General features: G+C 34.9%; 3 protein-coding genes and 1 long non-coding RNA gene across 6 annotated transcripts; 1 reads left to right on the top strand and 3 right to left on the bottom strand.

Moving 5' to 3' along the window:
• Window positions 1-22,542: 22,542 nt before the first annotated feature.
• LOC139904144 (uncharacterized) lies at window positions 22,543-24,224 on the top strand. 2 transcript variants are annotated; one of them, XR_011778678.1, is made up of 6 exons: window positions 22,543-22,754; window positions 23,252-23,302; window positions 23,395-23,461; window positions 23,560-23,679; window positions 23,800-23,918; window positions 24,045-24,224. It is a non-coding gene; the product is annotated as an uncharacterized lncRNA (long non-coding RNA). The 2 variants fall into 2 exon arrangements; XR_011778677.1 differs by having other exon boundaries at window positions 22,543-22,763.
• Window positions 24,225-25,187: 963 nt separating this feature from the next.
• Window positions 25,188-28,600, bottom strand: LOC139904143 (uncharacterized). Its single transcript, XM_071886082.1, has 3 exons — window positions 28,265-28,600; window positions 27,295-27,734; window positions 25,188-25,820 (listed from the first exon to the last, which is right to left on the bottom strand). Exons 1-3 carry the CDS (start codon window positions 28,377-28,379, stop codon window positions 25,401-25,403), a joined length of 975 nt encoding a protein of 324 aa, XP_071742183.1. The 5' UTR covers window positions 28,380-28,600; the 3' UTR covers window positions 25,188-25,400.
• A 1,590-nt stretch (window positions 28,601-30,190) lies between these two features.
• On the bottom strand, window positions 30,191-33,387 carry LOC139904142 (uncharacterized). 2 transcript variants are annotated; one of them, XM_071886081.1, is made up of 4 exons: window positions 33,200-33,387; window positions 32,591-32,727; window positions 31,311-32,310; window positions 31,082-31,233 (listed from the first exon to the last, which is right to left on the bottom strand). In XM_071886081.1, exons 1-4 carry the CDS (start codon window positions 33,312-33,314, stop codon window positions 31,220-31,222), a joined length of 1,266 nt encoding a protein of 421 aa, XP_071742182.1. In that variant the 5' UTR covers window positions 33,315-33,387; the 3' UTR covers window positions 31,082-31,219. The 2 variants fall into 2 exon arrangements, with proteins under 2 accessions (XP_071742181.1, XP_071742182.1); XM_071886080.1 differs by having other exon boundaries at window positions 30,191-32,310.
• A 1,796-nt stretch (window positions 33,388-35,183) lies between these two features.
• Window positions 35,184-39,096, bottom strand: LOC139904141 (shikimate O-hydroxycinnamoyltransferase-like). Its single transcript, XM_071886079.1, has 2 exons — window positions 38,583-39,096; window positions 35,184-36,226 (listed from the first exon to the last, which is right to left on the bottom strand). Exons 1-2 carry the CDS (start codon window positions 39,024-39,026, stop codon window positions 35,339-35,341), a joined length of 1,332 nt encoding a protein of 443 aa, XP_071742180.1. The 5' UTR covers window positions 39,027-39,096; the 3' UTR covers window positions 35,184-35,338.
• Window positions 39,097-72,089: the final 32,993 nt, after the last annotated feature.

Raw genomic sequence — 72,089 nt, 5'->3', positions numbered from 1 at the left:
ACATCATAATATCATGATAATATAATAATTTAACATCTCATTTGATATAATAAACATTGGGTCAACAACATTAATTGAGATCGTTAACTTAAAGGTTTCAAAACAACACTTACATGTAACGACTAACGAAGACTTAACGACTCCATTAGAATGTATATACATGTTGTGTTTTGATATGTATTCTTACACTTTTGAAAGACTTCAAGACACATATCAAAGTACTTCTACTTAACAAAAATTCTTACAATTACATCCTCGTTCAGTTTCATCAACAATTCTACTCGTATGCACCCGTATTCGTACTCGTACAATACACAACTTTTAGATGTATGTACTATTGGTATATACACTCCAATGATCAGCTCTTAGCAGCCCATGTGAGTCACCTAACACATGTGGGACCATAATTTGGCAACTAGCATGAAATATCTCATAAAATTACAAAAATATTAGTAATCATTCATGACTTATTTACATGAAAATAAAATTACATATCCTTTATATCTAATCCATATACCAACGACCAAAAACACCTACAAACACTTTCATTCTTCAATTTTCTTCATATAATTGATCTCTCTCAAGTTCCATCTTCAAGTTCTAAGTGTTCTTCATAAATTCCATAAGTATAGTTTCATAAAAATCAAGAATACTTCCAAGTTTGCAAGTCTACTTCCAAGCTTTCTAATGCATTCCAAGTAATCATCTAAGATCAAGGAACCTTTGTTATTTACAGTAGGTTATCTTTCTAATTCAAGGTAATATTCATATTCAAACTTTGATTCAATTTCTACAAATATAACAATCTTATTTCGAGTGAAAATCTTACTTGAACTGTTTTCGTGTCATGATTCTGTTTCAAGAACTTTCAAGCCATCCAAGGATCCTTTGAAGCTAGATCCATTTTTCTCATTTCCAGTGGTTTTATCCAGAAAACTTGAGGTAGTAATGATGTTCATAACATCATTCGATTCATACATATAAAGCTATCTTATTCGAAGGTTTAAACTTGTAATTACTAGAACATAGTTTAGTTAATTCTAAACTTGTTCGCAAATAAAAGTTAATCCTTCTAACTTGACTTTTAAAATCAACTAAACACATGTTCTATATCTATATGGTATGCTAACTTAATGATTTAAAACCTGGAAACACGATGAACATCATAAAATCGGATATACGCCGTCGTAGTGAAACCTGGGGCTGTTTTGGTTTGGATAATTAAAAACTATGATAAACTTTGATTTAAAAGTTTTTATTCTGGGAAAATGATTTTTTATATGAACATGAAACTATATCCAAAAATCTTGGTTAAACTCAAAGTGAAAGTATGTTTTTCAAAATGATCATCAAGATGTCGTTCTTTCGACGGAAATGACTACCTCTTTAGTAATTGACATGTAACTTAAATTTCCAACTATAAACCTATACTTTTTCTGTTTGGATTCTTAAATTATAGTTCAATATAAAACCATAGCAATTTGATTCATTCAAAACAGATTTAAAATGAAGAAGTTATGGGTAAAACAAGATTGGATATTTTTGATTTTTTTAGCTACGAGAAATGTTTAACAAATCTATACAAATCATATCCTAGCTAACTTATATTGTATTATACATGTATTCTAATATATTATGTAATCTTGGGATACCATAGACAAGTATGCAAATGTTTTGACATATCATATCGACCCATGTATATATATTATTTGGAACAACCATAGACACTCTATATGCAGTAATGTTGGAGTTAGCTATACAGGGTTGAGGTTGATTCCAAAAATATATATACTTTGATTTGTGATCTAGCCTGAGACGTGTATACACTGGGTCATGGATTGATTCAAGATAATATATATCGATTTATTTCTGTACATCTAACTGTGGACAACTAGTTGTAGGTTACTAACGAGGACAGCTGACTTAATACACTCAAATCTTTAAAACATAATAAAAATGGTTGTAATTATATTTTGATCATACTTTGATATATATGTACATATTTGTATAGGTTCGTGAAATGATCCGTGGCCAAGTCTTATTTCCGAGGAAGGAAATATCTGTGAAAGTGTGTTATAGTCTCACTTTTAAAATCTAATATTTTTGGGATGAGAATACATGCAGGTTTTATAAATGATTTACAAAATAGACACAAGTACGTGAAACTACATTCTATGGTTGAATTATCGAAATCGAATATGCCCCTTTTTATTAAGTCTGGAAATCTAAGAATTAGGGAACAGACACCCTAATTGACGCGAATCCTAAAGATAGATCTATAGGGCCTAACAAACTCCATCAAAGTACCGGATGCTTTAGTACTTCAAAATTTATATCATATCCGAAGGGTGTCCCGGAATGATGGGGATATTCTTATATATGCATCTTGTTAATGTCGGTTACAAGGTGTTCACCATATGAATGATTTTTATCTCTATGTATGGGATGTGTATTGAAATATGAAATCTTGTAGTCTATTGTTACGATTTAATATATATAGGTTAAACCTATAACTGATGTCGTAGCGTGGGGTTACGAAATATACTATATTTTTAATACGGAATGCTACAAAATTTAACAAGTTTTAATTAAATATTTACAAAATGGATATACCAAAACCTTGCTACAACACAATAGGCAGTGTACCTAGTCGCAGAGTAGTATAGTTTTTAGTAAGTCCGGTTCGTTCCACAGGGAGACGGGCTTATGAAACACTTATTTTTATATAATTATATTTGTACAAAAATATATAAATATATATATAATAATATATAAAAGGAGAGTTTACCGTTTAATGACCGGTTTGTCGATTTTATATTTTAAGCGAAGCGTATAGTAAATGACGATATTTAAATAACAATATAAAATAAATAACAATAATTAAAATGATAATAAATAAAAGTACGAGGAAATATGAAATAAAATATATTATGCTTATTTAAACTTCCGTAACCATGATGGTTGACGTGTTGATTTTAGTTTTATGCCCATGGGTTAATTGTCCTTTGTCCTGGATTATTTAATATGTCCGTCTGGTTTTTGTCCATAACAGTCCATCGGTCATAAATTTAAAGTGCGAGTGTCCTCGTCAATTTATTCTTATACCCGAAGTTAAATATTCCAACTAATTGGGGATTTAAACTGTAACAAGATTTTAATACTTTGTTTAATGAATACACCAGGTTATCAACTGCGTGTAAACCAAGGTTTTACTACTTTGTTAGCAATTACACCAATTACCCTTGAATGTAATTTCACCCCTGTTTTAATTATTCTAGTGGCTATTAATCCATTCCCGTGTCCGGTTAAATGAACGATTATTCGTACATATAAATACTCCGCCCATCGTGTCCGATCGAGTGTATATGGTAATTTATAGGGACGCCCAATTGTAAATCTTTATATTAAAATTAACAAACTATCATTTAGTTAAACAAATATAAAGCCCATTAATAGCCCATAGTCTAATTTCCACAAGTGTCGTTCTTTTGTCCAAACCCCAATTATGGTACAAAGTCCAATTACCCAATTTTAGTAATTAACCCAACATCATGATTACTTCGGCTCAAATAAGCATAATAATAACTTAGTTACGAGACATTAATTTAAAAAGGAGAACATAACTTACATTGAGTATTTATCGCGTAGTGTTACACGGACAGAATTTCGACTTCAAAAACCCGTAAAATAACCTTTACATAACCCGAACTAATCTAATATAACACTAATCTATACTATATATACATATATATATTTATTATACTAGGGAGTATTATTATTATTATGTTGATGTGTGTAAAAACGAACGAAAACTGGCAAATTTATAGACCAGGCCTGATTCTGATCCTCATGCGACTCGCATGGGAAATAGCCTTCTGGCCATGCGACTCGCATGGCCACCAGAATCCAGCTCAATCATTTTTGTTTTCTTTTTCGTGGACATAATTTAAAATAAATATAAATATATAAATAATTAATATAATTATTTATATATTATATTTTATTCTTGTGCATAGTAGACTAGATATTTTTGGTCCGTTGCGTCGGGCGTTTCTTCTTGGCTCGGGTCCCGGTTCCGAATTTTCGGACGTCTTCGCGTATTATTTTATATCGTGTACTTTGCGTTCCGCAACTTGTACTCTTGTCATTTTTAGACGTTCTTCATCAATAATTTGAACCACTTTAATTGTATCTTTGTACATTTGAGCATTTTGGACCTTTCCGTCTTCAATTCTTCGTTTTCTCCTTTTGTCTGCGCACTTATTAAATATAAACGAATATTACTTGAATATGGAACAATTACAACTAAATAATTTACATATTGGGAGGATATTGCTACTAAATATATGTTCATTTGGAGCACTATCAAATATCCCCACACTTGAACGTTGCTTGTCCTCAAGCAATACATAACTTGAAATTATAATACATCACACGAATCACTTCTTTATTCTTCACACTTTGTACATCAGTGATTTTGATATGGCGGTATAAATAATGATAGTAACGATAGAACCATGGTTAAAGGTGGGTGTGTCATCTACAGTTGCCTTGGGTTTAGGTCAACGACACTTGCAATCAAATAGCCGATTTACTTTCGGTTTCCAAAGCAAAGTGCACATTTGAAAGGCGGTTTACAGTCCCACATGACTATAAAAATGTAGATCCTTAAGGAAATTGGATCTTTATGAAAACATTTGATCTTTTGAAAATTCAAGCTAGATTTTACCCTAGACAAGTTTTCTGATTTAATCCATTCTTTGGTGTTGCAAAATATATTTGTGGATCAATATTTTGGCTTAAAACTTTTAGGTTCGTGTAATCCACTGCTATCCTGGTATCGAAAAGCACACATCCAGTTTACTTGTTCCGTATATTACCTTTCGGTAAACTACCGTCCGGTTGTAAAGGAAAGCGATGAACAAGAAACTGTTAAGGCAATGTCTAATGACATGCATTTGTTCATGGTCTAAAAACGTGTCGGATGCTAGAACTATCCTTGGTAGGAGCAATAGTAAAGATCATCCTATGATTTTTCGGTCTGGCACAAGGTCCTGTCTCTGACCATGCTATGCAACCACCGTTCTTACGGTTGACACCCGATTTGGTTCAGGTGACCTAATGAATTCTAGGTGAATTCCTAGGATTTTACGTTCAATGGTAATGAACGCATTGAAAATGGGTTTTCAGAAAACAAATCGGTTTGTATTTTTGATCAAAATATTTTCTCGTTCAAGCTCGAGTTTAGATATCATCGAATTCCATGAGTTTGTAATTCTCAATCTTTAAGGTCAATCTCAAGGATTGAGTAATATCAGGCTTAAAAGCTTATTTTTAATCTTTTAAGGAGATTATCCTTTCTGGGGATCTGATTCATTAGTCTTATCAAGCTAATTTGCACGGTGCCCCCCATTGTACGAGATAAATCCTTCTCATGGTTAGGATAAATCTGACCACTTGGCGACCCTGTTTGATGCTGAGGTCCGTGGATTTCCAGCCGATTTTAGTGATGACTTTTCTAGATTTTTCGTCAACCTACAGCTGGTCTGGACGACAACTTCATGACCTAAATCAAGAAGCGCGTGTCTTTTTCGAAAGACTTTACTTCCTTCTAATGATGGAATTGATTCATCGTGTAGATCCATCTTTTCTTTTAAATATATTACAGTAAATCGGGTAAAACAGTTAATTTAGTCCAAAACAAAAGCACCTGCAATAACTTTACAGAAACATGTGATATATAGTTTTTAATTGAATAACTTGGTACATTCTCCCCACACTTAGTTTCTTTCTTTGCCTTTTTATTCTCCTTTATTCCATTTTAAATGAATTCAATCGTTTTAGGGTGTTTCTCAATTTATGTCCTTTCCGAGGTAACGATAATTTCGGTATTAACACCTAGTTTTCACCGTTCATAAATATGTATAAACATGATTTTGACTTCATTTAATTGAAAATTTTTCAAATTTTCACAAAATTTGGCAAATAAACTAAGTGTAAACCCGAGAGAATTTATAACCCTTCCCCACACTTGAGATCATGCAATGCCCTCATTTGCATGAAATCAGACTATAATTATAAATTTATGAGGGTGATTAGTGTAGAAAAGTGATTAAGAATACCTAGTTTGTACTTACAAAGCTCGTCGAATGATAGATGGCGCGCCTCATCGTTCATTCCTTCTTATTTTATCACACATGTTTTTCTTCAAAAATGGTTGCTTTTTTGAACAGTTTGCTAATCTTTGAAAATGCGTCTTTTACCCTAACTTATCATGCATGTTTATTAACGAGTTATGCACTAACCCGAACCCCTAATTTAACGTTAAGTGGGGTTAGACTTCCTTACATTTTAGCTGACGATATGTGAAGTCGGTGGAATAAGTTCCTCGAATTAAAATAGTGAGCCAGTTATTTATATCTCGGGTGGTGTATAATATATCAATGGGTTTAAAGTTTAGACTCACCCGTTGATCGTCACTACTTAATTCTTTTTTAAGTGTAGCTTTTAGTAAATGGATATGTCTCTTTTCTGGTTCTTGGTCAAATGGATCGTTATACACTGACATACATATTCCTATAGGATGGTCAATTCCTAACATTTCTTTCCGTTCATTCTCGGGATCAAAGTTTTCACCTCTATTACCCATTTGGGTAAAATTTGAGGTGTCATTATCTATTACAGTTCTTAGTTCATCTTCGGTAGATGATTTGTCTATTGAGAATATTGGGTTGGAAGGTTGTGGAATGGTGAATTTCGGGATCGAAGTAGATTCTTCTTCATTAATGGTACTTATCGGTCCCACCACTTTGGTCTCGGGGGTAAAATTTTCAACGTTATCGTTTTCCCAAGAGTACCAATTTGTCACCCTTACTTCTTCTTCATCCATTGGTGGATCGATGATTTCGTCGGTAGAGGCTAATGTGTCGATATGTTGTGAAATTGGTAAAACTGAATAAAAAGTATCATCGGGATAGTTGATGATTTCGGAGCTCTCGAATTCATCAAAATTCGATGATTTGAGATTTTCTTGAACAATACTCCTCAGATCAACAGGTGTGTAGTCTGATAGAGTTTCAGCTTGCCGGTTTACAAACTCGCTCATTTGTTCATTTTGAGCATCGAGTTCTTCGAGTTTGATTTTCATATGATCTAAAGAATTTTCGGACACGTAATTTTCCTCGTCTTCTGGTTGTTGAGTTTCGATAAATTCTTGGGAATAATCCCAGTTTGAATTGCGTTCTTCGTAATCGCTCCATTCAGGTTCTGTGGGTACGTAATTTTCCATAGGAACATAATAGTAACATTCCCATGTTGAGTGATAATCTCCACAGATTTCACAACCAGTTATTGTTTCGTCGTTCGCGATCCAAGATTGACTGACCGAATTGTCATCAACACTCATTTGAGAGTATTGATTTAATTGATTTCGGAGTTCAAAAAGAGTTTCCAAGGCTTTGTTTTCAAATTTTTCCATTTTATTGCGATGGCCAAATTTTAGCTACAATGTGGTGCATTCACGAATTATCCTATTAGTTATAAAATTTAGAAAAACTTATATAAGTTATCCAATTAATAGACTTTTCTGATTTTGCCCACGTTTCGAATAGCCAAAAGATGCAGCAGGTAGCCAGGACCCTTTAAATAGGAAGCCCACAACTAGCCACTAACAAATCCAACTATTACTACGAACCAGAAAAATGTCAACGTCCATTAACTTAACCGCTTAAATAATTTTTCTTTCCGTTTTGAGAATTAGATAAGAAATAGAGAAAATTCTAGGTCCTAAAAACTAGAGCGTCGAGAAATAAGAAAGAAATAGATTGCGCGTCGAAAAACGTCGAAAAATAAAAATAAGAAAGAAAAACGTCGAAACTTAAAAGTCTAAAAACTAAATCTAAAAAGTTGTGCCTAAAAGTCTAAAGGTAAATGCAATTCTAAAGGAAAAACGGCAATTTATTAGGCACTAAAATCTATAAACGGCGTCGCAAAATTCTAAAGCGCCTAAGTCTTAATCTAAAGAAAAATCACTTAAGAGATTTTACGGCAAAGCCTAAGAATCTAGAAATATAAAATAATTATGGCAAAAAAAAACTAGACTAAAAACTAACTACGAACGATAAAAATACAAATATTACGCTAAACGATTAAAAAAAATACAAAATAGAAAAAGAAATAAAAAGTTATAAAATTATATATTTTTATAAAAATATTATTTTATATTTTAAATTATAAAAGTATTAATTTTATATATTTAATAAACTAATAATAAGTAATAATAATTTAATTAATCTAAAAACTAAATATAATAATTAATAATAGATTAGGGTTTTAGATAATAATAATAATAATAAAATACGTGTAATTAATGCGATTTTAGGTTAACATGTGGCCTGTCAGACTCCTCCATGCGACTCGCATGGGTCTAAGAGAAAAGGTCATGCGACTCGCATGACCTGCTGGTTCAGTTCAAGAAGGGTAAAAAAAATGACAGGTCAGTTCGTATTATTTATTATTTATTATTTATTTTTATTTTGTTTTATATTTAAAGTAAAATATATATAAAATAAATAAAAACTTATATTTTTATAAAACTAAAAATAGAAATATTTTATATTTTCATAAATAAAAATCTTAAAAATATATAAAAGCAATTATTATTTTTTTCGGTTTTTAAATTTTTAATTTTTTTTTTTTTTTTTTTATAGATTTTATATTGTTTTTCTAAAAATGTAAATAAATATTTCGCCGACTCCCCGGCAGCGGCGCCAAAAACTTGATGTCGTAGCGTGGGGTTACGAAATATACTATATTTTTAATACGGAATGCTACAAAATTTAACAAGTTTTAATTAAATATTTACAAAATGGATATACCAAAACCTTGCTACAACACAATAGGCAGTGTACCTAGTCGCGGAGTAGTATAGTTTTTAGTAAGTCCGGTTCGTTCCACAGGGAGACGGTCTTATGAAACACTTATTTTTATATAATTATATTTGTACAAAAATATATAAATATATATATAATAATATATAAAAGGAGAGTTTACCGTTTAATGACCGGTTTGTCGATTTTATATTTTAAGCGAAGCGTATAGTAAATGACGATATTTAAATAACAATATAAAATAAATAACAATAATTAAAATGATAATAAATAAAAGTACGAGGAAATATGAAATAAAATATATTATGCTTATTTAAACTTCCGTAACCATGATGGTTGACGTGTTGATTTTAGTTTTATGCCCATGGGTTAATTGTCCTTTGTCCTGGATTATTTAATATGTCCGTCTGGTTTTTGTCCATAACAGTCCATCGGTCATAAATTTAAAGTGCGAGTGTCCTCGTCAATTTATTCTTATACCCGAAGTTAAATATTCCAACTAATTGGGGATTTAAACTGTAACAAGATTTTAATACTTTGTTTAATGAATACACCAGGTTATCAACTGCGTGTAAACCAAGGTTTTACTACTTTGTTAGCAATTACACCAATTACCCTTGAATGTAATTTCACCCCTGTTTTAATTATTCTAGTGGCTATTAATCCATTCCCGTGTCCGGTTAAATGAACGATTATTCGTACATATAAATACTCCGCCCATCGTGTCCGATCGAGTGTATATGGTAATTTATAGGGACGCCCAATTGTAAATCTTTATATTAAAATTAACAAACTATCATTTAGTTAAACAAATATAAAGCCCATTAATAGCCCATAGTCTAATTTCCACAAGTGTCGTTCTTTTGTCCAAACCCCAATTATGGTACAAAGTCCAATTACCCAATTTTAGTAATTAACCCAACATCATGATTACTTCGGCTCAAATAAGCATAATAATAACTTAGTTACGAGACATTAATTTAAAAAGGAGAACATAACTTACATTGAGTATTTATCGCGTAGTGTTACACGGACAGAATTTCGACTTCAAAAACCCGTAAAATAACCTTTACATAACCCGAACTAATCTAATATAACACTAATCTATACTATATATACATATATATATTTATTATACTAGGGAGTATTATTATTATTATGTTGGTGTGTGTAAAAACGAACGAAAACTGGCAAATTTATAGACCAGGCCTGATTCTGATCCTCATGCGACTCGCATGGGAAATAGCCTTCTGGCCATGCGACTCGCATGGCCACCAGAATCCAGCTCAATCATTTTTGTTTTCTTGTTCGTCGACATAATTTAAAATAAATATAAATATATAAATAATTAATATAATTATTTATATATTATATTTTATTCTTGTGCATAGTAGACTAGATATTTTTGGTCCGTTGCGTCGGGCGTTTCTTCTTGGCTCGGGTCCCGGTTCCGGATTTTCGGACGTCTTCGCGTATTATTTTATATCGTGTACTTTGCGTTCCGCAACTTGTACTCTTGTCATTTTTAGACGTTCTTCATCAATAATTTGAACCACTTTAATTGTATCTTTGTACATTTGAGCATTTTGGACCTTTTCGTCTTCAATTCTTCGTTTTCTCCTTTTGTCTTCGCACTTATTAAATATAAACGAATATTACTTGAATATGGAACAATTACAACTAAATAATTTACATATTGGGAGGATATTGCTACTAAATATATGTTCATTTGGAGCACTATCAATAACTCACCAACATTTTTGTTGACGTTTAAAGAATGTTTATTCTCAGGTGAATACTAAGAGCTTCCGCTATTGCATACTAAAATAAGGACAAGATTTGGAGTCCATGTTTGTATGATATTGTGTAAAAACTGCATTCAAGAAACATATGTCGATGTAATATATTTCTATTGTAAACCATTATGTAATGGTCGTGTGTAAACAGTATATTTTAGATTATCATTATTTGATAATCTACGTAATGTTTTTAAAACCTTTATTGATAAAATAAAGGTTATGGTTGTTTTAAAAATGAATGCAGTCTTTGAAAAACGTCTCATATAGAGGTCAAAACCTCGCAACAAAATCAATTAATATGGAATGTTTATAATCAATATGAACGGGACATTTCAGTTGGCATCAGAGCTGGTATAACGCCGTCCATGTGTGGCGGGTTAGTCATAAAGGAGGTTCTCACAGTGTTACCTGTGACGAAGCATTGACTCTTACTCCTTGCGATCCCTTACGAGGGTTGGCAGTAGCCGAGAGGCAGGCCCTAAAATCAGTATATGAGGTACACTCAGTGGTCACCAGGCGGTTAGCTGGGAAGGCACTGGGTGGGACGGTGGTTGTCCCCAACTGTATTTCAGTTGGTATCCGAGCGTTGGTCTTAGAGAACCAGAAAATTTGCATTAGTGTGTCTTATCGAGTTTGTTAGGATGCATTAGTGAGTCTGGACTTCGACCGTGTTTTCTTTAAAAATGATTGCTTAACATTTTTGTTGGAAACTATATATTATTAACATGTAAATATTATGTGATATATTAATCTCTTAACATGTTTGATATTGTGTGATAGATGTCTACCTCTAGCACAAATCCCACTGACTCACCTAATAATAACGAAGAGTCGAATATATATTGGCAAGATTCACAAGTTCCCGAAGAATCGGAAGAAGAGGAAACGGAACCGGAAGAAGAGAAACCGGAAGAAGAGGAACCAGAAGAAGAGCAACCGGAAGAAGAAGAGGTTCCGGAGGGGGGAATAGTAGGAACCACAAAAAACCGGTCAAATAAAAGAAAATCCTCAACCAATGGACCAAAGTTAATAATGGTCAATGATGTTTCTGCTAAGGAAGCAAAATATTGGGAAAATTACCAATTTTCCGATGAATCGGATCCTGATGAGGATTCCGATGATTTTATAGAAATTACCCCGACCCAATTTAATGAGGCAAAAAAAAATAATAAGGTAAAAGGCATCAAAATAGAGAAATCTGATTTCAACCCCGATGAACTTTATATGTACCGTCAACACCCGTATTTTCAATATCGTGACAATAACCCGGGAACCTCTAAACCACCAGGTTTTTCTAAACCAATTTGGAAAACGACGACTCGTATTAGAGGAACATCATATGATTCAGTACAGCCACCCGTGCAGCCACCTCCACATGATTCAGATGACCCGTCATCCGACGACTCATCCTCAGACGACTCTAGTGGCGAGGATTCCACTGATGACTCTGACGAGGAGGACCCTGATGATGCACCTGTACAGCCACCCTCCACCCCACCGAAGAAGCGGTACCATTTCGATGATACCGTCATTCCAGGGATTAATGGAGGTCGAGCATTCACTGACGCATATGGTCGGCGTCGTAGGGTTACCGCCCGTAAGCAGCTTGTGCCGTATCCTGCTGATCCCTTCATCCGTAAGCCTTACCGCTTTGCAGCCTCTACTTTTGGAGCCGGACCGTCAGCACCACCAGCTCCAGCAGCACCACCCGTACCGACTGCACCGCCTGCCCCACCCTCCCCCTCTGTCGAGGAACTGATGAGGGAGGTGGAGATCCTCCGTGCTCGGGTAACTGAGCTCGAGGACCAGATGTCTCATGTATTGGACATCCTACACCCACCATCACCATAGGACTTTTGTAGTAGATTTCATTATGTAATCTAGTTGTAGTTTTATGTTTCACTTATGTATTGTACGAACTTATACAGATGTATGCAACTTATTATTAATGAATGGAACTTTGCGTTATTTAATTCTTGCACGATGTTCTATTTACGTTACTTTATGATTTTGTGGTATTTGTACCTGGATTGCATTACTTAATAAACATGTGATGTGTTGATTCCATGTTGGTTACCATATACTGTATTATTACTATTTGAATACTGGATTTTGACTGGAGTCAAAATTTTTGTTTAGAACACCATGACCAACGGACGATCAACATCAACACCTACCGCAGCCCAAATCGAGGAGATGATTGCCGAAAGGGTAGCCGCGACCATTGCGGAAATGCAACCCCTAGCTCCACCGCCACCGCCACCGGTTATTCAACCCATTCGTAATGGATTCACTTACAAAGAGTTCCAAAGCTGCAAACCCCACAACTTCAGTGGAACAGAGGGACTGGTTGGTCTCACTAGATGGTTCGAGAAATTAGAATCCGTGTTTCGAGTTAGTAACTGCTCAGAAGCGAATAAAACCAAGTTTGCTTCATGCACTCTGTCTGACGGCGCACTAACGTGGTGGAACACGTTGGCTCAAGCAAAAGGTATTGATGAGGCATTTGCTACCCCATGGGAGGAATTCAAAGGGGCCCTGATTGAGGAATATTGCCCTAGGACCGAGATTCAGAAGATGGAGATTGAATTTATGCAGTTAAAGGCTGTTGGGAACAACCTTGATAGTTACAACCGGAGGTTTTTGAAACTAGCCCTGATGTATCCTACCATGGTCACCCCAGAATTCAAGCGTATGGAAAGATATTTTTTGGGACTTCCTAAGAGCATTAAGGGAAACGTCACCTCGTCCAAGCCACCCAATGTCCCGGAGGCAATGCGCATGGCGCATACTTTAAGGAATCAAATTATCATCGATGAACCGGAGAAGTCTAAGTCTGAAGCGGGTAGTAGTGAGAAGCGCAAATGGGATAACAACAGGGGAAGGACCTATGATCAAAACTCGGTGAAACGACATGAGGGTTTCAAAGGAAACAACAACGGTAGGAACTCCAACCCTAACTACAAGGGAACCTTACCACAATGCAAGCGGTGCTACAAGCACCATACTGGGTATTGTAACATTGTTTGTGAAAAGTGCCAACGGACTGGGCATATCGGGAAGGACTGCAAGGTCACCACTTTGAATGGGAAGCCGAACACCAATGGACCTAAAAAGTGCTACGAATGCGGACAAACAGGCCATTTCAGAAATGCGTGCCCCAACAAAAGAAAAGACGGCAGACCACCCCGTGGTAGAGCTTTCAACGTTAATGCAAGGGATGCAAGCGAGAATCCCGACTTGGTGACAGGTATATTCACTATCAACAATTTATTAGCTTCTGTCCTATTTGATACTGGTGCCGATAGAAGTTATGTATGTAGACATTTTTGCGATAAGATTAATTGGTCGTTAGTCCCGTTAAAAGAAAGTATGCTTGTCGAGGTCGCCAATGGAAAACTTGAGAAAGTTGACCATATTAGTCGAGGAGCCATTATCAACATAGCTTGTGTGGATTTCAAGATTGACTTGATACCTATTAAGTTGGGAAGCTTTGATGTTATCATCGGTATGGACTGGTTGACCAAGATAAGGGCCGACATTATCTGTGGAGATAAAGCTCTTCGTATACCGCAAGGAGATGGTGAGCCACTGATCATTTACGGAGAGAGATGTACCTCGAAGCTGAACCTCATTAGTTGCGTGAAAGCGCAAAAGATCATGAAGAAGGGACGTCTTGCCGTCCTAGCACATGTGAAAATGGTAGAAACCGAGGTGAAAAGTGTGAACGATGTTCGAATTGTGAACGAATTTTTCGATGTCTTCCCTGAAGAATTGCCTGGATTACCACCGCCGAGAGCAGTAGAGTTTCAGATCGACTTAGTGCCAGGAGCTGCACCTGTAGCTCGCGCACCTTATAGACTCGCACCTTCCGAGATGCACGAATTACAGAGTCAACTACAAGAGCTGTTAGATCAAGGATTTATCCAACCAAGTTTCTCGCCTTGGGGCGCACCTATTTTATTTGTGAAGAAGAAGGATGGATCCTTCCATATGTGTATCGACTACCGTGAACTCAACAAATTGACGATCAAGAATCGGTATCCTTTTCCCCGCATTGACGATCTTTTTGATTAACTACAAGGATCGAGTGTTTACTCTAAGATCAATTTGCGATCCGGTTATCACCAGTTGAGGGTGAAGGAAAGTGATGTGATGAAAACTACGTTCAGAACTCGTTATGGTCATTATGAGTTTCTCGTTATGCCGTTCGGATTGACCAACGCACCTGCCGTGTTCATGGATCTCATGAATCGTGTCTGCAAGCCTTACCTGGATAAGTTCGTTATCGTCTTCATAGATGATATCCTCATCTACTCTAAGAGCGAAGGAGAGCATGAGCAACACCTCCGATTAGTGCTTGAACTCTTGAGGCAAGAGCAACTTTATGCGAAATTCTCCAAGTGTAAATTTTGGTTGAAGGAAGTCCAATTTTTGGGTCATGTTATGAGCGACCAGGGTATCAAAGTTGATCCCACCAAGATTGAAGCTATTAGCAAGTGGGATACCCCCACTACTCCGACGCATATTAGCCAATTCCTAGGTCTCGCCGGTTACTACCGAAGATTTATTGAAGGTTTCTCTCTGATTGCGCGTCCTTTGACCGCACTGACTCACAAAGGGAAGAAGTTCATTTGGGAACCCGCACACGAATCAACATTTCAAACTTTGAAGAAGAAGTTGACCACCGCACCTATCCTATCTCTTCCTGAGGGCAGTGATAACTTTGTTGTTTATTGCGATGCATCGAAAAGTGGTTTTAGTTGTGTACTAATGAAAAGATCAAAGGTTATTGCCTACGCTTCTCGTCAACTGAAGATTCACGAGCGGAACTACACTACACACGATCTTGAACTTGGAGCCGTTGTCTTTGCGCTCAAATTGTGGAGACACTATCTTTATGGAACAAAAAGCACTATCTTCACCGACCACAAAAGTCTCCAGCACATCTTTGATCAGAAGCAACTGAATATGAGACAACGTCGATGGATCGAGACGCTAAACGACTACGATTGTGAACTCCGTTATCATCCTGGCAAGGCTAATGTTGTAGCTGACGCTTTAAGCCGAAAGGAGAGGATGGCACCTCTTCGTGTTAGGGCTCTGAACATCACCATCCATTCAAATCTCAACAGCCAGATCAGAGTAGCCCAAGATGAGGCTCTCAAGGAGGAGAATATATCTCATGAACATTTGAACATTCTTGTCTCTCGATTCGAGGTTAGGTGTTATGCCGGAAGAATTTGGGTACCTCTTTATGGAGATCTACGGAACCTTATACTTGATGAAGCCCACAAGTCGAGATATTCGATTCATCCCGGAGTGGGCAAAATGTACCACGACCTTAAAGAACAGTACTGGCGGCCGAATCTTAAGAAGGACGTTGCAACTTATGTTGGTAAGTGTTTGACTTGTTCGAAAGTTAAGGCCGAACATCAGAGACCTTCTGGGTTACTTCAACAACCGGAAATCCCTCAATGGAAGTGGGAAAGGATAATGATAGATTTCATCACCAAGCTACCAAAGACCACCGTCTGGGTTATCTTTGACCGTCTTACCAAATCTGCACACTTCTTGGCAAGGAAACGGATACGATGGAGAGACTTGCTCAACTATACATCAAAGAGGTTGTATCTCGTCATGGTGTACCTTTATCGATCATCTCAGATCGCGATCCCCGTTTTGCTTCTAGATTTTGGCGTTCTTTGCAAGAAGCCATGGGAACCCGTCTCGACATGAGTACTGCTTATCACCCATAGACCGATGGGCAAAGTGAACGAACGATTCAGACCTTGGAGGACATGTTGCGGGCATGTGTCATTGATTTCGGAAAGGCCTGGGAAAGGCATTTGCCGCTAGCCGAATTCTCGTACAACAACAGTTATCACTCGAGTATTAATGCCGCACCTTTTGAAACGTTGTATGGCCGCAAGTGCCGATCTCCTATTTGTTGCGCTGAAGTAGGCGAAAAGCAAATCACCGGACCCGAGGTAGTCCATGAAACCACGGAGAAGATTGCTCAGATTCAAGCTAGACTTAAGACTGCCCGCGATCGTCAAAAGAGTTATGCCGATCTTAAACGTAAAGACTTTGAATTCAATGTGGGCGACTGTGTAATGTTGAAGGTTGCACCTTGGAAAGGTGTGATCCGTTTTGGAAAGCGCGGAAAGTTAAACCCGCGATACATTGGTCTTTTTGAAATCTTGGAACGTGTTGGACCCGTTGCATACCGTTTGGATCTTCTAACTTAATTGAGCTCAGTTCATCCTACCTTCCACGTGTCAAACTTGAAGAAGTGTCTTGCTGCACCCGAACTTATCATACCACTTGAAGAACTTACTATTGATGACAAACTCCACTTCGTGGAAGAGCCTGTTGAAATTATGGACCGCGAGGTCAAGACTTTGAAACGCAACAAGATTCCGATCGTCCGAGTACGATGGAATTCCAAACGAGGACCTGAGTTTACTTGGGAGCGAGAGGATCAAATGATGCAGAAGTATCCTCACCTTTTCCCGACTCCTCCATCTACCTCAGCTTAAAATTTTGGGACGAAATTTTCTTTAACAGGTGGGTAATGTAACGACCCTGGATTTTTCCAACGTTTATTTATTAATAATTATTATTAATACTTGTGATTTATTGAATGTATTGTTTATATACATTTACTTGTTACCGCGATTAACTTTGAATGCCCGAAACGTCTTTGTGACACACGTACATTACACGAATAATATTTTCAAGTATTATTTACATTCATGATTAAGTTTTATTAATCATTTTAATTAACTAAGGTTATTAGTTAATTACTTGGGCTTTTATTAGTGTTAATGGACTTAAAGAGCCCACCCTACTTCTTTAATGGACTAGTTAGCCCACTAATTTATGTAAGTATTACTTAAGATGAAACTAGTTGGTGTAATGCTTATAGAATCTTGTTACTTACTTAGTTACACACCATTCCCATAAAAACACCTTTATTAACCAACTTTTAAAGACTACTACATGCATAAACTAGTGGATTTTTGCCCTCCCCCTCTTGATACACAAACCGTCGGCTCCAAGGTTAGGAAGGGAGTGTTTTTTTTTTTAATTCCCATATTACTCTTTCACTAGTCACTCTCATTTCCTCACACACACTTTACTTGCAAATTCCTCTCAACTTTTCTCTCATTTTTCTCTACATTCTTGTAAGTAACATGAGACTTTCTTCTCTTCCTTTTCTTCATTAAAACCGAAACATAGAACACCTTCATCATCATCATCATTCTTTTGTTTGTTGTTACTTGTCCTTGATTATTGTTACTTACTTGTTCTTGTTACTTACTAGTTACTAAGAATCAAAACTCTTTAGTTTGATTCTTCATATCATCTTGTTCTTACAAGATATACAAGAACAAAACTCTCTAGTTTATGTTCTACATATAATTTTTAGAAAGATTGAAGGTTCATGAGTTGTTAAAAGCATACTTGTAATTCATGTTTGTAAACTTAAAGTTTACATTCTTAAAGATCAAGCTTTGGATTGAATCTTTAAAGTATGAACAACAATGAACTAGTTACTTGTTTATTTAGTTTATTACTTCATTTCTTGCATCTTTAAATTTGTGATTTATGTTGTTCTTGGTCAAATGTTACTAGTTAATTATGATCTCATTTTTCTTGAACAAAAGTTAACTTTAAAGGTTCAAGAACATGGAAGTGTAACTCTTTAGTTATAACTTCATACACTTGTGTTAAATTTAACTTAATAACTTTAGATCTAGACCTTTAGGTCTTGGATCTTCAAGATCTAACTAAGAACTATGTTCTACATCTTAAGATCTTGATTAGTTAGTTTACTTTCAAGTTTGTAGTTCAATATTACTTTTATAGTTCATGTATGTGTTAAATCTAAGACTTTGATGTAACTTTGGTTCATCAAAACACTTGCAACACTTAGGTGAGTTGTGCTACATGTCTTAGATTTACACAAGTGTTATGATGGTCAAACCTTGATTAAGATGATGCAAACACATCAACGAGTTGTACACTTGAAGCTATATGCATCAAGGATGAGAACCGTGATAAGCATCGAGTACCAAGAAACCCACTGGAACCTACTGTTTTACTGTTTCTGGGTCTGATCAGTATGATCTGGGCTACTGTAAAGATGATTTTCGTTTAGCTCTGTTCGAGTAGATAACTTTTCATTTAGGATTCGTCTTAATCCGAGTTACGGTTTAGGATTTATGGCCCTCCGATCGTCACTATGTCCTTTTAACGTTGTGCTGAAAATTCTGACCTACTCGCACTTAGACCGTCGCCATGGTCAAACGAAGACGAGTTTGCTTCTGGGATTTTTACCACAACTAAAGGACTCATATACGGAGCCATGTCCACTAGTCTCACCTTATTTCAGTAGGTATAGAGGCCGTGGTGACTGATCCAAATCAGCCTTTGTTTTAAACTCTTTTCTAGAATGAAACTTACTTTACACCTTTTGTTTGATGATGAATGATGATGACCATTAAGACCTATTTTACATACTTTTAAACCTATTGGGACGATTTACTGACTTAGTACTATTTGACTTAGGTTGAGGACTTTTCGGACCTACGTACTTGCTTATTTCCCGACTCGACTTTACCACTACTTTACCACTGTGAGTTATAGCAATCCCTTTTTACTTTAACTATTTTGGGAACTGAGAATACATGCGCATTTTACGTTTTACATACTAGGCACGAGTACTTAAACTTTATATATGTGTGGGTTATACAACGGCATAAACATTCCCTTTAGCTCGGTAACGTTTAGTCATTGGTTTTTGAACTGGTGAACGCGAATCTTAGATATGGATCCATAGGGTTTGACATCCCCACTCGGGCTAGTCGTGCTAGCATTTAACGAGTGTTTAATACTTCGTATACATACGCACTTTCCAAGTGTACTTTCAGGGGGTATAAACATTAAGTTAGTTACCAAGTGCCCACGGTTAAACATATACTTTATCATACTGTTTTGAAACGCTCTTTGTAGCACTGAAATCTCGTGGCCTACCTTACATTACTTGTAACACCCCAGCTTAACATGACCACAATATTGTCCGCTTTGCCCGCAGGCGCACGGCTTTTTCTTGGCGACCACACACGATAAGCACTTTCCCAGGAGGTCACCCATCCTGGTAGTGCTCTCGCCCGAGCACGCTTAACTGCAGCGTACTCACACATCTGTTCTGCCTGTGGTCCCAAAACGCGTTGTGTCATTTAAGCGTGGGTATTATCTTATAATCCCATGATCACTCATGTATGTGGGCGATGTGGGATTTGCCTAGGCTGTTACATTCACCCCCCCTCAGGGACTCATCGTCCTCGATGAGGTTTGCCCCACCACCCCCAACGACACATGAGTGGCTCTGATACCATTCTGTAACACCCCAGCTTAACATGACCACAATATTGTCCGCTTTGCCCGCAGGCGCACGGCTTTTTCTTGGCGACCACACACGATAAGCACTTTCCCAGGAGGTCACCCATCCTGGTAGTGCTCTCGCCCGAGCACGCTTAACTGCAGCGTACTCACACATCTGTTCTGCCTGTGGTCCCAAAACGCGTTGTGTCATTTAAGCGTGGGTATTATCTTATAATCCCATGATCACTCATGTATGTGGGCGATGTGGGATTTGCCTAGGCTGTTACATTACTGTTATACTTAAACTATAGCTCACCAACCTTTGTGTTGACGTTTTTAAGTATGTTTTTCTCAGGTGCTTAAGGTTGCTTCCGCTGTGTACTAGTCTTGCTGTAGACACCCGCTGCTTTAGAGATGTCACCTCATGAACTACTTTGTCTTGCATTCAAACTTAATTACTTTTGAAACTATGATTTGTAACGACCTAAGGGTCACGCACTATTATATTTGCTTCTGTTCATTGAAGCATAATTTGGTTGTAAAACATTTGACGTTAGTTATGACATCACCTTTTATCTTGAATGCAAACTTGTTTTGAAAACGCATATAGTGTTTGACCTTGTAATGATCCTGTTGTTGATGGTCCGTACATGTTGATTTAGTACGGGGCGTCACATGGCAGGCATAGAATAGCTGATTTTTTTTCTCTGGTATATCTTCACATTCTTCTGTAAAGTTAGCTCGATGATTTTGTTTTATACGGCAATCTTTTTCTAGATGCCCAAATCTTTTGCAGTTATTGCATCGTGGTTTCCCTTTTTGAAAACAATCTTTCTCCAAGTGGTTTGTCCTTTTGTAAATACCACATGGAGGGTAGCTTTTTCTTTTTTGATCAAACCCGGTTCTGGGTTTTGCTCCTCCTCTCGAATTTTCTTCAAGATTTCTTTTCCCCCCATTATTAGATTTTTGAGACCTTAATTTGAGTTTAGACTGAAAGGCACTTTCGAGTGAGTTTTCACTGCGCCGACTCAGTCTAGCCTCGTATGCTTCAAGAGAGCCAATTAATTCTAGTACCGACAGAGTCTCGATGTCTTTCGACTCTTCGATAGCAGTAATGACATGATCATATTTTTCTGTCATACTGATAAGTATTTTTTCTACGATCCTCTTATCAGTTATATTATCTCCATAGGCTCTCATTTGATTTACTATTTCTTTAATTTTAGAATAGTAATCTTTTACGGTCTCAGTCTCTTTCATATTTAAATTTTCAAAATCTCTTCTGAGAGTTAGAAGTTTGACGGATCTCACCTTGACATTTCCTTGAAATTCTTCCTGAAGGATCTTCCACGCCTCCTTAGCTGTCGTAGCTCCCATGATTTGTGGAAAGATAGACGGTGTCAAGGCTTGTTGAATGTAGCCTAGAGCAGCAGCATTTCTGACTACATTTTTGTTGTATTTTTCTTGATCTTCCGCGGACAGAGTTTCGTCGTCTTTTGGAGTTGTAAACCCGACTTCGACAATATCCCACAAGCTTTGTGCTTGAAAATATGTCTTCATTCGGATACTCCAATAATCATAGTTTTCGCCATCGAAGATGGGGACAGGAATATTGTATGCACCAACGGTAGTCATGGTGTACACGAACGAACGCCCAAACAGCTCTGATACCACTTGTTAGATTTAGTTTAATTAAAATGTGATGTTTAGTTTTAGTTAGGAAGCATTAGAATAATGATATGTGATAAATGAAGGGATTTTTTATAAATATAGAATCGATAGATAGATAGAGATAGAACTTATAAGAAATAATGTTTTATATTATTGAAATGTTGAGTGTTTTTGTGTACATCACATTGCATCACCACTTAGCCTATTTATAGGCCTTAAAATGTCGATGGTGGACTTTTCTAGCAACATTTATATTTTGACTAGCTATTAGGATATTTTAATTATCCTAGTAAGTTCTACAACATGCCTCATAAATATCTATTAAGTCTAGATTAGTCTAGAGAAACACATTACTAATTTAACACCGATTAATCCCCGAATTATCGATTTATCCTTCTAAAGTTCCGACCGATTAATCCCCGAATAGCGAATTTTGCAACCTTGGTAGCTACTTTGTTATGGTACATTTTATTCGTTTCGTTTTCTATATTTTAGATATTCACTTTTTTACTTTGATTTTCCTTGTCACACTACTACAAATATGAGAATGGAAACCCCTCTAGGAAACCGGTTTTTAGAACAATAAGAAAAAACAGGTTTGTAAAGTTGAAAGAGACCGGTTTTAATTTGGACGGAAATTCGGAACCAGTTTCTTTAAAAAACCGGTCTTCAAAGTACACTTTCGAAACCTGTTTTGTTAAAAAACCGGTTTCATATCTAAGAAACCTCTTTTTTTTTGTTAACCGGTTCCCAATTTATTTGGATTGTTGAAAAAAATATTCAGAGGGAAACCAAAAACCATTTTCTCTTTGAGGCGGGAGACAAAAAGCCCTAGATAACTTATTTCTTACTTCTATTGTTCACTTTATCATCACCGCCACTCACTTCATCACCGCCACTCATTTCAGCGCCGGCCACTCAATTACGATTTTGAACATACGATTGTCGTTGTCGTCTTCTGTATCGGCCTTTCCAACAAATTCGGGTTATTAACTTCCGTCAGGTAACTTAGGTGCGTTTTGTTTGATGTGCTCGATTTCATTGTTAATTGTTAATTGCAATTGGTCGATTATGGTACTCGATTAGTTTGTTTGCGATGTGTATCAATTTTTAGTAGTTTTTTTTGTTGGTTTCTAATGGTTAATGTGGTTTCGTTTTAGGTTATTTTGGGTTGAATTAGGTAGTACTGGCTTAATTCATGGTGGTCTATGTATAACTGTTTACATAATAATAGTTTTTGCATATTACAGTAATAGGTTTTAGATCTCTGATTTTGTAAGCTGTTAAGATATTTAATGCTACCAGACTAACCAAGAATACCCAAAGGAGCTTTTGGCCTAACTTTCTGAATAGGATGGCTTTGAGTTCTGATGAGGTTGTGTTTAGCATGAATATAACATCATGAATGCATTACTATATATGTGTAAAGATCATCTTATAGTTACGTTTAGTGCATATTGTATGTTGCACTAAATTTGTGTTGTTGTTGCTTTGATGTAGTATCAACAACAAACAACAAAGAAGCGATTGGGAGTGTGGGTACTTCAAGAGGTATGATATTCTTCACTTGCTTTTTGTTGCATCTTGCTTTATGGTGTGTTTATTCTATATTTAGTGATTACGCGCAACTTTGTTTCGTGTAGGCTTATGGTAAGTGTTGTGCTGCAATTTATATTCGTCGCCTTATAACATTTGTTGTTATGACCTCTAGTAAGTTTTTCAGCTCTTGATTTCGTGTTCTTGGTGTTAATCGATTGTGTAGTGATGAACAAAAGGTGTGATGGTGTTTTGTTTGTTTACTGTTACAGGATATGTGATGATGATGAACAAAGGTGCAGCAGGTGCAGCTGATTAGTGATTATCTGCTTGTCCAAAGCATTGATCAACTATGTTTTATAGTACCGGTCTTGATTAAACATGTAACTTTTGTAAGTTCCATCGTTTGGTTTGAATAACACTAATTAAATTTAGACAATCAAAGGTAAAGCTAACATGTAACATCACCACGTGTTTGAAATGCTCAAGTCCTTGGATTTTTTCTACTGCAGGTAAAACCTTTGAAGGAACTTGCATTTAACTCTGATAATATAATAGCAAGCATGACATCTCAACAGTTTCAAGTTATCCTTGATGTTTTGACAAATCTACTCCTGTCCAGGCCTCTAAAGTAAGATTCTTTATCATCACTTCTCATTGTCATTATCATATGATATGTGTCTATACACCAAATCTATCTACAGACAAACTATAATTTTGCAGTAGCTAATCTATATGTTATTTATAATATTTGCAGCAGCTAATCTATACACCAAAGCTAAAACTAGAGGCATGGCAAAATGGAGTTAAGGAATTGAGTTTAATGATATAGGTTAGCCTACTAGATGAAAATTACAGTCAGTTGTATTTAGTGCTACTCATATTAATGTATGAACAAAACTGATAAAATTATGAATATATAGCAGGTTTATTCTTATTTTGTGAATGTATTGTGTTTTTTTTAATAATAACAATCGAGAGGTTTTTTTATAATAACAATCGAGAGGTTTTTTTATAATAATAACAATCCAGATCTGGTTTATAATAATTATTCTTTTTTTTTTTAAAGACAATCGAGAGAGGTTTTTTATAAAAAAACCGGTTTGCAAAGTGACAATCGGGAGAGGTTTTTTAAAAAAAACCGGTTTGTAAAGCGTAGTTTCGGAACCGGTTTCAAAACCGGTCTCAACTTTCTAAACCCCTACCCTTAGAAACCGGTTTTAAAACCGGTTTCGAAAGTCTATAAAACCGGTTTGGATTCCTTTTTTTTGTAGTAGTGTCAATTGTCAAAAACTAAAGAACGTGAACTAGATTTCTAAATTATGCCTTTGACTTCACAATACCATCAAAGTGTGCATTAGCTGTATTGGTTTTGTGGCACGAATGTGTAATGTAATTTTAAAATGACCTAATGAACGTAAGGAGCATCATAGAAGGCTTTTGGCATAAAGAAACGTTTTATTCATAAAGAACACCTACACCAACTATTAACCGTTATAGGAACAACTCTTCGATTGTCAAAGAGTAAGTTTTCGAATTCAAGAGATTATATAAGTAAATCAGCATCAAGAATGAAAGATTCGAGTATTTTTTGCAAACTTTTACTTGAAACAAATGAGCTGGGTTCTAGTTCAGTTCAGAGGTTCACTTTGCCAGTCCAGGACTGGTTTTTGTGTAACACACTCACCCAACTACTCACAGCAGACTCAATATAACTTTTGACTAAACAATTTCTCAAGGCTTAAACTACCTTGAACTATGTTAAGCTGCTTTTTGTGCAAAAGGAACTAGACCAAATGAAAAGACCAAGTGTAACAACCAGTACAAGAAAACAAACTGCAACTCTCTATCTAGTTATAGTCAATCCAATAATTGGAGTTTAAGTTGCTTAAGAAATATGTTCATACTAGAAAGGCTTACACGCCATGTTCAAACTACAAATTGAAGATCAAAAATACCAAACCAGATTGACATGAAGTCTTTCATAATGTCATATACTAATCTTCAAACTTTGGAGTTTGTCAAAAAATATACACCTGAAGCACGCAGCAGGTGACAAAAGGACAGGCTTCTCCAAGCACATACAGAATATTTTGTTCATGTAACTTCAGTTTTATGCACGAGCCCTTTTCAGAAGGTTTTGCTTATGCTTTTTACCTGCCTTATGTTTAATCATACATTTCTCATTAGTAGTTTGAACCTGACACAACCTGCACCAGGGTTTCAACTTTCGTTTCTTGTTTTTACGTTCAGTCTTCCGTTCTTCCTTAATGATTCCTAAGCCAATTTCACCACCGTTTTTGCCTCTATTAAGAGCTTCCATATTCGACTTGTGTTTTCTTCCAGCATGATGATCATTTAAACCTTGCTCAGAGGTGGCGCTGCTTTGACAGAGTGCATACCTCCGTTCATCCATCATTTTCTTGTTTGAAGTGTCTAAATAATAAAGCTCACTTGAACGTTCACCAGCTGGTGATGGCAGTGGCGGTAGTTTTCGCTTCAAGCTAGACACAGGTGCACCAAAGGGCTGTCCCTGCAATATATAAGAGCTCAGACAACATCCATAATCAGATAAACTTCTACCATGATCCTGCAGTGCAGTATAATACGAGTCTAGCAAAATTACTCATATGTACAGGCTAACTATTCGGTTCGTGTTGTTCCATTCATGACCAAGACTAGATAATACAGGTAAGATTACGTATTATATTCCATTATCATGATTACTACTATAGCCATGGATCTTAATTCATGACCAAAACTAAATAATTTAGGTAAGATTTAGTATTGGATTGCATTGATATAAATACTACTGTAGGGTAAAATATACTATGTAGTAAACACATAACCATTATGAAATAATCCAGACAAGATTACATTGATATATAAACAAGCTATAGTAATAAAACAATAAAAACAATCACTTCAGATTATTATAGTAAAACTCAACCTAATACTTGGACCACATTATATTTATTTTTTTATTTTAAAACTAACTAAAGAAAATGCCTCCATAAACAACAATTCCTGCAAATTATATTGCAATACAGTACAAGTGATCTCCTCTAAAATGAGACTTACATATGTTATATGTGACATGAATCACAACTCAAATTCCATTCTGTAACACTCCAGCTTAACATGACCACAATATTGTCCGCTCTGCCCGCAGGCGCCGGGCTCACGCCTTTTCCTTGGCGACCACACACGAGAAGCACTTTCCCAGGAGGCCACCCATCCTAGTAGTGCTCTTGCCCGAGCACGCTTAACTACAACGTACTCGCACACCCGCTCTGCCTGTGGTCCCAAAACGCGTTGTGTCATTTAAGCGTGAGTATTACCTTATAATCCCATGATCACTCATGTCCGTGGGCGATGTGGGATTTGCCTAGGGTGTTACACATTGAAGTTAGAACATCTCTATAAATAAATAAGAACCAGACAGATAGCTAGCTTCCAATCTCCCTGTTGAATTCATAAATTGAATCCAATTTATAGCTTATCTAAACAACTTTTAGCACGTATATGAGCAAACTAAACAAAAGTACATCAAGAGTAATCTAAAGAGTCTAAACCCCACATCCTACGCCGGAACCTAATAATGGCATTGAAGAAGAGTCAGGGTTAATTTATTTAGTTAAAATAAAAAGACACAAACAATGATTTCCGTTCATTTATTATTATGGCCTAGGTGCCTCAATATGGCATTATTATTATTTTCTAAATAATAATCCTCTAACAAATCTCACTTCTAACATTCCAACCATGATCTCTAATCAGATTATGAATATTTTAAGTCTAAACTACTACATCTATGTTACTATGTATTTGTTGAAATATCTGTTCATTAACTTCTACAAACATTATTCATCATGATCTCTCCTAATAACACCTACTTTCAAAATGTGTTCATCAGCTTGAGTTAAAAAAAAAAAAAAAAAAAAAAAAAAAAAACTATATACAAAGAAAACGCGAATCAAAGAGAATTTAAAATCAAGGATACCAACCAAGCTAACAATCTCCTCATGTTTTGGTTGATAAGTAGGGATCATTTCAATCATAGAAGACTCAGGTCCCCGCTGAAATAGAACCATCTCAGATCTCCAAATATCACGACCGTAGCTTGCATCACGACCACCGTTTATCTCATGTGACGACATCATCCTTCCTATGTCCTCATGAGAAAACAGTCGACCATGCATATTAGTCTCGTGTTCAAACCGGTTGTGGTGGCTACTAAATGGTGGTGGCCCTAACATATACGAAGATGCATATCCCTCATTGTTATGCGGTACCATCGTATCTCGTTCCAAAACCATGTCCCTTCTCAAACATTGCCGTGCTATCTCCTCCGCAATTATCTCTGACCGCATCCTTTCTTTTGTGATTTCTACCTCAATCGCCGCTCTGATCTTAGACATCACACTTCTTCCTATCGGCCATACTTCTGTAAATCTCATAATTTAGGTTATAAACTAAACACAACATGCAAAACTCACATGATACAGATATTAAGTAACAAATGTAAAGAACCACGCAAATTTCAAATTAGAATCACATCAAATTCTATGTCCCTGAAGCTTTTATACACCTAATTAAGTGTATAATAGTGGAGTAACACTTTAAAGCATCAAATCAACATCAAAATCAAATCAAAATATTAATTAAAAGATTACTACTTTAAATTTGTAAATCTATTCTCGGTACATCAATAATTTATCATCTTTTATGAAAGATTGCAGCATATCATCCATGTATTTCTTCAAAACATAAAAATGTCTAATTCTGTAAATGTGCTATTTTTATTCTGTAACAGAAACCTTATACATTACATGATACATACACAAACAACCATAATTATATATTATATATATATATATATATATATATATATATATATATATATATATATATATATATAATACACACAAACAAACTGATACGCATACATATATACATTATACGTATACGGCGCACCTGTGACAGGAAGATCGGAGACGAAAGCGTGAGGCGAAACCGACGATAAGGATGACGTCGGAAACAATGGATTGTGTTGCCCCTGTGAATCAAAACGTCGAAAGTTGAAGTCCATTAGGTTAAAAAGAAATTAGGGTATTGACGTGAAATTGACGGATCAGAAAAGGATTCCGGCGAGTTTTTGGATGAAGAGAAAAGTGACAAGAGTCGTTTTGATAGGGGTTACTGTTACATGGAAAAACTAAAAAGTTATACGGCTCATAACTCATGTAACTCATAACTCATAACCAGTCACGGAGCTTTTAAAATAGCAGATCTCCCCTCATTTTCTTTTGATTTTCTTTTTTTCTTCTAGTAAAACGACGAACGTGCACTTCACGTCCTTTCGATCACTTGCTTGAAATTTGATAAATTTGATTAGTGGTTTCTGAATAGAAGACAAATATCCCTTTATTAGTGTTTTTCAATCGGGATATATAACGTCTATGAAATAATAACCAAAGGGATAATGGTGTCCGTTTACTTCAAACGGTAACGGTGGAGCTGTTTTTTAAGCGAATCAAATAATAGAGAATGATTTAACACAATTATATCGTTGTCAGAACCAGCCATCCCGAAAAATGAATGTCAAGTCCACATATTATAAAATATGAAAAATTTAATAATTATTAATAATTTAAATCAATAAACACACTTAAATTAATAAAAATAAAATGATTACAATTTATTAAAAGTTCTAAAAAATGAAAAAAATACAATAATTAAAAGGTCCTAATACAATTACTACATTATTAAACTTCTAAACCTTAAAACGTACGAAAAAAGAAAATACTCCAATTACTCCTCATCGCTAGAATAGTCGAAATAATCTTTGTAGCGGTCGGCCATCTTCTTCTTGAACTTTAAAGCTTTTGTTGCGGGACATTACCAAAAGGTCGATTACCCCGAATATTTTGCGGGGTATTTGAGCTCGAACCGGGCAAATTTGGTGACCCGAAATTGTATAAATTAGCCGAACCACCCTCATTAGGATTGGGATTTGACATTGTTAAGAAATATTAAGAGAAATTGTAGAAATGTTGAGAGAAATTGATAGTAATTGATAAAAATGGAGTGTAATTTATATAGAAATAGGGTGTAGTTTATATAGAGACTATATTTAATTTTTTTGTTTTATTTATAATATAATTATATAAAAATTATTCAAACTAGCCGTTTTGTCATTTAGTTTTTTTTTTTTTAACGGCTCTTTTGACCGTTCGAAAAAACATGTGGCACCACCCTATTCGCTGCCTCCACCCCTCATGCTCATCTTCTCTCCGTGATTAGCTCATCGCGCCGACAAGATTCGCTACTATCACGCCGCACAGTGGCGCTATGGTGGCGTGATGGTGTCAATTTTGGACTCATCACGCTGCACTACAAATGGTCTAACTACGTTCCCTAGACCCTAGGTAATGGAAAACATCACACCTGAGAGCGAATCCTGAGGTCGACTCCTAGGTAATGATCAGTGGGTCCCATTATAGACCCCAATATAGTTATGGAATTTATGTTTTTTTAGGAAAACGGCCACTAAATATGAAGGGTATAAAAAAAAAAAAAATAAAAAAAAAAAAAAAAATCCATGACCACTTTAAGTTTTGATCCTAACTTCATCATTGTCACCTGATGGAAAAAAGTAAAAACACAGCTTGATTAACGCTAAGCATTCAATCAATTTCATTTACAAAAGCAAAAACTTAGTAAAAAAACTCAAAATCAACAAAAGCTTTATTATATGTGAAAATCTTAGTTCAATATAACTCATGAAACATGTTCAAATTCCAAAATGAAGTTCAAAAATACCAAACCGGATTGACATGAATCAACTAAAGAGCATGATAATCTTAGTTCAATAGCTAACCAACTAAAGAACATGCCACCATACAGAATACTTTCTGCAAAATTATAAAGTGATCTCCTCTAAAACGAGACTTCCAAATATGACATAAATCACAACTCAAAATCCATGAAAGTTAGAACATCTATATATAAATAAATAAGAACGGGACAGAAAGCTAGGTTCCAATCTCCCTGCTCAATCCATAAATCGAACCCAAATTTTATAACTTATCTAAGCAACTTTTAGCACGTGTGAACAAAGACAGCAAACCAAACGAGAAGCATACATTCAAGAATACTCTCAAGAGTCTAAACCGACATCATACGCTGGAACATAATATAAGAAGGTTTTTCAGATGTTTTTTACCTTCCTTATGTTGAATCATACCTTTCTCATTAGGAGCTACAACCTGACAAAGCCTACACCACAGTTTAAACTCTTGATTAGTATTTACTACTTTAGTCTTCCGATCTTTCTTTAAATTAAACGAAACAATCGTTTCCAGGGGTTGTTTGTTGACACATTTCTTTAAGTTTTTTAGGCCAATTTCACCGCAGTTTTTGCTGCCATTAAAACCTTCTTCCATTTTAGACCGGTGTTTCTTACCAGCAAGATGATTATTTAAATCTTTCTCAGAAGTGGCACTAATTTGACAAAGTGAACAACTCCATTCCTGTAAATCAAATGAACCACATGTAGTTGAATTCTTGGTTTCCAAAGGTTGTTTGTTAACAGATTTCGTACAGTTTCGAAGGCCAATATCACCACCGTTTTTAAGAGCTTCCATATTCGACTTGTGTTTCTTACCAGAAAGATGATCAATTAAACCTTGCTCAGAAGTAGGTCTGATTTGACAAAGTGAACAACTCCAATCCTGTAAATCAGACAAAACACATTTAGCTGATTTCTTGGTTTCCAGAGGTTGTTTGTTGACAGATCTCTTAGTGTTTCTTGGGCCGATTTCACCACCGTTTTTGCGGCCATTAAGAGCTTCCATTTTCGCCTGGTGTTTCTTCCCAGCAAGATGATTATTAAAAACTTTCTCAGAATTTGCATTGATCTGACAGAAATCACACCTCCATTCCTTTAAATCAAATGAGAAACATGTAGCTGAATTCTTGGTTTCCATAGGTTGTTTGTTAACAGATTTCTTAGTGTTACCTAGGCCGATTTCACCACCGTTTTTGCTGGCATTAAAAGCTTCCATTTTCGAGTGGTGCTTCTTACCAGCAAGATGATCATTTAAACCTTGCTTAGAAGTAGCACTGATTTGACAAAGTGAACAACTCCAATCCTGTAAATCAGAAGAAACACATTTAGCTGAATTCATGGTTTCCATAGGTTGTTTGTCAACAGATTTGTTAAAGTTTCTTAGGCCATTTTCAATGCTGTTTTTGCTGCCATTAAGATCTTCCATCTTCGCCTGGTGTTTCTTCCCAGCAAGATGATCATTTAAACTTTTCTCACAAGGGGCACTGATTTGACAGAGTTCACAACTCCATTCTTGTAAATCAAACGAAACACATGTGGCTGAATTCTTGGTTTCCAGAGGTTGTTTGTCGACGGATTTCTTAATGTTTCTTGGGCCAAGTTCACCGCCGTTTTTGCTGCCATTAAGACCTTCCAATTTCGAGCGGTGTTTCTTACCAGCAAGATGATCATTTAAACTTTTCTCACAAGGGGCACTGATTTGACAGAGTTCACAACTCCATTCTTGTAAATCAAACGAAACACATGTGGCTGAAATCTTGGTTTCGACAGGTTGTTTGTTGACGGATTTCATAATGTTTCTTGGAGCAAGTTCATCACCATTTTTGCTGCCATTAAGAGCTTCCATTTTCGCCTGGTGTTTCTTCCCAGCAAGATGATCATTTAAACTTTTCTCACAAGGGGCACTGATTTGACAGAGTTCACACCTCCATTCTTGTAAATCAAACGAATCACATGTAGCTAAATTCTTGATTTCCAGAGGTTGTTTGTTGTTAACAGATTTTTCAAAGTTTCCCGGGCCAATTTCACCATTGTTGTTGCTGCTATAAAGATCTTCCATTTTCGTGTCTGAAGTGTCTAAACAAAGCTCGCTTGAACGTTCAACAACAGGCGATGGCAATGGTGGTAGATTTCGCTTCAAGCTGGACACAGGTACACCGAAGGGCTGTCCCTGCAACAAGAGATTAGACAGCAGCCATAATCAGAAAAACTTCAAGCATACGAAAAAGAAAGCAATATGACTCATACGTACTAGCCTGACTATTTAGGTGCATGTGTTCCATCATGGATCTTAATTCAGGATCACAACTAGATATTGTAGGTAAGATTAAGTATTGGATTGCATTGATTGATATATACTACTGTATAAACTAAAATATGAAATACTATGAAAATGGTGGTGGCTTCAACACACATTAAGATGCAAATTCCAGGTTGTTGTTATGCATTACCATCGTATCCGGTTCAATCATCATGTCTCTTTTCAAACATTGTTGTGCTATCTCATCTGCAAGTATCTCCGACCGCAAAAGTTCTTTTGCGATCTCTCGCTCAATCGCCTCTCTTGTATCCAACATCAGCCATGCTTCTGTAAATCTCATTTTAGTTTTAATTAAAACTAAACACAACATCATATCTGAACTCATGTATATACAGATATTAAGTAACAAATTTGAAAAAGCCCAAAAATTTCATATTAGTATCACATCAAATTCTATGTACCTAAAACTTTTATAGACCTACTCACCTAAGTGTATAATAGTAACACTTCAAACCCACAAAATAGAAATAAAAATCACAACATTTCAATTTGCAAATCTATTCTCTGCACATCAATAATTTATAATCTTTCAAGATTGATCTGCAGCATATCATCCAATTTATTAATTCAAAACATAAAAATACCTAATTTTGTAAATGTGCTATTTACATATTTCCGAATTTTCCGTTAATATTTCGATCACAGAAAACTTATGCATGTGGGTGTACATACACAAACATACATATAATTTTATACATACACAATACGCATAATACATAATACGTATACGGCGGCTTACCTGTGACAGGATGATCGGAGACGAAATTGTGAGGCGAAACCGACGATAAGGATGACGCCGATAACAATGGATTGTGTTGCCGCGGTGAATGAATACCTAGAAATTTAAAGTCCATTGGATTAAAAATAAATTAGGGTATGACGTTAAAGTGACGGATCAGAAAAGGATTCCGGCGAGTTTATGAGATGAGAAAAGACGTTAGCTTTAGTGACGATAGTGGTTTAACGGGGGGTTACTGTTATCAGCGAGACCTGGAAGAACCAATAGGCGTCGTACCTGCAAACCTTTTACTCTAAAAATAAGTTAGATGAAATGAATAATACTTTTACTTTACTTTTTTTTATTCAAAATCATAAATATATAAATATAAATATAAATATAAATATAAATATAAATAAGAATCATTTTAAAATTTTACTTGATTCCCTTCCTATTCCTATCCTAAAAAATAATATACTCCATATAATATTGTAATTTAATTTTGTTTCTTTTTTTTTGATTGATTTCAAATATGTTTGATACAAAACTATTTTTTGGGTAAGCGAGAAAACCTCATATGAACGAGTATATTGGCTCCCTCATAGAAGGTAGAACCTTGGGTAATCAAGCCCTCTGAGCGCGAGACCTGATACCAGGTGAATTGCACATTTTGCACAACCTCTAGTCAAACTTCATTTTTGAACAATTTGACATAGTCAGAAATTAAACCCAAGTGGTGTGCTTCATTGAGCAACTCAATGGCCACTCTAGCAAGCCTGCGTGGTTTAACAGATAACTATTTTATTCGTATAAAATTAGTTTAAAAAGAATTTAATTAAAAAGCATATTTCTGAAACTTATACTGTAATAAACATAAAATGAGCATTTTAAATGATATTTACTAATTATTTTTTTAAGTGACCAATTAAATTGAGCATATATAAATTCTTAACTGGACATTTTGTTAGGATCGAGTAAGTATACTAATTTTCAATAGTTAAAGCACTTAACAATTTTCAATAATTAACTTTTATGAGTTGAATTACATCTCTCATCTATTCAGTCTAGTATTTTATAAATAGAAAATAATATTCTGAATAATATAAATAAATAAAACTAATTAATTATTATTTATTAATTACTTAGTTAGTATGATAAAAGCAATTTATGTTGTGTAATTCAAATTTTATAAACTTTTAATAAACGTAGAATTTCTCAAAAGTAAATAAAATATAAAATATATTTCATGAAACATCACCGTAAAGTCGAAAATGATATTTTTATTTTTTGCGTAAAAATAAAAACGTACTCCGTTTATAACAAGGAACTTCATCAAATGATGATGAAAGGAGGACCGGTTAAAAATAGATGGCGCTCCGACAAACCTCTCAATTGAAAAGTGCAACCTATAATCAACATAGTCAACCAATCATCTAACTAAGCGTGATCGGGGAAAAGGGAATACAACACAGCCCACACTGTGGGGCTTACTTTTGTGGTTGGCCCTTACATGAAAAATAAGCTTTAAACGGGTCTTGGGCCAAGCAACATAATTTCGTTCATCTAACAATAATAATAAATACTAATATTAATATATATATATTACATATATTAAATTAAATTATTAAGTATATATTAATATAAATAAGGAGTATAAAACGAGTAATAAATTTAGATTTATTTTATATTTGTAAATGTATGTATATCGATTATAAATAACTACGTTTTGTCTAATATAATCCATTTGTCCAATCCATATACTCCGCAAGTAAGAATTGGTAACGGAGTTAAACATAGTTAATGTAACATCTATTATAGTTAACTATGTTAATTATGTAATTCAATTTATTTACATGAGCCGTATAGTTTTCATATATAGGTCCTAATGTAACATCTATTATATTAATAAAGTTTTCTTACTTTTCAAAAAAAAAAAAAAAAAGAATTGGTAACGGAGTTGGGCACACAACAAATTTGTTTAGACGCGACATATTTAGTCCTAACAAATAAAAAACAAGACTATATGTAGCAAAAATTAATGTACAAAACTCTCTCATTCATATTGGCTTCCATTACATTTTATTATTAGAAAACAACAAAGAAAGTTAAACTAAAAATAACATTACAAAGTTGCCCACAATTACTCATTGTTTCAAAACCTTAGATTTCATACAAGTACTTCTCAAAAAGTGGTTGTTCACTAGCATCTAAGCACACTGCCAGTGACATACTTCTATCGTTGTTCGGACTTGGTAAAACATATATGGTTCCCTCATACAATATGCACGCGGGTCCCATGAAAATCGGGCGTCCATACCCAAAATCTGCATCATATACCGGTAGTCTGGTCCAAGCGTTTATGTTTAGGTTCGGGCTTGCAAAGTAACTTGGTCCACGAATTAGAGCTGATATGTCAGGTTGTGACTCCAAATAATCAATAGCCGATCTTAAATAATCGTTGTCCATTTTCTTCAATGTGGTGTGAATCAGCTTTGCAGTGCTCGACAATGATCCTGACGTAAGATTACCCGATTTGGCAAGAGGAGTCGCTGTGAAAACTACGTTCCCTAGGTATCCAGGTGGGAGGTGAGGACTCAATCTTGACCGTCCATCGGTTGCTACGTATAGTTTAGTTAACTGGTCATCAGGTAGTCCACGAGCCTTGCACGCACACCTCCATAGGTGAGCCGCTAAGATCTCGTACGAGCTGTGGTTGGGCCCACCATCACTCTTGGCTTTAGCTTTCAGTGCGTTTATTTGTTCTAGTGTGAGCTTTAGCATCTTGGTGGAGGAATTAGAAAGGGAACCCGTCTTTTTAGCAGTGGTGTTCATGGACGGAGGTGGATGGTACTCAACATGGTCGTGGGTCGGGTTAGGTGGGTCACGGGCTTGTAATAGAGTTCGTTCAAAGAACGGGGGAACTGCTACACACAACCCGCGAGCCATATCGGACCATGTGTTAATGAAATGCAGGGATGATAGACCGTCAGATAGCGTATGATGAACCCCGCACCCGAGAGCGACTCCACCACACTTGAAATGCGTCACCTGATGAATAAATACAAAAATGATTTAACACTAATATGAGTAGCTTTCAATCAATCAATTTCATTTAAGAAAGCAAATAACTTTGCTCAAAAACAACCAAAACATTATATATATGGTAGTCTTAATCTTAATTCTATATCAATTATATACAATTGTCATTTTACCTACTTTTTATCTAACTGATGCAGATGGCTACTTGATTAATATCTCAAAATTTGCTACTAGTGCTTTAGTTTATAAACTACTACAATATGCATAAATATGTAATTTGACTTGAGAAAACTTCCAAAATAAATAAATAAAAAATAGAACATTTTCGAGTTACATAGTTTAATTGTCAACTATAGTTTATGCTATTTTAATTTGATACAGAACATTTTCGAGCTACATCATTAGTTTTAAGAAACTGCATTACGTGTGTGGTACGATACGACTTGTAATGCAATTTGATTTAGAAGGAAAAAAAAATAGGGGGTCTGAATTTGGTATGAATAGGCCAAGGATTAAGACATGTTTAATGTTTGAAAACTCTGTGGGCATTCGTACTACGCAACAAAACCTTATCGGGCCCACAAGAAAGTCTAAATTCAAACAAACAATAGCAGCCTCAATTATGTCAAGTGTCTACCCACTAACGTAGAATAAAGATTATTAAATTCAAGGATTTGTTTTTTTACAGTGATCTACATGTGACAGGATAATTATTTAATTGAAATATATTTCGAAGTCATGATGTAGATTTGAAGTAGCTGTCAATTTATAATTTTAAGCCTTGTGATGCCCATCATCTGTAATGATTCAGTTTTTAATTCAATTTTAACTACTGTGTTATACAAATCGTTTCATATTGTGACATTTTTGGATTAGCTGGTAAACTCTAGATGAACGAGTACATTGACACCTCCATAGAGAATAAATCTCGAGTAATTAAGTTTCAGCGCGAAACCGTAGGGGCAATCTACGAGTTTTGAGGGAGATGTAAAAATGTTGTGCAAAAAGTTTTTGGAAATGGTTATATGTGGGGAGTTTTTTAAGTAATGCGTCAAGGTAGTGGTGACGGAGGATAGTTAATTAACCACTAACATGAAATAATGCCCCCACAACACCTGATATGAACCTTTAATTATGGCATAAAAAACTCCCCACAATCAAAAGGCATTTGGACGAGTTTGTAATATAGAGTGCGTAAGTTTGCTGTTATAATAAATAAATAAAAAACTCCAAACATATCTTAGCCAAGGGAACCATCCATTATAGTGATTGCGACGTTTGTGAAAATTTGGTGTTTTTCGAAGTTGTGTTATGGTAATGGAGTATCAAATTTGAGTGTCGAAATGTTTTGAATGGTGTGGTAAAATATAATTGGAAGTTAGATGTAAAAATAAGTAAATTAATACGGGTAATAAGAGCATACGGTGTCCAAGGATTTTCTCACCGTCCTTTGAAAATTGATTGAGGGTACACGACCCCCGGTCCATTTCACCATTTGCTTCCCACCGTCCATCCATGACGGTGGGTTTGTGAGTTTTTTTTTTCTTTTTCTTTTTAAATTATTCTATTTTATTATTGGTCCACATCACTGAAATGGACAACGAACGACACCTATACTTTAATCAATTTCAAGGTCCATTTTCGACCTTGAAATGAACATCGAAAAATAGACACGGACAACTTGTGCTCTATGGAAATAAAAATTGTCAAATTTTGATTGACTGAAAACAATTCGTTGCCTCTTAATATCCCCGTTTTGTTTGTGACTAACGCTTCGTCGACGAGATTTCTGATGACTCACAAAAAGCGTCAAATTCGTCAAAGAATTGCTACGTCGATTTGATGAGCTGATTTCACCCTATAAGGCTGGTCTAACCGTCTAAGGAGCATTATTGATGCTATGGAGCTGAGAAAACTATCACAAAGCCCTCTTTGATGGAAGTTAATTACATCCTCTATTTTGTTCAAAGAGGTATTTTAGTCATTATCATTTTTAATTTTTAATTTTTTTTTCATTCTTTCACTTTTAGCATCCGTTTTTCCTTTCCATATTTTACTTCAAAATGTTTATTTTCTTAAACCTTTTTTAACTCGATTTTTTTTACATTCAATTCACGGACCACACAGCAACGAAAAACTACCCTAGAGCAAAACGCCGGTTTTTATACCTAGACACCTAGTTAGGGCTAAAATACCAAAATAAAACCTAAGTTACAAAACGTCATTATTGATCTAAATTATCTTTTTCTATAAAATAATTAAACTTATTAAGATCTGAATTGTTTATCTGCTTACCGTGTTTGTGTTTATATTTTAAGCTAACAGTCAAATCAATTAATAAAAGAAGTTTAATTAGCGTAAGTACCTGAGCAATAAATAGAGGATACGAAGAAATATCACCGGAGTAATCAACGGTCGGCGTAAGCTGGCGGTACTCCGGCGACGGAACAATCTCTCCAAGATCATCCAAAGTAGAATCTGATTCCGCTTCAACAAACAAAGCACCCTCACCATTACAATTAATTACAATCCTGCCACTGTCGTCTCTACCCAATCTACCCGCCATTGGATAGAAAGAAACAAGCACATCGGCTAGGGCTTTTTTCATAACACTGGAATCGAAAAAATTCGATGAACCATTAGGTCTGTAGAAATATACGGTAAGAATATGAATCCTACCAACAACTAGATCCAGATTAGATGTCCATAACTGTTTGTTATGAGATTCAACAGTTATGGTCTCTGAAGGTGGAATCATTGATGATTTTTTTACTGTTACATTTAATTTCATTTTTTGATCGGTACCCATTATAGAAAATTAGGAGTTTTAGAGATTAGAGGGAGATGAGAGAATTGTTTTTGAGAGCACACATTTTTTCTATTCATAAGTTTGTGTATTTATATAGAAATTGGATTGGATGGTGGTAAGTGTTCCCACTTTTGTGTATATTCAATATTTATTATTTTTAATTTTAATTTTTTTTATTGTCCTTAGTTTTTAAAAAATAAACAAGCTGGACAAGTATACTAAATTTCAAATAAAATATTGTGTTTGTACTTCAATTTTTAAATGTTTTTAATTATGGATAAATACACTTGTAAAGTTATACTTAGACCGTTCACAGTGCAGCGTGAAGGGGTGTTTTTGCCACCATCGTGCCACTGTGCGGCGTGAATCGTGATGGTGGCAATTTTTTGCCGGCGTGATCGTTGCATCACACGATGAATTGAAGCGTGGTGGTCGGTAGAAACGAATTGGGGAGGGCCTCGTGTCCAAATATCTGTTTACATTATTTATTTTGATTTTGGTCTTGATTTTGATTTTTGAATTGTGTAACGACCCAACCCGTTAACTAACCGAATAAGCAAAATATATTTTTTTTTAAACTGTAGGGTGCGCGGCGCGCAACCCTCCTTGTGCGCGGCGCGCACAAGGCCATTCAGCTTCTGTCCGGATTTTTCGTTTTTGCGTTAAAGATCTATCACTTCCCGACACTTTTAGACTAAACGGTTTTCGCAACACATTATAATAGGTAAAACTCACACGTTTTTATAATAAAACAAGTTTTACGATGCCGGGCCCACATCGGCCCGTTTTACGAATTAAGTACGAAATACTATTTTCGACTACATGTTTTTAACACAAAATAAAAGCCGAGCATGGCGATTGGGGATACGCTACCCAATCCTAATCAAATCCAAAAGCAAGTCTTCTAAAGCAAACTACGTGAGTCCACTAGTTTTCACGCTTACCCGAGCCACCGACTCCATGCAAATCTATAAAAATGTCAACAACGAGAGGGTAAGCTAATGCTTAGTGAGTGAGAATATACTACATACATATATATGCATAAAATGAATACGCATCGCCAACACACAAATAATAAACACATACCGCAATTCGAGCATAACTAAGCAATGTTATACCTAACGTACCACCAAGCCAAATCCACAAGATTAGCTACAACAATATAATAAGTACATACGCATATACAAAAGATAATCAAAACTACAAGGTTAACCCCTTAACCTCAATCATACAAAAGTTGGCCGAACAACCCGAGCCTTAGTGAATTCGCACAACCCGATATTCACTTCTTCACCAATTCCACAACCGAGGTTGGCCGAACTACCGGAGCCTTAGTGAAGTCGCACAACCCGAGATTCACTACCTCATCAATAAGATGACCGAACAACCCAAGTCATCATGAATCCGCACTACCCGAGATTCACTACCCAAATCAAAACCCACATCATCGGGGTTATTTAACTCCATATCACAAGTCCATGTGATAACGTACACACTAAGTGTGCACCTCACCAAAGGTGGTCAACCAAAATGCATGATGTTATGCGAGGTGTATATGATATAGTTATATTTTTATTACGAAATACTATTAAATACGATACAATTTTACACAAGTTATTTATTTATTTATAGAGTGGATATACCTAAACCTTGCTACAACACTATAGGCCGTGTATCTAATCGTAAAGTAGTGTAGTTTTTAGTAAGTCCGGTTCGTTCCACAGGGATACAACTAAATTTAACGCTATATTATATTTTAAACTATATTTGTATATAAATATATATATATATATATATATATATAAGTAGTATTATTATTATTATAAAAGGGGGTTTTACCGTTTAATGACCGGTTTGTCGATTTTAAAACTTTAGTCACAATTAAAACCTAATGTAAAATATTAAATATATAAATAACTTAATTTAAGGTGTAAAGTAAATGACGATAAATAAAATTGCGATAATTAAAAGTGCGATAAATAAAATGACGATAAATAAAATTGCGATAATTAAAAAGTACGATAATTAAAAGTGCGATAAGATATAAAATAAAGGAATTATGCTTAATTAAACTTCCGTAATCATGATGTTTGACGTGTTGATTTTAATTTATTACCATGGGTTAATTGTCCTTTTTCCTGGATTATTCGACATGTCCATCTGGTTTTTGTCCATAACAGTCCATCAGTCATAAATATAAAGTGCGAGTGTCCTCGTCAAATTATCCTTATATCCGAAGTCAAATATTCTAACTAATTGGGGACTTAAACTGTAATAAGGTTTTAATACATTGTTAATGATTACACAAGGTTATCGACTGTGTGCAATCCAAAGTTTTAATACTTTATTAACAATTACACCAAGTGTCCTTGTATTTAATCTACCCCTGTTTTAATAAGTCCATTTACTATTAATCCATCCCCGTGTCCGGTTAAATGAACGATTATTAGTACTTATAAATATCCCGCCCATCGTGTCCGATCGAGTGTATGTGGTTATTTATAGGTACGTCTAATTGTAAATCTTTATATTAAATTAACGAACTATCATTCAGTTAAACAAATATAAAGCCCATTAATAGCCCATAGTCCAATTTCCACAAGTGTCGGTCTTTTGTTCAAACCCCAATTATGGTACAAAGCCCAATTACCCCGTCTTAATATTTAATCCAACATCACGATTACTTCGGCTTAAATAAGCATAATAATAACTTAGCTACGAGACATTAATTTAAAAAGGTTGAACATAACTTACAATGAGTATTAATAGCGTAGTGTTACACGGACAGAATTTCGACTTACAAACTTAAAACATTCGCCACTATAACCTTATTATTATTAATCTTAAATTAAAATTAAAATTAAAATTATAAATATATATATATATATATATATATATATATATATATATATATATATATATATATATATATATATGTTGAGAGAGTGCAGAGAAAGGAAAGAAAAAGATGTGTTTATTTTGTCCGAAAAACGCTTCAATTTATAGATGTGGCCAGACTTTGGGTGCCATGCGATCGCATGGGATTAACTCTTCCAGGCCATGCGATCGCATGGCCTGCTTTTTCAGCTCATGTACTTTTGTTTTCTTATTTGCTGACGGTTTTTAATATAAATATAATATATAAATAATTTATAGAATTATTTATATATTATATTATATTCGTGTGCATAGTTGACTTGTAATTTTAGCTTCGTTGCGTCGCGCGTTGATAGTTGGTTCATGTCCCGGTTCCGGATTTTCAAACGTCCTTTCGTACGATTTAATATCTTGTACTTTGCGTTTCGCGGCTTGTACTCTTGTAATTTTGAGACGTTTCTTATCAATAAATTGAACCACTTGGATTGTACTTTGTACTTTTTAGCGTTTTGATCGTTTGCGTCTTCAAATCGTCGAATCTTTCTTTTATCTTCACCTTTTATTATTTAAACGAATATCACTTGTAAATAGAACGATTGCAACTAAAAGCTTGTCTTTCTTGAAGGATAATGCTATGAAATATGTGTTTGTTTTTAGCATTATCAAATATTTCCACACTTGAGCGTTGCTTGTCCTCAAGCAATATAGAACTTGAATATAACTTTACTAGAATCACTTCTTTATTCTTCACATTTTGTACATCAATGATTTCTATAAGGCGGTATGAACAATGATAGTAACGTTGTGGTTTACAGTCCCACATGACTATAAAAATTTAGATCCTTTAAGGAAATTGGATCTTTATAAAAACATTTGATCTTTTTGAAAATTCAATCTAGTTTTTACCCTAGATAAGTTTTCCGGAATAACCCTTCACCGGTGTTTGCAAATTATTTTTGTGGATTTTGTGGGTTTCAGATTTGAAAATTTTAGCTCAAAACTTATGGTTTTGTGTCACCCACTTGCTAACCTTGTATTAGGAAAGCAACACGTCCAGTTTACTTGCTCCGTATATTACCTTTCGGTAAACAACCGTCCGGTTGTAAAGGAAAGCGTTGAACAAGCAACTTTTAAGGCAATGTCCCGTGACATGCTTTTGATTATGGTCTATATCGTGTCGGATGCAATTACTATACTTTTTAGGAGCAATAGTAAAGATCACCCTATATTTTTTTCGGTCTGGCACAAGGTCCTGTCTCCGACCATGCTATGCAACTACCGTTCTTACGGTTGACACCCGATTTAGTTCAGGTGACCTAATGAATTCCGGTGAATTCTTAGGATTTTACGTTCAATGGTAATGAACGCATTAAAAATGGGCTTTCAGAAAATAAATCGGTTTGTAATTTGATCAAAATATTTTCTCGTTCAAGCTCGAGTTTAGATATCATCGAATTCCATGAGTTTGAATTCTCAATCTTTAAGGTCAATCTCAAGAATTGAGTAATATCAGGCTTAAAAGCTGATTTTTAATCTTTAAGGAGATTATCCTTTCTGGGGATCTGATTCATTAGTCTTATAAGCTAATTTGCACGGTGCCCCCCTGATGTTAAAGCAGAGGGGTACAAAATAGTTATTATTTTACTACGAAATAATATTAAATACGATACAATTTTACACAAGTTATTTATTTATTTAAAGAATGGATATACCTAAACCTTGCTACAACACTTATAGGCAGTGTACCTAATCGTAGAGTAATATAGTTTTTAGTAAGTCAGGTTCGTTCCACAGGGAGCTAATTGAAAACGTACTATATTTTTATACAACTATATTTATATATATAATTATATATAGGTAGTATTATTATTATTATAAAAAGAGAGTTTTACCATTTAATGACCGGTTTGTAGATTTTATATTTTTAGTTGTAAAGATAAATGACAATAATTAAAGTGCGCAAAATAAATAACGATAAATAAAATGAGATATATAAAATTGCGAGTAATAAAATGACGGTAAATAAAAGTATGATGAAATATGAAATAAAAGTATTATGCTTATTTAAACTTCCGTAATCATGATGTTCGACGTGTTGATTTTAATTTATTATCATGGGTTAATTGTCCTTTGTCCTGGTTTATTCGATATGTCCATACGGTTTTTGTCCATAACGGTCCATTGGTCATAAATATAAAGTGCGAGTGTCCTCGTCAAATTAATCTTATACCCGAAGTCAAATATTCCAACTAATTGGGGATTCGAACTGTAACAAGGTTTTAATACTTAGTTTAATGAATACACCAGGTTATCGACTGCGTGCAATCTAAGGTTTTAATACTTTGTTAACAATTACACCAATTATCGTTGTATGTAATCCACTCCTGTTTTAATGAGATATGAATATTAATTTATCCAATTGATCAGTTTGAATAATCAATTACCCAACCCGAATAATTAATTAAACGATTGTAAAGGATGTCGTATAAACGTCATTAAATAGGACATTCGTAATCATTTTAATAATTATTAGATTAACTAATTTGAAGATAGGTTCGACAGATTCCAAGGAGTTGTCGCTCAATTATACAATACCCCCCATCTATTAATAGTCATAGTCCAATGCCCACAAGTGTCGGTCTTTTGTCCAAACTCGAATTATGGTACAAAATCCAATAACCCCATCTTAATATTTAGCCCAACATCACGATTACTTCGATTTAAATAAGCATAATAATAACTTAGCTACGAGACATTAATTTAAAAAGGTTGAACATAACTTACAATGATTAATAATAGCGTAGCATTACACGGACAGAATTTTAACTTATACCCTTACAACATTCGCTAACATACCCTTATTATTATTAAATTAAAATTAAAAATTATATATATATATATATATATATATATATATATATATATATATATCGTAGAGATTGAGAGATAGATTAGAAAAAGGTGTGTTTTTTCGTGCGGAATTCGATGGCTTTTATAATTCCACATTTTACTGTGCAGCTCCGCGAGTGCGGACCTTTTATTCTTCCAAACTCCGCGAGTGCGGAGGTTCGCATTCCAGCTCACACAAATTGGATCCTAGGCTACCGACGTTTATTTTTATAATATATAAATATAATATATATATAATTTACATAATTAATTATATATTATATTATATTTATGTGCATAGTTGACTTGTAATTTTAGGTCCGTTGCGTCGTGCATTGAAAGTTGGTTCATGTCTCCGTTTCGGATTTTCGAACGCCTTTTCGTACGATTTAATATCTTGTACTTTACGTTTCACGGCTTGTACTCTTGTCATTTTTAGGCGTTTCTCATCAATAATCTGAACCTCTTTGATTGTACTTTGTACTTTTTGGCGTTTTGGTCATTTGCGTCTTCAATTCGTCAAATCTGCCTTTTGTCTTCACCTTTTATTATTTAAACGAATATCACTTGTAAATAGAACAATTGCAACCAAAAGCTTGTCTTTCTTGAGGGATAATGCTATGAAATATATGTTCGTTTTTAGCATTATCAAATATTCCCACACTTGAGCGTTGCTTGTCCTCAAGTAATATAGAACTTTGAATAAAAACATACTTGAATCACTTCTTTATTCTTCACACTTTGTACATCAGTGATTTCAATACGGCAGTATGAACAATGATAGTAACGATGTGATTTACAGTCCCACATGACTATTAAAATTTAGATCCTTAAGGAAATTGGATCTTTATGAAAACATTTGATCTTTTGAAAATTTAATCTAGCTTTTACCCTAGATAAGTTTTCCGGAATAACCCTTCACCGGTGTTTGCAAAATATTTATGCGGGTTGTGTGGGTTTTAGATTTGAAAATTTTAGCTCAAAACTTATGGTTTTGTGTTACCCACTTGCTATCCTTTTATTGGGAAAGCAACACGTCCAGTTTACTTGCTCCGTATATTACCTTTCGGTAAACTACCATCCGGTTGTAAAGGAAAGCGTTGAACAAGCAACTTTTAAGGCAATGTCCCGTGACATGCTTTTGATTATGGTCTATATCTTGTCGGATGCAATTACTATCCTTTGTAGGAGCAATAGTAAAGATCACCCTATAATTTTTTGGTCTGGCACAAGGTCCTGTCTTCGACTATGCTATGCAACCACCGTTCTTACGGTTGACACCCGATTTGGTTCAGGTGACCTAATGAATTCCGGTGAATTCTTAGGATTTTACGTTCAATGGTAATGAGCGCATTGAAAATGGGTTTTTAGAAAACAAATCGGTTTGTAATTTTGATCAAAATATTTTCTCATTCAAGCTCGAGTTTAGATATCATCGAAATTCAATAAGTTTGTAATTCTCAATCTTTAAGGTCAATCTCTAGGATTGAGTAATATCAGGCTTAAATGCTGATTTTTAATCTTTAAGAAGATTATCCTTTCTGGGGGTCTGATTCATTAGTCTTATCAAGCTAATTTGCACGGCGCCCTCCCCATTTTACGAGACAGATCCTCTCATGGTTAGGATAAGTCTAACCACATGGCGACCCTGTTTGATGCTGAGGTTCGTGGATTTCCAGTTGATTTTCGTGATGACTTTTCTAGATTTTTCGTCAACCTACAGCTGGTCTGGATGACAACTTTCTGACCTTAATCAAGAAGCATGTGTCTTTTTTCTCGAAAGACTTTACTTCCCTTTAAATCAAGTGGTACATTTCTTTCAAATATATTATAAGCAATCGGGTAAAACTGATAAAATCATTCAAAATAAAAGTATCTTCAATTATTTGTACAAAAATATGTGATATGTAATTTGAATAACTTGGTAAATTTTTCCCACACTTGGCTTTTATTTTATTTTCTTTGTCTTTTTATTGTCCTCTATTCCATTTTAAATGAATTTTAACATTTTAAGTTGTTTCTCAATTTATGTCCTTTACGAGGTAACGATAATTTCGGTGTTAACACCTAGTTTTATCGCTCATAAATATGTATAAACATGATTTTGAGTTCATTTAATTAAAAATTTTGAAAAATTTTACTAGAATTGGGTAGTTAGTATATAAGACTAGGGCTGTTCTTTATTATCAGAGAGCACTAGATTCTAATACAACTAATGCGTTACTAGTATTTTTAATGGTAACCAAGTGTATAAGTCAAAAAAATTTTAAAAATCCGAAAGAATTTAACCCCTTCCCACACTTAAGATCTTGCAATGCCCCTCATTTGCAAGAAATCAGTAACAATTTAAATTATTGAGGGTGATTAGCGTAAAAAGATGATTAAAATTTTATCAAAGTTTCCAAACATATTATTGTATGCTTTGAATGATAAATGGTGCACTTCATTTGTTCATTCCGTCTGTTGTTACATCACATTTGTTTTTCGTTTTGTCGTCAAAATTATTGTTTTTGCTGAACTTAATGCCAGTTTTTGAAAGTTCGCTGTTTTTACCCTGTTTATAAGATAAACTACAAACATACTTTTTTTTTTTTAATAAAACCTTTTACTTATAAAACAAATAATTAATTAATTTTAAAAATTTGTTTTCCTTGGTATTTAGGACGAGGTCGTTTCGGTACATTTACCTAATCCGTCCCTCGACAAAATTTTAAAATTTGTCATTTTAAAGCGATTGTTTTAAAAGCAAAGATTTTTGGGGTTTTAAATGTTTTTGGCATACTTTAAATCAATAAGATTAAAAATAATGATAATAAAATTTCTCGTCCCGCCCTCGGGTAAAGGAATTTCGGTTCAACGACCTAGTCTTAAACTCACGACGAATTTTAGAAATCATTTTTTAAACTTAATGAAATAAAGTAAATTTTGTTTTTAAATTCACACAAAACTTAAATAAATAAAACATATAAATTTTAAATAAAACCTACAAAACAAAAAAAACAAAAATTCAGAATGGGGGGAGAAAACTAGTTCTTTAATGTCTGCTAGCGGAAAAGACCAATTGGATTCCATTCTCGGAACTACACGAGAACATAACAACTAACTCTAGACAACATTTTATTTTTAGAACATTTGAATCTCCCTACACTTAGGTAGCTGTGGTGTCGAAATCGTGATTAACTTCATCGTCAATTTCTCTTGGACCATAATCAACTTGCATATCTGTGATTTTTGCTTTAAGCCATTGGTCGGATTCTTGTGTAATATCCACAAATTCAACTAGTTTCGCCTTTTCTTTGGGCGATAGATTGGATACTAACCGGTTACATAACTTAAAGTTCCCCTTGGTTCTAGCATCGCGAATCCGTTTAATAAGTTTCTTCATTGAACTGTTAATAACGGGGTCATTTAATTTCGCATCAACAACGGGGTTCTTTGTTATCAAGTCATCATTAGGTGTTACTTCATCTTCCCCACACTTAGGCGTTTTATTATTGTTAAGCACTACCGTTGAAGTTGGTAAAACAATGTGCTTCTCATCGATCGTTTTTACTGGTTCAACGGTTTTGGTTGGTGGAGATTTAGACTTTCGACTCACAAAGGTGATCAATTTTTCACTATCACTAAGTGTCATTCTACCCTTTCTTACATCAATAAACGCCTCGGTGGACGCTAAGAATGGTCGACCTAAAATTAAAGGAATGTTTGAGTCCTCTTCTATGTCAATAACAACAAATTCGACTAGAAACGTTAAATTACCCACTTGAACGGGTAGGTTGTCAGCAATTCCAACTGGGTGCCTAATGGTTTGATCAAAGAGTCGAACACTCATTTTCATTGGACTTAACTCACCTACTCCTAATCTCTTATATAATGAAAGAGGCATAACACTCACACTCGCACCTAAATCTGCTAGTGCATCATACATGACACAATCAATAAGTAGACAAGGAACAATAAATTCACCCGGATCACCCAACCTTGGTGGAGGTTTTGGTGGATCTGTCTTTACCTGGTTTACTTTTACAGTTTTTGTTTCTTGCACTTTCTTATTCTTCTTCTTCTTTCCAGAGGTATCACAAACTTTATTACCTATTACTTGCTCATACTCAACTCCTTTTCTTGGAAATGGGATGGGTGGTCTGTATGGTGCCACCACTGGCTTTACATACTCGGGTGGTGGTGGTGGCGTAACTTCTTCATTGTTACTCACATCTAAAACCTTCCCATCTTCTGATGATGGTTTTTTAGAATTTGTTGACACCATATTAACATTCTCATTCCGAGGATTTACTTCAGTATTACTCGGTAGCTTTCCTTGTTCCCTCTCACTCATCATGCTAGCAAGAGTACCTACGTGTTTTTCTAGATTCAAAATGGAAGCTTGTTGAGTTCTTAATGACTGATCAAACCTCTCATTCGTTTGGGTTTGAGATGTAATGAATTGTGTTTGAGATTCCATTAGCTTTGCCATCATTTCTTCCAGATTTGGCTTTTTCTCTTCGATTTATTGTGGTGGTTTATACAAGCTAGGTCTTTGTTGATTGAAAATATTGTTTTGAGTTGGTTGGTTATTTGGACCTTGTTGGTTGTACGAGTTATTGTTGGGTCCATTTGGATTGTAAAGAATGTTTTGATTTCGATTGAAGTTTGGCCTTGGCGGTTGATAATTATTTTGATAATTATTTCCCGGCCTTTGGTTCATGTAGGAAACATTCTCACGTTGTTCCATTGTTTGCTCAATGTGACAATCTTTCGTTAAGTGTGGTCCACTGTATTGCTCACAACTGATTCGTATTGCGTGAATATCTTTAGTCATCTTTTCCATTCGTCTTTCGAAAGCATCTATTTTTGCGGAAATGGAATCAAAGTCATGGCTAGAATCGGCTCTAGCTGCTTTAGATGAACGAAAAATATCTTTTTCCTGGTGCCACTCATGCGAGTGGGAAGCTGTGTTATCAATGATTTTGTGAGCTTCGGTTGTGGTTTTCTTCATAATGGAACCACCAGCTGCTGTGTCGATGTCTTTTCGTGTAGCAACATTGACACCTTGGTAGAATATTTGTACTATTTGATAAGTGTCTAAACCATGTTGTGGACATCCTCTCAACAACTTTCCAAATCTTATCCACGCCTCATATATAGTTTCATTTGGCTTTTGTGTGAACGTAACAATTTCTCCTTGAAGTCTTACGGCTTTAGATGCCGGAAAGAATTGTTTAAGAAAATTTTCAACTAAGACATCCTATGTATCAATCGCCCCTTCAGGTAACGATTCTAACCAATCTTTGGCTTCTCCCTTTAAAGTCCAGGGAAATAACATGAGATAGATATGTTCATCCTCAACTTCTCGGATTTTGAATAGTGTACAAATCCTATTAAAGGTACGAAGATGTTCGTTTGGATCTTCTTTTGGCGTACCACTAAATTGGCATTGGTTAGTTACCATGTGTAGGATTTGTCCTTTGATTTCATAATCTGGTGCATTAACATCTGGCTTAATAATGGCGTGACCTTGGCCCGTGCGTGTAGCTCTCATTCGGTCTTCCATACTTAGAGGTTCTTGATTTTCTATGATTGGATTTGTTGAATCTGAATCACTAGAGGATTCTGATTTAATGGTTTCTTCCTCGACAATCTCTGGATGAGTGATTTGTGGTTCAGGAGGAATGATTAGTGGTTCAGGATCTCTGAATTGTCCTTGAATATCCTCCGGATTCTCAATTGTGAGGTTGGGTTCAAAAAATGGATTATCGAAAATTTGAATTGGATTACTTGGTCGACTTGATGACGGTTCTAAAGAAAAATCAACGACGACAATATTGGCTAGATGTCTTGATCGAGTTACAGGTGGTGAACGTATGAAAGGTGGTGAACGTTTTGCTCGGTGCATTCACAGAATATCCTATTAGTTATAAAAAGATAGAAAAATTATATAAGTTATCAAATTAATAGACTTTTCTACTTTTGCCCACGTTTCGAATAGCCAAAAGATGTAGCAGGGAGCCAGAACCCTTTAAATCGGAAGCTCACAACTCAGCCACTAACAAATCCAACTATTACTACGAAGCAGAAAATTTGGATGTCTATCAATTTAACCGCTTAAAATAATTTTTCGTTTTGAATTATTAGAGAAGAAATAGAGAAAATTCTAAGTCCTAAAAACTAGAGCGGCGAGAAATAAGAAAGAAAAAGAGTAGCGTCGAAAAATGTCGAAAAATAAAAAATTGAAAAATAAAATAAGAAAGTAGCTCGTCGAAACTTAAAATTCTAAAAATTAAATATTAAAAGTTGCGTCTAAGGGTATTAAAACTTAAAAGAAATTCTATATCCAAAACGGCAATATCTTAATTAGGCACTAAATTTTATTAAATACTAAAACGATAAGCGACGTCGTAAAATACTAAAGCGCCTAAATTTTAGTCTAAAGAAAAAGTACTTAAGGGATTTTACGGCAAATCCTAAAAATCTAAAAGTATAAAAATAACTACGGCAAAAATTATAACTTAAACTAATTACGAGCAAAAAATATAAATATTACGAATAAACGATTAAAAAGATACGAAATATAGAAATAATACTTAAAGTTATGAAAATACAATTTTTATAAAAATATTATTTTTATTATTGTATAAAAGTATTTATAAAACTAATTAACACTTAAAACTTAAAATACAAATTTAATTAAACTATGACTAATTAATATTAAATATAAACCCTAATTAGATTAATTAATAAAAATAATAATTAAATTAAACCCTAAAACGTAATTAATGCAGTCTGAGGTTCAGGCGTGTCAGGCAGCTCCGCGAGTGCGGAGGTCTGCTGCCCAAAAACTCCACGAGTGCGGAGGATGCAGATTCAAACGAGCTGCAGGCCCAAATTACGCAGGTCCAGTTTTTTTTTTTTTTAAATCTTTACAAAATTAATATAAGTAATATTTATTAAAGTAAACTTATGTTTTTAAGAACTAAAAAAAATACTTTTATACTTTATATAAATTATATAAAAATATATATTTTTTTTACTTGAACACTTAAATAGATATATATATATATATATATATATATATATATATATATATATATATATATATATATATATATATATATATATATATATATATATATATATATATATATATATTTTCTTTTTAATGTTTTTAACACTTATTATAAATACAAAATATTTTTACGAAATACGAAATAATATATTTTTACAAAAATATAGTTTACAAAAATATAGCGTTTTGCTTCGGCGTCCCCGGCAGCGGCGCCAAAAACTTGATGTTAAAGCAGAGGGGTACGAAATAGTTATTATTTTACTACGAAATAATATTAAATACGATACAATTTTACACAAGTTATTTATTTATTTAAAGAATGGATATACCTAAACCTTGCTACAACACTTATAGGCAGTGTACCTAATCGTAGAATAGTGTAGTTTTTAGTAAGTCCGGTTCGTTCCACATGGAGCTAATTGAAAACGTACTATATTTTTATACAACTATATTTATATATATAATTATATATAGGTAGTATTATTATTATTATAAAAAGGGGGTTTTACCATTTAATGACCGGTTTGTAGATTTTATATTTTTAGTTGTAAAGATAAATGACAATAATTAAAGTGCGTAAAATAAATAACGATAAATAAAATGCGATATATAAAATTGCGAGTAATAAAATGACGGTAAATAAAAGTATGATGAAATATGAAATAAAAGTATTATACTTATTTAAACTTTCGTAATCATGATGTTCGACGTGTTGATTTTAATTTATTATCATGGGTTAATTGTCCTTTGTCCTGGTTTATTCGATATGTCCATACGGTTTTTGTCCATACGGTTTTTGTCCATAACGGTCCATCGGTCATAAATATAAAGTGCAAGTGTCCTCGTTAAATTAATCTTATACTCGAAGTCAAATATTCCAACTAATTGGGGATTCGAACTGTAACAAGGTTTTAATACTTAGTTTAATGAATACACCAGGTTATCGACTGCGTGCAATCCAAGGTTTTAATACTTTGTTAACAATTACACCAATTATCGCTGTATGTAATCCACTCCTGTTTTAATGAGATATGAATATTAATTTATCCAATTGATCAGTTTGAATAATCAATTACCCAACCCGAATAATTAATTAAATGATTGTAAAGGATGTCGTATAAACGTCACTAAATAGGACATTCGTAATCATTTTAATAATTATTAGATTAACTAATTTGAAGATAGGTTCGACAGATTCCAAGGAGTTGTCGCTCAATTATACAATACCCCCCATCTATTAATAGTCATAGTCCAATGTCCACAAGTGTCGGTCTTTTGTCCAAACCCGAATTATGGTACAAAATCCAATAACCCCATCTTAATATATAGCCCAACATCACGATTACTTCGATTTAAATAAGCATAATAATAACTTAGCTACGAGACATTAATTTAAAAAGGTTGAACATAACTTACAATGATTAATAATAGCGTAGCATTACACGGACTGAATTTCGAGTTACACCCGTACAACATTCGCTAACATACCCTTATTATTATTAAATTAAAATTAAAATTAAAATTATGTATTATATATATATATATATATATATATATATATATATATATATATATATATATATATATATATCGTAGAGATTGAGAGATAGATTAGAAAAAGGTGTGTTTTTTCGTGCAGAATTTGATGACTTTTATAGGCCCACATTTTACTGTGCAGCTCCGCGAGTGCGGAGCTTTTGTTCTTCCAAACTCCACGAGTGCGGAGGTTCGCATTCCAGCTCACACAAATTGGATCCTAGGCTGCCGACGTTTATTTTTATAATATATAAATATAATATATATATATATATATATATAAATATATATATATATATATATATATAATTTGCATAATTAATTATATATTATATTATATTTATGTGCATAGTTGACTTGTAATTTTAGGTCCGTTACGTCGTGCATTGAAAGTTGGTTCATGTCTCGGTTCCGGATTTTCGAACGCCTTTTCGTACGATTTAATATCTTGTACTTTACGCTTCATGGCTTGTACTCTTGTCATTTTTAGGCGTTTTTCATCAATAATTTGAACCTCTTTGATTGTACTTTGTTTTTTTTGGCGTTTTGGTCATTTGCGTCTTCAATTCGTCGAATCTGCCTTTTGTCTTCAGCTTTTATTATTTAAACGAATATCACTTGTAAATAGAACAATTGCAACCAAAAGCTTGTCTTTCTTGAGGGATAATGCTATGAAATATATGTTCATTTTTAGCATTATCACCCCCATTGTACGAGACAGATTCTCTCATGGTTAGGATAAGTCTGACCACTTGGCGACCCTGTTTGATGCTGAGGTCCGTGGATTTCCAGCTGATTTTCGAGATAACTTTTCAAGGTTTTTCGTAGACTCTACAACTGGTCTGGACGACAACTTCCTGACCTAAATCAAGAAGCGCGTGTCTTTTTCTCGAAAAACTTTACTTCCTTTTAAATCAAGTGGCAAACTTCTTTCAAATATATTATAAGAAATCGGGTAAAACTGATAAAATCGTCCAAAACAAAAGTACCTTCAATTATTTGTATAAAAATATGTGATATATGTTCTAAATAACTTGGTAAATTTTTCCCACACTTGGCTTTTATTTTCCTTTCTTTGCCTTTTTATTCTCTATTTCATTTTAAATGAATTCTAAGATTTTGGGTTGTTTCTCAATTTATGTCCTTTACAAGGTAACAATAATTTCGATGTTAACACCTAGTTTTATCGTTCATAAATATGTATAAACATGATTTTGAATTCATTTATTTGAAAATTTTTAAAAATTTTACTAGAATTGGGTAGTCAGTATATAAGACTAGGCTGTTCTTTATTATCATAGAGCACTAGATTCTAATACAACTACTGTGTTACTAGTATTTTTAATGGTAATCAAGTGTATAAGTCAAAAAAATTTAAAACCGAAAGAATTTAATCCCTTCCCACACTTAAGATATTACAATGCCCTCATTTGCAAGAAATCAGTAACAATTTAAATTATTGAGGGTGATTAGCGTAGAAAAATGATTAAATTTTACCAAAGTTTCCAAACATATTGTTGTTTATGTTGAATGATAAATGGTGCACATCATTTGTTCATTCCGTCTGTTATTACATCACACTTGTTTTTCATTTTGTCGTCAAAATTAATAGCTTTTGCTGAACTTAATGCCAGTCTTTGAAAATGCGCTGTTTTACCCTGTTGTGTACATGAGATAAAATACATACAATACAAATATAAACATGCATGGTATTTTGAAATGGGACTTGATATCCCACTTTCAAATTATAAAAATGAAATATTAGTACAAAATAATAAACATATTAAACATTACATAAAAGTATCACAATGTTAAATGTTTAGCATAAATAGATAAAAATAATAAAAGAGAAGACATCACCAATGGAACACTATTGATTTGGATAGGAGTTCCAGTTCATATCATCGTTCGGGTTTCATGGTTGGTGATATGTGTTCTGGTAGGCTTGATTGGGATCGTACAAGTCATAGGGTGGTCTCATGTCAGGCTGATGTGGTGGATAGTACGCAGGTCGAGTCGGGATGTAGTTATTTGGTACCTGATATGATAGCTGGCTCATGATTTGGTGCTGATGAACTTGCCAGCTATCGTGTTGGCGTCGCCTGGAAGTCTCATACTCATTCGCGGCTTGCCACTGCGCATACCGACGATGCCTATCCTCATTAGTCATTTCTACATCATCTATACGCTGGAAAACCTCAGTAACACTATCCCTAATGACATCCCTAATGTCATCCGCTTCCTCCATTTCCTCATCCGAACCCCTCTCTACCTGTGGATGGCGGCCCTGATATGGTATTGCCTAATTGCGTCTCCTAGTCAATAGCTTTGCACCTTGATAGACTTGCAAACCTAAAGTCTCGTTCTGTTCCCTACATACCATCATTGGACCCCCTTGATCCCTATCTACACCTAAATACTCTCCAATAAGAGTAACAAAAATACCTTCTCCTATTATTCCCCCTTCCTGTATACCTTCCACCATTTTGGATAGATAAAAACCAACACAGTAGGGGATATTAACAAAGCTTCTAGTGTCTCGAATGCACTTAAGGTAAAATAAATCGTGTAAGGTCATTTTCTCCTTGTTGTTACCTCTTTGTGTAATCGAGTTTGCTAAGAATCTATGTATTATACGAAGCTCGGCTTTATTAATATCTAAATAGGAGTGTCTTCCTCCCCGCATAAACACATTAAAATTTGACATACGCCTCCAGATGGCGTTAGCGTCAAAATTTCTATCTACCCGCTCACCATGATTGTAACATCCCAATTAATTAAGGTATTATTTTATATAATTTAATTATTAAGTAATTGAATGGTATGATTTATTTTAATTAAATGGATAATAGTTAATGTTTGTTAGTTAAGTTGGAAGGGGGCTAGAGATGAAAAGTTAGAATTTAGGACCTCCCATGATAGAGTTTGGTGGGGAGGGTAGAAAGTGCAAATAAGATAAAGTTATTTTAATAAAAAGAAGTAAAATACTGATAAATGAATATCAGTTGCAAAAAAATAATACAGAAGTGTATGTGTGTGTTGTGTATGTCGACTCAACAAGGAGGAAGAAGAGGGAGTCTTCAATTGAAGAAATTTTGTTCATGCAATTAGAAATTGGTGCAATCTAGTGTGCCTTAATCATTCTAGCAAGCTTTAAATATTTAAATTCTTCTTCTTTGTGCACAATTAGGGTTCTTGAATCTCTAGAGATAAGGTATGAATGTTTATGTCTAAGTATTGCTAATATTGAGTGTTTGTGATGAATCTCTAGCTTAAAGGTTGTTGTTTGTTGAAATTGTGCACACTTGTATGATTTAAAACAAATTTGTTAGTGATTTTGGAAGTAAATTCATGTATGAACTTGCATTTTGTGTTTGTGATATGAAGATGGTGAATTTGATGATGTTCTAGCTTAGAATCAAGTCATGCACACTAGGTGTTTGATGAAATACCTCAATGAAATGTTTATGTGTTTTAGTTGAATTTATGAAGAAGAAAGCTTATACATGAAATGTTGCATTGTTGTAAGTGATGAAATTTGAATAATTGATGAATTAGGGTTGCTAGTAATGGAAATGGATTTATGCACATTTTGATGTTTAATGGAAGATTTGAAGGAATTGCATGTTATGATTATATGAGATGAACTAGAGATTTGTATGATTAAGGAAATGATGTTGGCTTGATAATGTTGTTATATTGGAAGAGGTAAGTTAAATGCTATGTATGTGAGTGTTTATGTGTATATGGTAGCAAATAGGGGGTTAAGTCAATGTATAAGTGTATGAAGGTGTGGAAGTTTATGAATGTTGTAATTTTGATTGAATTATGTTATTGATGAGATTAGCTCATGTATAGGTGCTAATCAAAGTAAAGGAGCCTCAAGTAATCAAGGAAATCCGTTTAATCAAGGTGAGTTTATAGGGGGTAAATTGGGCGGGTCAAGAGTGGCTTAGTGTTCTCAGATTGCATCCGTGCAAGAGAGTAATGACTAAGTGCACTAGTTGAGTAGCTTAGATAGAATTATTAGGTTTGCCTAAAAATTATATCTATGGATGATGTTTAGCTTAGGCAAGATTATTAAGGTTGCTTAGTAATCTTGTCTATGGATGGTTTAGCTTAGACACTTTGGGTGTCTATGTGTATGTGTATGATCAAAATGTGGTTAAAGTAGCTTAGGCATAAGAGTATGCCTATGGCTAGCTTAGACATAATTACTAGGGTTGGCCTAATAAGTTATGTCTATGGTAAGTTATTAGTCGGATCCGAAAGTAAGTAAGCAACCATTAGGTTGAAAGATAAGTAATGTGATTGTTATGCCCAATGTTTTATGCTATATTATTCGCCTATAACTCACTAAGTGTAAAATCTTACCCCCGTGATGTTTTATGTTTTTAGGAACGAAAAGTCATCGTGAAGGCAAGGAACCTGTGTGAAGTTAGAGGAGCAGTGACATTAGAGTAAGTGGTAATGCAAGTCTCTTTTGAATCAAGCTCTATTGGTACCGCTTATCAACGCCGAGTCTTTTGTGCTTGTCATTTATGATGTCGTCAAGTTTTGGGACCTAATGATGTATTTGAAATGTGTAAACGCGTTTTCTTGACTTAAAGGATGTTTGTAGTGTCGAATGATGTTAGAAACTGGTTTTATCAAGTTTAAATATGCTCTATGATGATTTGGTGTGTTTGAGTTAATGACTTGGTAAAAATGTGGTTTTAGTTATTAAGTTGCTGGATAGTTCTAGCTCCTGTGTAATGTCGCGCCACGGCAAATGGTGTCGCGCCGCGACATAAAGCTTGAGTTGATAACAGAAAGGCAGCTAAACATGGCTCAAAATTCCATTGTGTGTCGCGCCGCGACCAAAGGAGCCGCGCCGCGGCAATTGCCTTTGTCTGGGCATAAACTTAACTTTAAAAAAAAAAAAATTTCTATCGTATAAAAGGCGTTAAAAGTTGGTATCAGAGCTATGGTTTAAGGGACTTGGATAACCCACGATAGGGATTATCTAGGCTTAAACCATTGTTGTTAAAGGGTAAGCGGTTTAGGACTTGCATGAATGTTAAGGTCGAATGATTGTGCCATGCTCCATAGGATAGAGTCGTTGACGAGACTTGTAGTGTAATGCTAAGATCATGGTTGATTTAAGTAAGGAGTTTAATACTCATTAGCCATAGGTCATAATGGATTAAATGGGTAATAAGATGGTGTAGTGACAACATGCCATTGTCATTACTTCATTTTAGTACGCATGAACGTCTACTATGGTCATGGTGAATTGAGTTCTTTCGGTTTGCTTGGTTATGATAAATAATGATGCAGGTATTTGAACTAATGAGTTGGGTGTTTTGTTTCAGAATGGCTATCGTATCCCCAAACAGAGGTAATGATGAGGACGATGAGTACGTCCACACCCCATCAATGGAGTCTATTGAAGGCTCACAAAATGAATCCTATGAGGTCACTATGCCAAATGATATCTCGGGACAAATAGGACAAGCTTTGATACGATACACCCCAACCCTCTTAGAAAAGATAAAGACGTTGATAAATGATCAATTGGATGAAAAGTTAAAAACTCTCATGACCAATAATCCTACCTTAAGAGGAGAAGGGGGAAGTGGGGTAAGACAGGAAGAAGTAGAAGCCCCGAGAAGAAAAGATGATCGTTTTGAGTACAAAAACTTTGCAAATTGTCATCCACCGGAGTTTCATGGCAAAGTTGATCCGATTGTTAGTCAAAGGTGGATTGATGAGATAGAAGAAACTTTTATGTTATGTGAATTCCCCGCGCACTTAAAGGTAATTTACGTGGCTCATCAAATGAAAGGAAGTGGTTATGAATGGTGGAATTTCATAGTTAAGTCTCATGGGCGAGACGTAGCTACAAGTTTTTCGTGGGACAAGTTTCGTGAAATGTTTATGACTCAATTTGCTCCACCCGCCGAAGTTAGTAGGTTGAAATCCGAATTCATGAATATCGAACACGAAAGTAAATCGGTGACCGAGTTTATTGCCGAGTTTAATGATAAGTCCCGGTTTTGCCCGAACTTTGTTTCAAGTCCCAAATTGATGATGGATCACTATCATGAGAAGTTAAACCCTGAAGTAAGTGAGTTTATTGATAAGAGCACTTATAAGAATTTAGCCGAAATGATGAATATGGCTCTTGTGAGGGAACATGAACTTAGGAAGAAAGCGGCGTTTAAACGAAAGTTAGAGCAAGATTCAAAGTCAACGCAAAGTATGAGCACGAAGAAAGGTAAGTTTAATTCCGAGTCCCCGCACAAGTCGAAAGGGGGTTTTATGTCGGGAAAGAATGGTGGAAAGAAGTGAAGTCGTGTAATAGGTGTGGTAAGAATCATGCGGGTGAGTGTAAAGCGGGAACTACCGATTGTTATTCATGTGGGAAACCGGGTCATAGGGCCGCCGAATGTCCTAAGAAGGGTAAACAGTGTTATTATTGTTTTGAAAAGGGTCACTTTCAAGCCGAATGTCCGGAGTATAAGAAGGATTTAACTAGTGGTAGTGTTAAGAAGGAGGTTAAGACGGAACCGAAGACTAGTGATAGCCGACCAAGAACCCGAGCTCATCAGATTACCGCACTTGAAGCGAAAGAGTCCCAAAATGTGGTGTCAGGTACCTTTATTGTAAACTCTTTACCTGCGCATGTTTTGTTTGATTCCGGTGCTACGCGGTCGTTTGTTTCTCATTCTTTTTGTAAACTTTTTGGCATGACCCCAAGTATGTTAGAGCATCCTTTAGAGGTTGAGATAGCGGATAATAAAACCGTCATGGTGTATAGTATCATTAAGGGATGTGAAATTATTTTGGATGATGAAAAGTTTGTTATAGATTTAATACCCATGCATATAGGAGAATTTCAAGTAATTGTCGGTATGGATTGGCTAGATGACAATGAAGGGATAATTTTGTGTCGTAAGAAAATTGTGTTAGTTCAATCACCAAGTGGGAAAGTTATATGGATTTATGGGGAACGGGCTAGGCGTGCTATTCCTATATGCACGTATGCTAGGGCTAAAAGATTTATGTCTCATGGGTGTTGTGTGTTTTTGGCACATGTGGCAGATGATTCAAAGAAGGTTGTTGAATTAAGTGATGCACCGATAGTTAATGAGTTTTCGAATGTTTTTCCGAATGAGTTGCCCGGTGTACCTCTCGAACGAGAAGTAGAGTTTAGAATAGATTTGATTCCTGGAGCCACGCCAATTGCTAAAGCACCTTATCGATTAGCCCCGTCGGAAATGAGAGAAATGATGACTCAACTACAAGATTTGATAGATAAAGGTTTTATACGTCCTAGTAGTTCACCTTGGGGAGCTCCGGTTTTGTTTGTGAAAAGAAGTATGGGACAATGAGAATGTGTATAGATTATCGTGAATTGAATAAGGTTACTATTAAGAATAAATATCCATTACCGAGGATAGATGATTTGTTTAATCAATTACAAGGTGCATGTTTCTTTTCAAAGATAGATCTAAGATCGGGTTATCATCAATTAAAGGTGAGGGAAGAAGATACCCCTAAAATGGCTTTTCGTACAAGGTATGGTCATTATGAATTTGTGGTTATGCCTTTTGGGTTAACTAATGCTCCGGCCGCGTTTATGGATTTGATGAATAGGGTTTGTCGACCGATGCTCGATAGGTTTGTGATTGTATTTATTGATGATATTTTGGTGTATTCTAAAGGGGAAGAGGAGCATGCGGTGCATTTACGACAAGTATTAGAAACTTTAAGAAGAGAAAAGTTGTTTGCTAAGTTCTCTAAATGCGAGTTTTGGCTTCGTGAAGTTCAATTTTTGGGACATGTCATTAATAAGAAGGGTATTTGTGTTGATCCGGTAAAGATTGAGGCGATAATGAGGTGGGAACCACCTACAAATCCCGCCGAAGTTAGGAGTTTTCTAGGCTTAGCGGGGTATTATCGACGGTTTATACAAGATTTTTCTAGAATAGTCACCCCACTCACAAAGTTGACTCGTAAAAGTGTGCCTTGGAGATGGGAAGAAAAGCAAGAACAAGCGTTTCAACTCCTTAAGGAGAAACTTGTTCAAGCTCCTATACTAGTTTCACCGGAAGGGAATGAGAATATGACGGTTTATTGCGATGCTTGTAAGAAAGGTTTAGGGTGTGTGTTAATGCAAAATGGGAAAGTCAAAGCTTATGCGCCCCGACAATTGAAGGAACATGAAAAACATTATCCCACGCATGATTTAGAATTAACGGCCGTGGTTTTTGCTTTGAAAATTTGGCATCATTATCTTTATGGTGTTAAGTTCTCTATTTATACCGATCATAAGAACCTAAAGTATTTATTCGATCAAAGGGATTTGAATGATAGGCAAAGCAGAGGGCTCGACTTGGTGAAAGATTATGATTGTGAAATTTTGTATCACCACGGGAAGGCTGACGTAGTGGCGGATGCTCTTAGTAGGAAGTCGAGTCACCCACCGATTAAGATAACGAGTTTGGCTATGGTAATATCACCTCAAATATTTGATAGTATCCGAGTTGCACAAGGTGAAGCATTATCACCCGAAAACGTGAGAAAAGAAAGAATCAAGGGGCAAGTTAATGATTTTATAATAGATTCTCGTGGTCTAAGGCTTAGATATGGGAGAATTTGGGTACCTTTACAAAGTGGTGTTAGAAGTGAGCTCCTTGACTTAGCTCACAAATCTAAGTATTCAATTCACCCCGGTGCTACGAAAATGTATAAAGATCTAAGGAAAGACTATTGGTGGCCGGGAATGAAGAGGGATATAGTTAAGTATGTGCATAAATGTCTTACTTGTCTTCAAGTGAAAGCCTATCATCAAATGCCTTACGGTAAGATGCAACCATTAGAAGTACCGGTTTGGAAATGGGAACATATTACAATGGATTTAGTGACTAAGTTGCCTAAGACCCCTCGACAACACGACGCAATTTGGGTTGTTGTTGATAGATTAACTAAGAGTGCGTTATTTTTGGCAATAAGGGAAGCTTCATCGTCGGAAGCAATGTCCAAATTGTATATGAAAGAGGTTGTAGCAAGACATGGAGTACCGGTTTCCATTGTTTCGGACCGCGACACTCGATTTACCTCACGATATTGGAGAAAGTTTCAAGAAGAGATGGGTACTAAGTTGCATGTGAGTACCGCATTTCACCCACAAACGGATGGTCAAAGTGAGCGAACTATCCAAACTCTTGAGGATATGTTAAGGGCGTGCGTCATTGATTTTGGTGGTAGTTGGGATGCTCACCTACCTTTAGTTGAATTTTCGTATAATAATAGTTATCATTCTACGATCAGAATGGCGCCTTATGAGATGTTGTATGGAAGGAGATGTAGAACCCCAATATGTTGGGGGTGAAGTGGGTCAAAGGGAATTAGGAAGCACAGAAATAGTACAACAAACAACCGAAATGATAGATCAAATTCGTGAAAGAATGAAGGCGGCACAAGATCGACAAAAGTCTTATGTGGATAAAAGGAGGAAGCCGATAGAATTTCAAGTGGGTGATAAGGTAATGCTAAAAGTTTCCCCATGGAAGGGTATTATTCGTTTTAGAAAAAGGGGAAAATTGGGTCCAAGGTTTGTGGGACCATTTGAGATAGTGACAAAAGTCGGGAAGGTAGCCTATCGTTTAGCTTTACCCGATGAATTGAGTAATATTCACGACACATTTCATGTGTCTCAATTGAGGAAGTGTTTGGCGGATGAATCAACTTATGTTCCTTTGAGTGAGATTGAGGTCGATGATTAGTTAAGATATGCGGAAAAGCCAATAAAGATTTTAGATCAAAAGGTTAAGCAATTAAGAAATAAGTCAGTGATGTTATTGAAAGTGTTATGGCAATTTAGAAAGGGTTCCGAATGTACGTGGGAACCTGAAGAATGGCTTATGAAGTATTACCCATCGTTGCATCAAGAATGGTTCGCGAGGACGCGAACAATCCAAGAGGGGGAGAGTTGTGACATCCCAATTAATTAAGGTATTATTTTATATAATTTAATTATTAAGTAATTGAATGGTATGATTTCTTTTAATTAAATGGATAATAGTTAATGTTTGTTAGTTAAGTTGGAAGGGGGGCTAGAGATGAAAAGTTAGAATTTAGGACCTCCCATGATAGAGTTTTGGTGGGGAGGGTAGAAAGTGCAAATAAGATAAAGTTATTTTAATAAAAAGAAATAAAATACTGATAAATGAATATCAGTTGCAAAAAAATAATACAGAAGTGTATGTGTGTGTTGTGTATATCGACTCAACAAGGAGGAAGAAGAGGGAGTCTGCAATTGAAGAAATTTTGTTCATGCAATTAGAAATTGGTGCAATCTAGTGTGCCTTAATCATTCTAGCAAGCTTTAAATCTTCAAATTCTTCTTCTTTGTGCACAATTAGGGTTCTTGAATTCCTAGAGACAAGGTATGAATGTTTATGTCTAAGTATTGCTAATATTGAGTGTTTGTGATGAATCTCTAGCTTAAAGGTTGTTGTTTGTTGAAATTGTGCACACTTGTATGATTTAAAACGAATTTATTAGTGATTTTGGAAGTAAATTCATGTATGAACTTGCATTTTGTGTTTGTGATATGAAGATGGTGAATTTGATGATGTTCTAGCTTAGAATCAAGTCATGCACACTAGGTGTTTGATGAAATGCCTCAATGAAATGTTTATGTGTTTTAGTTGAATTTATGAAGAAGAAATCTTATACATGAAATGTTGCATTGTTGTAAGTGAAGAAATTTGAATAATTGATGAATTAGGGTTGCTAGTAATGGAAATGGATTTATGCACATTTTGATGTTTAATGGAAGATTTGAAGGAATTGCATGTTATGATTATATGAGATGAACTAGAGATTTGTATGATTAAGGAAATGATGTTGGCTTGATAATGTTGTTATATTGGAAAAGGTAATTTAAATGCTATGTATGGGAGTGTTTATGTGTATATGGTAGCAAATAGGGGGTTAAGTCAATGTATAAGTGTATGAAGGTGTGGAAGTTTATGAATGTTGTAATTTTGATTGAATTATGTTATTGATGAGATTAGCTCATGTATAGGTGCTAATCAAGGTAAAGGAGCCTCAAGTGATCAAGGAAATCCGTTTAATCAAGGTGAGTTTATAGGGGGTAAATTGGGCGGGTCGAGAGTGGCTTAGTGTTCTCGGATTGCATCGGTGCAAGAGAGTAATGACTAAGTGCACTAGTTGAGTAGCTTAGATAGAATTATTAGGTTCGCCTAATAATTATATCTATGGATGATGTTTAGCTTAGGCAAGATTATTAAGGTTGCTTAGTAATCTTGTCTATGGATGGTTTAGCTTAGACACTTTGGGTGTCTATGTGTATGATCGAAATGTGGTTAAAGTAGCTTAGGCATAAGAGTATGCCTATGGCTAGCTTAGACATAATTACTAGGGTTGGCCTAATAAGTTATGTCTATGGTAAGTGATTAGTCGGATCCGAAAGTAAGTAAGCAACCGTTAGGTTGAAAGACAAGTAATGTGATTGTTATGCCCAATGTTTTATGCTATATTATTCGCCTATAACTCACTAAGTGTAAAAGCTTACCCCCATGATGTTTTATGTTTTTAGGAACGAAAAGTCATCGTGAAGGCAAGGAACCCGTGTGAAGTTAGAGGAGCAGTGGCATTAGAGTAAGTGGTAATGCAAGTCTCATTTGAATCAAGCTCTATTGGTACCGCTTTTCAACGCCGAGTCTTTTGTGCTTGTCATTTATGATGTCGTCAAGTTTTGGGACCTAATGATGTATTTGAAATGTGTAAACACGTTTTCTTGACTTAAAGGATGTTTGTAGTGTCGAATGATGTTAGAAACTGGTTTTATCAAGTTTAAATATGCTCTATGATGATTTGGTGTGTTTGAGTTAATGACTTGGTAAAAATGTGGTTTTAGTTATTAAGTTGCTGGATAGTTCCAGCTCCCGTGTAATGTCGCGCCGCGGCAAATGGTGTCGCGCCGCGGCATAAAGCTTGAGTTGATAATAGAAAGGCAGCTAAACATGACTCAAAATTCCATTGTGTGTCGCGCCGCGACCAAAGGAGCCGCGCCGCGACAATTGCCTTTGTCTGGGCAGAAACTTAACTTTAAAAAAAAAAAATTCTATCGTATAAAAGGCGTTAAAATGATAAATCAAATTTGTACAATCAGGTGATAGTAATTCAGCGGAGTGTAAATCTGTAAAGCCCTGGCCATGTCCAGCATGGACATCCTGTACATCCTATGTCTAAGTAAAAATCTAAGAAAACTCTTATCGTCTAACCTATCTACATCTTTATTAAAAGCTATAGTACTCATTAGCTAAACACACCACTCTTTATATACAGGCCTACGAGTGGTAAATAAACATTCCCAATTGGAAAAAGAAGAGCTGCCATACCTTTGGATTAGATGCTGCCTAACTGAGTTAGCTAGGTGGACCCTTTACAAAGGCTCCCAATCTATTACCCTTGGAACTTCTATATTTTTGGTCCAAAGCTTAAATTTGTTACTTTGGTACGTCGGGTAATCTCTCCAACTTCTATCTAATCTTAAATTGGGATGCAACTGTTGTTCATGAATTGTTGGGTGTTCTATTATATGGTGAACTGGAAATACTACGTAGGTAATAAAAAATTGTGGTTCTGGTTCATAGTATGGTACGTGTTGATCATAATGTTGTTGTTATTCAGGTTGTTGTTCCGGTTCGTGATATTGCATCTCTGGCTGTGGTTCTGGATCGGGTTGCCTAGACGATGATGCACCGTCCGTATCTGTATTTCTCTGCAAAATACATTAAACACAAAATTTGTGCATCCAAATATGCATTAGTGTTAGCAAAATAACAAATTGAAACAATTACAATGAAATGTTTAATCCATATTAAACTTATACTCATTTTCGTATTTTTATCAATTCTACACTTTTTCAAATAAGCATATATGAAAATGTTTACAAAGTTCATAAGCATTCAACTCAAATAACATGTCAAAATAATCATTACTAGCAATTAAACAAGTTTCAAATGGCATTTATATCAAATTAATCAAGTTCATGAATTTTAGACTTAAAAAGTCCACTTTGATGCTCAAAAATCATGTTTAGGATCAAAGTTTGGATCATTTAGCAACTTAAACATGTTACACTACTTAATTTAGTACTATTTCATAACAAAAATCGGTCAACCTGTTTATACCAAAAAGCCCCAAATTGCTCAAGAACACAAACCCTAGATTTCTAGAAAATTTTGAAGTTTAAGGCTTCAAATCATGACAAATAGCATCAATCTAGGTTATACATGCATAATATACTAACAATTTAACTCTAATTACATTAGAAATTAACAAAATTAAATTAGGTAAAATAGTTGTAATTATCACTAAAACTGAGAAATTTAAGAGTTTAGGGGTGAAATTTTTACCTTTCTCCTTCCCCATCTGAGAAAAGACATGATTATAGCGGATTATTGTGACGAATTTCGTTGATTTTGGTGAAAAATTGGTGAAATTTGAGGGTATTTGGGAGAGTTTTTGTGTATGTGTGTGTGTTGAAGTGGAGACAGAGAGCAGCTCGCTGGGATTTTTGTATCTGCCCGGATTTCTGCCCCATGCGATCGCATGGCTATGCAGTGTAATCCCCATGCGATCGCATGGGGTCTGATCTTTTTTTTTTTTTATAAAACCATTTACTTATAAAACAAATAATTAATTTTAAAAATTTGTTTTCTTTTAGAATGAGGGCGTTTCGGATCGTTGTCCTAGTTCGTCTCTCGACAAAATTTTAAAATTTGTCATTTTTAAGCGTTGTTTTAAAAGCAAAGATTTTTTTTGGGTTTTTTTAATGTTTTTGACATACTTTAATTCAATAAGATTAAAAATAATGATAACAAAATTTCTCGTCCCTCCCTTGGGTAAAGCAATTTCGGTTCCATAACCTAGTCTTCAACTCACGACGAATTTTAGGTATCAAATTTTTAACTTAATAAAGTACATTTTTGTTTTTAAATTCACACCAAACTTAAATTTAAAAATGCATATTAAATTTAATAATATTTATATACATTAATTTTACAAACTTATATTGAAAATATTAATTGTTAAAATATTTAAAAACTTTAATATATTGATTTAAAAAGATTTACAATAATAATTTAATGTTTATATATTAATTTTAAAAACAAGGTAAAAATAAAATTAAAAATCTTTTTGGTCTTTTTATCCCACTTTAATCAATTAAATATTATCAAAAATATACGCCCCTCTTTTGGGTAAAGTAATTTCAGCTATTTTACTTATTTTTACTCCTGACGAATTTCTGAAATATTTTGAATTGATTGATTAAAGATATTTATACCTTAAGAATAAACGGTAAATTTCGCAGTGATGTAATAAATTTTTGTATGATATCAATAATTTCGGTTTCGCATACCTAATTTTATTGAATATCGATTTAATACTTTATAGGGAACGATTCAGCGTTTATTATCAAAAGGTTAAAAACAATAAATAAAAACAAATAAAAACTGTACATACTTACCTGTGAGGTAGAATTCTAATTGACCTGCTTTAGTTGACGCATAGGAGAGTCGTGTGATTTGGTTTTTACGTAGCTACATAAGCGTAACCTCGATTTTTCAATAACTTTTCTTCTAAACATATGAACGGTCCTTCTCTGCATAGAATAACAAATTCGGTATTTGAATATGTTTGATTGTTCGAACATTTACCTTCGTACGACGACATTTTCCACATTTATGACATCTTTCAAGGTGTCGTGCTCTTCTTTTTGTTGCGGATTTTAATTTTCCTTTACCAAAATGTATCTTATGATGATTGTTCCTGAGTTCTTTCCTCACTTCGTCCATTTTTCCTCTTATGAATGATACCAGTTCACTCGGAAATGTGTCATTATTACGTTTAGTAATCATAACGTGTAGTAGTAGACCATGGTTCAGATCAAAGGAATTCTTCATCTCGTAAAACCTAAAATAAATAAAAATTCAGAATGGAGGGAGAAGACTAGTTCTTTAGGGTCTGCTAGGGAAAGACCATTCGGATTCCATTTTCAAAAACTACATGTAAACAGAAAATCTAACTCTAACAGAAATACATATTATCCTTAAAAGATTTGATTCTACCCACACTTAGTTAGCCGTGGTGTTGAAATTGTGATTAACTTCATTGTCAACTTTCATCGGATCATGTATGTAATGTTTCACTCTGTGACCATTAACCTTAAATTCAATCTCATTTGAATTTATCAAATCTATTGTTCCGTACGGAAAAACTCTTTTAACTATGAATGGTCCAGACCATCTTGATTTTAATTTTCCAGGAAATAGCTTGAATCGTGAATTGAAAAGAAGAACTCTATCTCCTTCCTTAAATTCTTTTGAACTTCTGATTCTTTTATCATGCCATTTCTTTGTTCTTTCTTAAAGATTAACGAATTTTCATATGCTTCATGTCTTAATTCTTCTAATTCGTTTAGTTGACTTAACTGTAGATGCCCAGCTTCATGCAAATCAAGATTACATGTCTTCAAAGCCCAAACTGCTTTGTGCTCAATTTCTACTGGAAGATGACATGCTTTTCCGTAAACGAGTCTAAAAGGTGTGGTTCCAATTGGAGTTTTGTAGGCTGTTCTAAAAGCCCATAGTGCATTCTCCAATTTCATGGACCATTCCTTCGGATTTGATCCTACGGTTTTCTCTAGAATACGTTTTAATGCTCGGTTGGTATTTTCAACTTGTCCACTTGTTTGTGGATGATAAGCGGTTGAGATTTTATGAGTTACTCCATATCTTTTGAGAACTTTCTCAAGTTGATTATTACAAAAATGAGTACCCCGATCACTTATTAAAGCTTTCCGTGTTCCGAACCTAGAAAAAAGACGTTTTAAAAAGTTGACTACAACTCGTGCATCGTTAGTTAGGAGAGCTTGTGCTTCCGCCCATTTAGATACATAATCAATGGCAACGAGAATGTAGAGATTATTATGAGATTTTGGAAATGGACCCATAAAGTCAATACCCCAAACGTCAAATACTTCACATACTTGAATGACATTTTGTGGCATTTCATCACGTTGACTTATTTTTTTAGCCCTTTGACAAGCATCACATGATTTACAAAGAAGGTGCGCGTCTTTGACAATTGTAGGCCAATAGAATCCAGCATCGTAAACTTTTCTTTCTGTGAGTTGAGGCCCATAATGCCCTCCTGTTGGTCCTGTGTGACAATGGTTTAAGATTTGACTAGCTTCATCTCTAAATACACATCGGCGTATTATTCCATCGGGACAACTTTTAAACAAATGTGGATCTTCCCAGAAATAGTGTTTTATATCACTAAATAATTTCTTTCGTTTTTGGTACGACAACCCTTTTTCAAGGAATCTACATACTAAGTAGTTTGCATAGTCTGCAAACCATGGAATTTCATTATAATCGATCTTCAAAAGATATTCATCAGGAAAGTTATCTTGTATGGATGATTCATTTAGAATTTCTAATTCGGGATTTTCAAGACGAGAAAGATGATCAGCTGCGAGATTTTCTGCTCCCTTTTTGTCTCGGATTTCAATATCGAACTCTTGTAAGAGTAAGATCCAACGGATTAATCGTGGTTTGGCATCTTGTTTTGAAAATAGGTATCTAAGAGCAGAATGGTCGGTATAGACCACCGTTTTTGCTAGAACGAGATACGAACAAAATTTGTCAAAAGCAAAGGCAATAGCAAGGAGTTCTTTTTTAGTAGTTGTGTAGTTCGTTTGTGCACCTTGTAATGTCTTACTAGCATAATAAATAAGTTGAAATCGTTTTCAATACTTTGTCCTAAAACGGCTCCCATTACAAAATCACTTGCATCGCACACGAGTTCAAATGGTAGATTCCAATTTGGAGTTATCATGATCGGCGCATTAGTGAGTTTTTCTTTAAGAATATTAAAAGATTTGATGCATTCATCTAAAAAGATGAATGGAGCATCCTTTTCTACGAGTTTATTCATAGGAGTGGCAATTTTAGAAAAGTCTTTTATGAAACGTCGGTAAAAACCGGCATGCCCTAGAAAACTCCTAACTCCTCTAACGTTGGTGGGATGTGGAAGTTTAGCAATTACATCTACTTTAGCTCTATCCACTTTAATTCCTTCCTTTGAAATTTTATGACCAAGAACGATGCCTTCTTTAACCATGAAATGGCATTTCTCCCAATTAAGAACTAGATTTGATTGTTCGCATCTAATAAGCATTCGTTCAAGATTAACTAGACATGTTTCAAAAGCATCACTGAAGACTGAAAAGTCATCCATGAAAAATTCCATGCATTCTTCTATCATGTAGTGAAAAATCGCGATCATGCTCCTTTGAAAGGTTGCAGGGGCATTGCAAAGTCCAAATGGCATGCGTTTATAAGCAAAAGTACCATAAGGGCACGTGAACGTGGTTTTATCTTGATCCTCGGGTGCTATTGGAATTTGAAAATATCCGAAGAAACCGTCAAGAAAACAATAGTAACTGTTTCCGACTAACCTTTCCAACATTTGATCAATGAAAGGTAAGGGAAAGTGATCTTTTCTGGTGGCGTCATTTAATTTTCTATAATCAACACAAACACGCCATCCTGTTACAGTCCTAGTAGGAATAAGCTCATTTTTTTCATTTGTGATGACAGTCATGCCACCCTTCTTAGGTACGCATTGAACTGGGCGTACCCATGGACTATCAGAAATTGGATAAATTAAACCTGCATCTAGTAGTTTAATAATTTCTTTCTTAACAACATCTTGCATATTAGGATTTAGTCTTCATTGGCGTTGCACATAGGTTTTATGAACTTCTTCTATAAGGATTTTATGTGTGCAATACGAAGGACTTATGCCTTTAATGTCATGAATCTTCCATGCAATAGCTGGTTTATGAGCTTTTAACACAGAAATGAGTTGAGATTTTTCATTTTCCGTAAGAGAAGACGATATTATTACAGGTAATTCAGATTCACCATGTAAATAAGCGTATTCCAAATGGGTTGGAAGTGGCGTTAACTCTAATGTCAGTGATTCTTCTATCGATGATTTGTATCGATATCTGTCTTCTTCTTTTAGCATTTGAAGTTCTTCTGTTGTTGGTTCATATTCATTAGCCATGAGTGCGGCTAACATTTCAGCTTCATCAATTGGTTCAGTTCTTTCTCCTAAAGAACATTCTCCTGTTCCTTGTAATTCTGGAAATTCTTTTAACAATTCTGCATGTGAATCTATAGTTTGAATATAATAACATGTATCATCTGCAGATTGCGGTTGTTGAATAGCTCTATCAACATAAAAGGTAACACTCTCGTCCTCTATACTTGGGGTCAGTTTCTTACCGAACACGTCTATTATTGCTTTAGCCGTGTTTAAGAATGGTCTTCCTAATATGAGAGGAACTCGAGAATCTTCTTCCATGTCCAGAATAACAAAATCTACTGGAAATACTAAAGTACCAACTTTAACTAGCATGTTCTCCATTATCCCTCTAGGATATTTTACTGATCGATCGGCTAGTTGTATGCTTATTCGTATTGGTTTCAATTCTCCGAAATCTAGTTTAGCGTATAGTGAATACGTCATTAAATTTATACTAGCACCTAAGTCTGCCAATGCTTCTATTGAACTAAGACTACCCATAAAACATGGAA

The sequence above is a fragment of the Rutidosis leptorrhynchoides genome, chromosome 4 (genome assembly GCF_046630445.1).
Source record: "Rutidosis leptorrhynchoides isolate AG116_Rl617_1_P2 chromosome 4, CSIRO_AGI_Rlap_v1, whole genome shotgun sequence".
Lineage (NCBI taxonomy): Eukaryota > Viridiplantae > Streptophyta > Magnoliopsida > Asterales > Asteraceae > Rutidosis > Rutidosis leptorrhynchoides.
Note: the sequence above shows the minus strand (reverse complement) of the source record. Positions and strands in the feature narration are given on the sequence as shown.

Bases quoted from the DNA above. Each gene is read 5' to 3' on its own strand.
- LOC139904143 (XM_071886082.1), bottom strand. From the start codon at position 28,379: ATGGACTTCAACTTTCGACGTTTTGATTCACAGGGGCAACACAATCCA. The intron at 27,735-28,264 runs GTGCGCCGTATA...TGAGATTTACAG, and splicing joins CTCCGATCTTCCTGTCACAG to AAGTATGGCCGATAGGAAGA. The intron at 25,821-27,294 runs GTTGGTATCCTT...TATATATTGCAG, and splicing joins ATGAGGAGATTGTTAGCTTG to GGACAGCCCTTTGGTGCACC.
- LOC139904142 (XM_071886080.1), bottom strand. From the start codon at position 33,314: ATGGACTTTAAATTTCTAGGTATTCATTCACCGCGGCAACACAATCCA. The intron at 32,728-33,199 runs GTAAGCCGCCGT...TGAGATTTACAG, and splicing joins CTCCGATCATCCTGTCACAG to AAGCATGGCTGATGTTGGAT. The intron at 32,311-32,590 runs GTAATGCATAAC...CTCTTGTTGCAG, and splicing joins TGATTGAACCGGATACGATG to GGACAGCCCTTCGGTGTACC.
- LOC139904141 (XM_071886079.1), bottom strand. From the start codon at position 39,026: ATGGGTACCGATCAAAAAATGAAATTAAATGTAACAGTAAAAAAATCA. The intron at 36,227-38,582 runs GTACTTACGCTA...TTTATTCATCAG, and splicing joins ATCCTCTATTTATTGCTCAG to GTGACGCATTTCAAGTGTGG.